General features: G+C 38.4%; 1 protein-coding gene across 1 annotated transcript; it reads right to left on the bottom strand.

Moving 5' to 3' along the window:
• Nucleotides 1-31,368: 31,368 nt before the first annotated feature.
• Nucleotides 31,369-67,168, bottom strand: RFX6 (regulatory factor X6). Its single transcript, XM_042817906.1, has 19 exons — nt 66,985-67,168; nt 66,688-66,844; nt 64,844-64,967; nt 63,219-63,280; nt 57,275-57,352; nt 53,923-53,950; nt 49,032-49,139; nt 46,384-46,461; nt 46,177-46,290; nt 44,207-44,256; nt 43,270-43,429; nt 42,358-42,502; nt 41,119-41,228; nt 39,165-39,282; nt 37,944-38,066; nt 36,304-36,513; nt 35,266-35,775; nt 34,130-34,348; nt 31,369-32,918 (listed from the first exon to the last, which is right to left on the bottom strand). Exons 1-19 carry the CDS (start codon nt 67,166-67,168, stop codon nt 32,755-32,757), a joined length of 2,742 nt encoding a protein of 913 aa, XP_042673840.1. The 3' UTR covers nt 31,369-32,754.
• Between the last annotated feature and the right edge of the window lie 4,921 nt (nt 67,169-72,089).

Genomic DNA, 72,089 nt, shown 5'->3' with positions numbered 1-72,089 from the left:
TGCATTAAATCCGGTGACGTCTGAGCTGGAGTAGTACCTATGTGAATCCACTGATGAAAGCTTTACACCTTCCACTTGATTCTTTCTCTGTTGACATATGCTTATAGTTGTGATGGTGAGAGCACCTGCATGTTGCAGTCTGTGCTTGTGTGCAGTTCTCATTTTGTTTTGGTACTAGTTAGCATTAGTAATGAGATCCTAAGGGATGACACAGCTTTGTGATGAAGGGTTACCTTCTATTTCTTAATCCCCTGTTATTCAGTGTTACATGTATTAGATGGTTTACATATTAGATGTTAATTAAAGGGGAGCAGATGGAATCTGTCAGCATCAGAAAGGCTGCATGTTTGAGTTCCGGAGCCAGCAAAAGCAATCCACTGCTTAACAGAAGGCAGCCTGTGAATAAAACTCATCTGGGATAGTGGACAATCAGAACCACAACTTCCTTGCATGAAATGTAATTAATTATGACGTAGCTAAGAGTAGCAGATTTGCTGAACTGCAGCTGCTGCATATGTCAGATATGTCATATCCTCTATGACAAAATAACTTTGATTTGGAATTTGAAAAGTGCAGCTCAAAAGCCTGGTGCTTTTCATTTTGTTTACTTATTTTTTACATTAAATAGGTAATCCAACTCCCTAAAAAACAGATTTATTTCTGTATAGAGAAAATCACCACTGTATTTTTCTTTTACTGATGTTGCCTCAAAATGTTGTATACTTTTACATGTAAGAAAATCTCCCTTTTTTCCGGAAGTTCAAAGCAAATTGAAGGGTGAGTGCTGAAGCTGCAGATGTACACACAGCTTCTTGTAAGTAGATGGTGCAATGAACAGATGAAATATCAGAACCGAGTAGAAATTATTGGTGTTGGGAGGCGAGAAGGAAACAAAAGTGGAAGCAACCATAATGGATATGTAGCAACATTATGATGCCAGTCTTGATTCCCAGCACTTTGTAGCTCTGTTTCTGTCACCATGTGTCAAGCCAGAGTTTAGCTAAAACACATTTTTACAGCAAAGCTTCCTGTCCACCAGCTTAGGACTTGATAGAGGTGAGGCAAATCTGCTGTATGAGAGAATGAAAGGAAAAAGTGGGAAAACAAGGCAGTGAAGTGGAGGATATAGCATGTACAGAGAACTTTGGTGCCTTCCAGCCTTTCACATCCTTCTGAAAAGCAGCCAACTTATAATCATGGGATGCAGCCACGGGGATGTATGAATTGCTGTGTGTCAGCAAAGGCCTGGGGAGAACAGGGTGAACTCTCCCCTTCCGTGATGCTCCAAGTATGTGACAGGGCATCACCTCTGCAATATAAAAATAGGTGGAGAAGCAACATCATGGCATGTAGCAGCTAAGGACTGACAAACATGCCCTAGTGAAAGTATTCGTGGTGTAGGATTCTGGAAAGCAGTTTTCTCAGCTAAAATGGAGAAAACTGGGCTTTTAAGGTCACACGTTATTGTTTTATTCTGCTTTGTGTTCTGGGGCCGGACAGTCCATCCCATCAGAACCAGTCACTCTGCAAACAGAATGTGTCTCCTGTTTAGACTGAACTAGCACTCAGTGTGGCATCTGATACTGTGTCAGATATGTGGGAGAAACCCAAGTTATACTATCTTACAGTCAGCTTTATTGATCAAATATGTGGCCTTACTGTTTTTTATTTTTAAGACAACTCATGATCCTTGAAATGTGCTAATTATTTTTAACTGTATTTTTGTAACTTACAGTTTCCAACTCTTGAACAGACTTTACTTTCACTAATCTTGAACTGACTTTTGTCATTTTGATTGACAAAGGATAGTTTCCATGGGTCAACTTTTTAGCCACCTTCCTTTTCTATAGCGAAAAGAAGACAGTAGAGGCTGTGTGGGGTTTTCTACTCTTTAAGCTTAGTTTACTACAGCTCAAAAAATAGTTCTGATCTGAGAATCTTCTTAAGGATTCTGAATGCAAGTTTGAACTAGTTGTTTCTGAAAATAAGTAATTCTAAAAAAAATTAAAAAAAATAAAAGTTTTCCTTGTGCTTCCTTTTTTTTCCCCCAAAATATTTTTCTTCTTCTATCTATAACACTATGTAGAATCATTCGTTCTAAGGGTAACACAAAAATCTCTCCTAAATCTCTTAATTTTTCTGTGAGCTTGTCCATTTAACAGAGATAATTTATACCACATTCTACTTGAGCTCAGTTTTGGTGCAGAAGCAAGGCATAGTGACAGACACAGTAAAACAGCTTCTAATACTGGACAGGTGAGAAACGGGAGAAGGTTACTGAGCATGGATGGGCTGACCTAGGAGAGTCTGTCCACAAACTGCGTGGCTAAGGTCACGAGTCAGAGCATCTTTCCATTGACTTCATCTCAACCGGTTTCATATTTCTCACTGAAATATGTTACCTTAATTTCTTAGCAAAAGTTTCACATTAATGTTCATTTACTGCATGGATAGATTAGAAAAGTGTGTTTTTCTGCTGAGATTAATGTATAATGACATCTATCCAAGGAATGCTTAAGTATTCACACTTCAGAGAAACTGACCTTTAAGCCACACTTAGTGAAAGTAAGCTAAAATCAGTATTGCATTCTTGTTTCCAAGGACACTTATAATCATCTTCTTAATTGTCCTTGACAATCTTATCATTAAAGATCTTGGCATTAATTAACTATATAATATCCTTTGCTTGATAAAATAAGCCTTGTTGGCACAATAGGCATTGTATTCTCTAGGCATTCTTTGCAGGGACTGTATCTATAGCAGGGGTCGTTCACGCTGTTAATGTTGCCTGGATGACACACAGATATTTGAAGCACTTAACTGTCTGAGAAGTGAGCTGAATGAAGGCAGTCGTGAAGCTGTAAAATATGTTCCAAATCAGTGTTTCTTAAGGGAGCTTTTATGCTTGGATTAGTATCAGTGTTTAATTGACAGACTCTTCACTTAGTTAATTACTTGGGCTATTGTAGCAGAAAGAGAGAAATGGACAAAAGCATTTGTGATATGAATCACTACCAATACAGAAACAAATATGTGAGTGCTATGAAGACTGACAGGAAAAATACCAAGTCCTATCTTTCTCCGCTGTAGTGTGATCTTCTTGCAGCATTTTCAAAGGAATACCTGAATTGCCACAGTAACATTGGTGGTTCAGAGGTGGCCAGGTTCGATACTTTCACATTTTTCAGATGACTATTGGGGAAAATAGCAAGTTGAAGGCTGAAAATTCGATCTGTGTGTTGTACATTAAAACAGAAATTGCATTTAATTCTGTATCTTCACAAACAAAAAACTTTGTGATGAACAAAACTTTACCAGTCTCAAATGTTAATCATCTTCGAATAATGAAAGATTTGAAAGATCTTTCTTAAAGCAAAATATGTAGCCTAACTATACCTTCCTGAACTATAACCATGCTATATCAAAGAGAGTTGTAATATATAGTTACAGTGCTTATGAAATCATCACTTCCCATTTTAAAAAATGGACAGGATGAAATTTTCAGTGCAGTCTGTAAGTGCACTGACACTGACCATTTACAGTGTGAGCATGCACAAGATCTTTCAAGTTCAAATGAGGAAATATAGCAGTCTTGTTGAGAATGCCTTGCAGAAGGTACAGTCACTGTACAGTCTCTTCTGATCTGGTCCAGGTTTACTGTCCTTGTCTTCATTGACTGCACCCAGCTACTGCATTATCAGGTCACCTCTACTGTCTCCTCTATCTGGAAGCTGGCAGGGAAGAAGAGTAAAGTGGTAAATGGATGAGGTGATGTGTCTAGCTGAACTGACACATGGGCTAGGGCAGGACACACGAACTGGGGATCAGTGACAGAAAAACTGTCCTCTTAGGGGAGAGCCAACATGTAGATTGGCCTCAGCACGTTGTGTATCCATGTGTCTGTGGTATATGCAATGTGTCTGAATGCAGAGACACCCAGTCAGAAGTTTATATAAATGTACAACTAGAAGATTTATGGTTAATTTTGAACAGAAAACAATAAAAAGATCTTTTGACTCAGTGTGCTTGTCAGGTTATATTTGCCTGTTAGCATTTTTTTACCAACAAGATCCCTTCAACACCGTTTTAGTGCGGAGTTACACTGCTAATGAAAACAGACCCTTACTGCATACCATCTCATTTGATGATCCTCATGAAAAGTTGGCATTCTTCACTAAGGAAATCAGGAGCAGTTGCTGGGCAGAGGGAGACTGAACCCCACCTACTGTTGTCAGTGGGTCTGAAGTGGATGCAGAGATCTGCACATGCACCCTGCTAATCTCTGAAGTGTTCATGCCCAGTAAAGAATCAGACCATGCTTTTTTTTTTTTTTTTTTTTTTTTTTTTTTTCCCCACACTGATTTGCTTTCTCACTCCCTGAAGAAAGAATGCAGAGATTCCTAGATTCAAAAAAATTTTTTCTTCTCTGTTCTAACTTTGCAACTTCCTTTTTCTTGTAGAGGTTTGTCTTTTGCTAATCATTTTGCCAAACAAATTTAACAAGATAGTGGAAGTATTTCAAAGAAATTTCAAAGTATTTGCAAAAATCTGGATTCTCCAGCATTCCCTTTCCGGACTCTCAGGAGACAGTTCATGTCAATTTAGAGATTTGCTTTTCTCTCTCTTTGTCATTTTTCACTAAGAATATATGTATGCTGGTATATTTGCTGGAGAAAGTCCAGAGCTGGATAGTGGGAAGACTTACATGCCAGTGAAATTCAATGGTAGGGTCAAAAAATCACTTCAAAGTTTCTATTTTGGATCTAAACAGAGGCCCTGAAGACCAGTGGTGCTTGAAGCTCAGTTTGCTATAGGTTGAAATACACCTTTAGTTTGTTCATGGGCAGGACTATATTTCACGTTTTTGGATACAACTCACAAGCTCCCATCACACTGCCAGCCAACTTAGTGAGGCCAGCTTCTTGCAGGTCACAGTCATTTCATCCACTTTTGGATGCTAATTTCCGTAGGTGTAAAGAATTATATGTACTGTATCTCAGCACTTAGGCTTTTGCTCTGACTGCTCATTTTGGAAGTCAATTTAAGTATCATAAAAACATAAACAACAGGTGGGTTTGGTGAGTGGGATAAAAAGGAAGACAGTGTACCAGAAAGTGCCCTGAAATGATTGTATGTGAGCTATAGGTATAAGCACACCTGACCGAACATCTCATCATGCATTGAGGGCATTCAAGTTGTTTGTGATATTGTAGTATACAAAGAAACTGCTGTCCTGCCTTTGCCACCTCTGTGTTCTTAGTCATATAAAATGCCAAGGGCTTAAAATGAACAAAGTTTTTTAAAATGACACACAACTGGGAAATAATGGAATTTTGAAAAAATGAGTCTGGAATAAGAATAAGCTGGTTTCTGGATCTGGTGTTCAACCACACAAGACATGATGAGGCTATCTAACTCTTGTCAATGTGTTACCCCTGTAGACACAAGCACAGGCAGAACCAAGAGATCATTTCTATCCAAAAGATTGACTTGGTAGTTAACTGCAGCTGAGTACTGACTGCTTCAGTGCTCACAGATCCAGAGGAGACCTGTACAAAAATATGGTATTGCCCTGTTCTGAGTCAAATTATCCCAGATGTTGTGCTCATTCTTACTGTTGAGTTAAATGAAATTAAGCTCTGGAAAGAAAACAACTCACGACTCTCAGAAAGGTGACAGAAAGTTAACTATGGCACACTTTGCTGCTGCTTTCACCAGATAATCTTTTCCTTTACTTAGTCCTTCTACATGCAACGCAGTATGATTTCATTCTGTCTGTATCCATTTGTTTAGTCCTTCTTTCTACATTTTGCAGAGCTTCTGCTGTTGTTTTCTCTGGCAGTTTGGTAGAGCTTGGAGTAACTGAAAAAAATGATACAAGGGAAAGTCTTGACTGGAAAAAATAAACTTTATGGAAAAGAGCATCTGTTAGTCTCTGGAAGAGTCTTCACAGTCAGACACTTCAAATGGGTTATTTCAAACAGAACCACTCACTAGTCAAGAACAATCTACAAAATGTTGGAGGGAGACTGTCAATTTTAAGAGTTTTTTTCATGTCTAGTGCTGCTAGAAGACTTCTGTCACCTGAAGCACCTAGCAGTGATATCCACTATTGTACTGTTAGCACAGGATGTCAGAATTAGTTTCCCATAAGACTCTTCAGCTGGAGTATGTGGCTTTGGCTTGCTATTTGTGATTTTTAAAGAAGTAACATTATTGTGTGTTTAATGGATTTATTACAAAAATAAAATCTACATTGCTGAATACTCTTGAATCTCTAAAATAGTACTGGAATTACCTTCTTTGTATTCTGACTTACTTAAACTTTCCTTCCCTACAACAATGATGGCATTAAATAGGATGATTTATTGTCACCACATAAACGATGCACAACATCCTTATTTCAGTTTCTGATTGAGCATACGTAGTATCTTTGAACAGTTTGAGGCAACAGTTCTTGGGGCAGTCACTAATGCAACATGAGACTTTGATAAAATAATTAACTTTAAGAATTAATTTTGAATTGAACACTGAAATGATAATTTATCATTTATGCATTCAAAGGCATAGTAGGGGCCCACAAGACAAGTATATGTTGCCTGCATATGGAGTATAGAAATACAGCTGTCATTCAGTTTACTTCTGATAGGTATTCTTTGCTAGTTGAATCGTATGGCTACCATTCTGTGTAAGAGATTACTTGATGTCCCATGCACATACCTGTTCCACAGTCAGTGTACAAGTCCAACAGCACAAATAAATGGCCAGCTATGCAAGTGCCTCAAGAGCCACAAATTGCAGGGGTCAGCATGCTGATCAAGGGAGATTTTTCAGAATCTCCAAACAGAGCCTTTATCTTCCCTTGACACTAAAAAGTATTCCTCAAGACCAGAGTCTTTGAGAAAAGGCACATCTGTCAGGTTTCATGCAATCACTTCCTCCATTATCTTTGGGATAGGCTAAACAGTTCCAGGTCAGAAGAATTTGGGATACGGTGTAACTATGTCAGTATGTGCTTGGCATGGTCTAATGAGCTCTGCTGAGAGGTAGCATCTGTTGCCTCCTTCTCAGTTTATTGCTAACAGGGATACATCTGCTGACTTATCTCTGGCTGGCTTGGTATCTTGCATGAATGACTTCTGATGTCTGATCACTTATATCTTGTAGAAATCAATATTACTTATTCTTTCCTGAAGCGTTGGATTGTCTCTCACTCTTAAAAATGAAGAAAAAAATGTAATTCAGACAATATGATTATTGGAAAAATGTTTAATTTGTTCTGATGTGCTGCAGGACATGTAAATCCCACAGTCATCAGGTAATCTTTACAATAAGGATAGAAGCACTTGGACTGCAAACACCACTGCTTCAAATGGGACAGGTATAAACTAGTAGAGACCTATATTTTGAAGGACAAGTATTTAAGAAAGACATCTATAAGTGAATGTCATCTACTCCAAGGCAAGTTGAAAGTTTGAACATTTGCCAAGGATGAGCCAAGCCAAGGGACGTGACTTGGCTCTCCCTTCCAATCCTGAAAGAGCCCAAAGGAACTCTCTGTATGCACATAGCAAAGCATACAAATTATATGATTTTTGACAATGGCCACTGGCAAGCAGTGTCAGCTCCCTGTTCTTGGCTCAGCTCTGACCTCCTTCACAGCCAGCACTTGCTGAAGGGCACGAGTATCTGGATTGCCTCAAAGCCCTTTCATGCTCACAACTGGTCTTGATTCCCCTTCAGTGCAGTCAGTGGCAGGATCATGAAAAGCCCTCATTCCTTGTCTCATGCTTTTATTTTGCCAACTGCTGGTAGCTAACCATGGAAGAAAACACCATGGCTATTTTTTTTTTCCCCACTTGTTGCTTTGGAATTGAGAGTGCATGAAGAGAAGAAAAATGAGGTGCCAGCGTTAGTCTTTTCTGAATAACTCATCACCAAGAGCACTATTAAATATTTCACACCACAAATCTCTTTGAGTCTGAGACAAGCCTAAGTCCCACGGGGCAGGAGGCATGATCTTCCTAGGATCAGTGAGCACACTCTGCTAATACGAGACCCCACTTCTGGAATCTCTAGCTTCAATAATATTTACACAAAAATAACTAAATGACACCGCTGATTTAAAACTAATGGCAGATGAATGTAATATAATTTATCTCTAAGTTATAGCTGAGTAAAGATTTACAGTGCCAAAAATGCAGAGAGATTTCCCAGATATTTACAACCAGTGAGAGTAATGCCTGTAACTCCTGATGGAGGATGCTGCTTGAATGAATTTGGTGACTTGTGTCTTGGCCCTGGCTAAGAGCTGTTTGCCTCCTGAACTCCCTGCCTCTGCGATAGGGCTAGGTGCCCTCATCTTCCTCTCCATGCTGTTTTATTATAGGGCATGCATAGTGAGCATGTCCAAGCACAAACTCTTTAGAGAAGGAGAGATAAGAGAAAATGTCCTTAAAGGCAAACTCCAAAGCTAGGAAAAGTCCTTTGTTAAGGCAAGGTGATTTGAAGTGTATTTGAAGAGAGCTTGAACTTTTCTGTCGTTTGTTTGTTTGTTTGTTTGTTTTTTAAATAGCATGTGAAATACCAGCAAATGTGTTTATAGCCTATCAGCTTCTGTAGAAATCAGGATATATTTTCACTTCCAAATCACACAGTACTTCACATTTTTTAGCTCACGTTGTTCAATAAATAGATTAAGTGAAAGATACGTGAAATAAAGCTATGCTATTTGCATCTTGGTTTAAAAGTTATGAGTACAAAGTGGGAACACTCACTGCACAAAGGTTTGAATGAAATTGGTAAGACAGTTGATTAATAGATATAATGCAAAGTAGCACTTTAAGACAGAAGTAGTAAGAAGAAATCCATGCATGACATATGCAAAGAATGCTACCAATAAAAGACAGTCTTTGAGGCTGTGAGCTACCAAGTTAACTTGGAGAGGAGGATTCATGTTCATATCTCCATACAGGATACAAGAAGCTGAGTTGTGCAGAGATGGGGCAGCTTCCAAGGGAAATTCAGCCAGTCACAGACTGGGTTCATGTTTGGAGAGGTGACTCTCCCTTTCCTGAGATTGCCAAGGAAGTACAGAGGAGGCAAAATCCCCAGCTGGAGACTGGTTTGTGCAGAAGACTCTGAGGGACTTCAGTCTGGTTCCAAGGGAAGCTGGATGAGTAGGGGCTACTCATCTGAACTGTGTGGAAAATACATTGTTCCACTTTCTCTGAGCAATGCCTCATAAATGTATGTCACTAAAAAATCCTGTTGCACAGTTGTTGTATTACCATAGTGAAATGGTTATGCAATCAAGGAGAAAACACGTTTTAAATGTTGTTTGTCGTTAAAGGTTGGGTTTAATTCAGTTAAAGTGAAAAACTACAGACTGAATCTCAACTGAAGAAATTTAGAAACTCACCATCTTTTTCAGAGGGGTTGATACGGTAAACCTTACAACAGATGCTTAGGCCTAGGTCTAAGGGTAAGTGCTGAGCCCATATGGCATTTGAAGTCATTTTTATCAGGGATTTTAATGTTGTTCCAAAGAACCGAGTACTGTTTTTACCAAAGAAGCTATTTGGGTTTGAGAATAACCTACAAGTACAAGCATTTAGAAGACATCACTGGATCATTTAATTATCTGTCCTGTTAAAGTATGATATCTTCTCCACACTCATTTACCTTCTTCACTGAACCTGATGATTGTACAGGAAGTCTAAACTCATAAAGAATGTTCCAGAGACTTTGTGATTTTTAAATTTAGAAGATCTAGCAATAAAATTGATTTAGTCATCATTGACCATGTTTGTGCTTGATCTGGAGACAGAGGGTACTACCTTAACCATTTCATTGCCAAATGCAACTCTCTAAATAAGAGTAACACATCTCACCCTGAGTGACTGTCCAGAATAGGTCAGATGAATTGCCACCCCAGAGGAAAGAATACAAGATACCTAGAGAAGCTAAATAATTAGGGCTTCTGACTTTTAAAGTTAACGATATTTTGTTAAGTCTGTGTTGGGGAACTACGGTTTGCAGTGTAGTATGCAGAAGGCCATGCACTGACAGATACAAATAAAAGAAAGTATTTTAAACGTCCCTTCATCATCACATAAGCATCAGTTGTACTGTGCTGGGACATGGGTGAAGCAATACGTGGCAATGCACTTCAAGGCTCTGTCGTGATACATTCATACAATGAAGTGAAGTTAAGATTGTTGGGCAATTTTAGTTCTTAATTGTAAAAGTGAAGTCATTGGCTTATGTTGGATTTTCCCCAGTATAAGTGAGACTTCAGAAGAACTTAAAATTATTCTTTAATGAACTCCATCTTTGCTGGTAAAAAAAATAAAACAGCCTACAATGAGCAAACTGGTGTTATTAACACGGTCAGAAAAGAATTATTTTTGCAGAATGTTCATTAAAGAATAGAAAAGATCACTTCAAAGTGACTCACTTGCAAAATACCTTTCCTCCTAGGTTTTGCATACTGGATAGTGTAGCTCAAAAAATCTCCCTCTTTTCCTGCCCTGTTTCAATTCTGTGAGGAAAGCTCTCAGTAAATCACTAGTGAAGCATGTCCCCAGATGTCCTTTTTCCTTAAGGGGTGATAATAGTCCTCTGGAAGTGTCAGCTAGCTCCAGATATTGAAACATGTTGAAGGCTGATTGTATTGATTAAGGATTACCTCATGTGATGAGGCTCTGCTCAGTAGTCCAAACATAGGATTATTTCTTTAATATTTGTTTTGAGAACTGCTTCAGTTATGACCACATGGGCTTAATCACACTGAAGGACTTTCCCCTTACAGGCTTCACTTCAGCAGCAACCACAATTACACAGCATCGAAGAGTGGCACAGAGAAACAATTGTTTAGGTATGACAGCACTTTGCTAACATTTTCTGTGAGAAAGAACAAACATAATGTGTAAGATGTGAATAAACACTTACATGCTGCCTAAATAGATAGGAGATAGGTAGAATCTTGTTCATCTGTAAATTGATGGGGATCTATTTAACAACACTAAAAAAAAAAAAGTTTTACACTGAGGTTACTACAGTGTCTTTAACTCCCCCTGCTATCTGATGGGGACTAACTTAGGGTTTATTAGTTGCTGTATGATATTAGAGTTGTAATTAGATTAATTTCAAGGTCTCTTCCAATGCAGGCCATTTTTTATTTTATGATTTCATATTCAGTTCTTAATTTTGGCTCATGCAGGGATGCAGAATCATTGCATTACTTATACTTCATTTTTAAAAAGGTGGTAAGGAAGTGAGTTTGTTTTGTGGATAAATATTTATTTCCTGCTGTCATTCCTTTCTTCATTCATTCTTTTTGGTGCAGGAGTGACACAAAGGACCAGAGAAAGAAAATATTTTAGTGTTGATTGTGTAGTAAGATAAATTTAGCTCTGCTATCAGTCAGGTTCATTGCCAAGCACGTGTTGAATTTACCTTGAAAGATAGTAAAAATAACATGTAATCTCATGGGACCTGTAGCTGTAATGTTGGAGAGCAGAACAACAGGTTACAAATATAGAAATCTGAAGTCTTTAATTCTATTCTCTCCTATGGTGTCTTTTTAAAATCTCTGCTTTCTACATGAAAGCTTCCACTGTAGTGCTTGCAGATTACATTGTTCTGTTATTTTTTTATTCTATTCAGTGTTTTCTAGGCAAAATCAAGAAGCAGAAGGAATACAGTTTGTGTGCCCATCTTTGTTTCTCCTTTTCCTATGCATCTCAAACACAACCTTTTCTGAAAATTCATGAAAATATGTCCTAATTTTCTTTTGCTGTTTATTCTTCTATTTTATCTGATACTATAAAATTTGAGGACTTCCACAGATAGAAAGAGGAAAATGTACTTTAATGGAAAGTACTTCATGCCACTGAGTTGCTGAGTGCCTCTGAAAAACAAGGAGAAGTAGAGGTGCATATACCTTGGGGATTTGATTTAGGAGATTGAAAGTGCTTGAACATTGTGATTGAATGAGGAAAAATAATTCATGGAGACCTGTAAAAGCATTATTTGGCTTTAGGTATTAGAATTTGGAATTTGGCTTTAGGTACATCTCTACTTCAGAGAAGAAAACTATTATACATTATCATGAGAAAAGAACACGAAATTTGAGTTTCACCATAAATAAGAGAGACATCATGGTATCCTTTAGGAATACATTCCTAAACTGAACTTGGCCTTGGCTCTATGCAAGCACAAAGGCCACAGGCAAAAAGAACTTAAGACTCATTCTAGACTTAGATATAGTTTTGAGCCTTATGGAACGTCCCACGGTAATAAATTTGTGCCTGAAAATATTTCTTTGCTATGATACAACTTTTGTGAGATAAAGACGTGTAAGCTACTCTATTAAGTCTTCTCCATTGCCTTTATGGTTGTTCCGTCAGAAGAAAAAAAATATCAATCTCCTTTAAATAAAGCTGATGACTGAAGCCTAATAAGACTAAAATAAAATCAGGCAAGGTCTAGCATGCTCAGAGAACAGTCATTCATCCCACTAAGTTGTACTGGCAGGTAGCAGTTAATCCTTGCAGACTGGTGAGTCTTGAAGGCAAAATGGGAATAGGAGCTTTGACCTCCCACAAGCCACTCAGTTCTACTGGGTTGGGCTGGAGGACACAAGGACAGTGAGGAATGAGGCAGTGGAGAGATGCTCTGACAGTGAGAGCCATGTGGGATGTGAGAGGAGTGTCCCTCTGCAGGGAGAGATGGAACGAGAAGGGCAGCTGAGAGGGTGGTAGGGCTCAAGTGGGGGGAGATGAAAGGAGGAGAAACTGAAAATAAGTATGCACGCCTCCGGGTCTCCAAAGGCTAAAGCTGTTAAAATTTGGAACCACACTGGCTCCAGGAAATAGCTGAAGTTCACATCCTATCCCCACAGTCTGCATTTAGCTGCACATTTACTCTTAAGTTTATTTTTAATTTTATAGCCAGTCCACATGCCACTGATTGGCCTGCACTCCTGGTCCTGCCGTATTTACTTGGTAGATTCAAATAATTTTTTTTCTTCTTTTTTTCTTTTTTTTCTTTTCTTCTTTCCCTCTCTCTCTCTCTTTTTTTTTCTTTCTTTTCTTTTTTTTCCTTTTTATAAAGCTGATGACTTTAATTCCTTTTCTCTCCATGCTACAATATAAAATTTAAAGAAAGAGCATAAATTCTACATTGCCCACCATTCCTTAACTCTCACTGGTAATTTTTTTAGGTTTCTGCAGAAACAACAACTTCAGGATTATGCAAAGAGGCAAAATAAACAAGGCTGTTAAAAAGTTAATTAAGATTATTAAATGATAATAACGTAGGAATCTGTCACATAATTAACAAGTGAAATGCTTTGAATCGAAATTGTGAAGGCATGATCCAGGGAGCTGAACTTCTCTGAAAGTCAAGTCCCAGCCCTTCCTAAAACTGGGAGTCTCAGCTGGCAAATCTGGATCTTGCTCGTAGCAGGCACCCAGCTAAGCAGGGCCAGCATCTGGTCTTTGTCACTAGTCCAGCAGAGGGAGGAGGAGGTGACAGGAGGTATCCAAGCTGTTCAACTGCAGAAGGACTAAGACCAAAGAGAAGCCCATCAGGGAATGCTCCTATAGGCTTTCCCAATCTGTTGTGGGAATACAAGAGAAAATTCATCACCTAAGAGAATATCTGTAGCAGATGGATTTTCTCCACAAACTCTAAAACAATCCGAACACCCACAGTAGCAGTAACGACAGCAGTTTTGACAATAATATTAATCTTGGCTGATGTTAGACACACAGTTCTCTCAGTGTAGAACGTTCACAGGGAGTTAGTCATGTAAATCCAAATGCAAATCCAGCCACAGCACAGAAGGGTTTACCATAGATCAGGCCGGAGCTATGGTGAACTCACAGCTAACTGAAAAGAAATGCCTTTGGATCATCTTTGACTAACTTTCGCATGCTGTTTAAAACCTTTGCACGTTTGATAGATTTTTTTTAAACTATACCTATTTTACTATACCATTTTTCTTTTGATAAGTCATATTTACATCAAGGAGAAAATTTTATGATAGCTGGATGTGGTTTCAGGAGAAATTTTTAAAGAAATGTCTTCATTGAGTTCCTTCAGGGATCCTGTGTTACGTTTGTAGGAAACTCTCACATGGTCACCTCTTTGTTAGTGCTAGGACATCTTACCAAAGCCCTGTGAACAGTGCTGTGTTTGTGTGACATTGACAGAGTTGACTTCTGCAGGATGTTTTTAAGCACCTAAATACGTGGTAGAAATCTGACATGGAGTGGGAAAAATGAAGGTTTTACTGGCACCACAACAGTGTTAAAATGGGGATTAGTATTAGCATGTGCTTTGAATTCAGAGTAATAGAAGTAAAACCAGACGCGTTTTGTTTGGCATCCATTCCATGTCCCAGTGAAACTGGCATACCACCATTTGATCAGGCACGAAGCCATCTCAACAGATGGTCCCCAGCAGCAGCAGCCAAGAGACCATGTATGAACATCAAATGCGTTTGTGAAGGGCAGGACTCCAGGCTGCGAATGTTGAAATTGTTTTCCATTCCCAGCTTCTGTGCCGATGGGGAGTGGGGCTCCACTGGCCTGGGGACAACCTAGTTGCAGATCTGACAGCTTCTCACTGGGCTCTGCCCAGCACCTGTGAGTGAGCTTTGCAATGCAGGCACTACATCTTTTTCTAGGGGAATAAAATCACTCAGGTTGTGTTGAGCCCTTTGCAGACCCTGGGTGTCTGTTTCTTCCCTTCTCTTACCCTGCTCCACACAGGAGCGTGTTTTGACACCACTCCATTCACAATGCCTCTGTGTGAGGAGAGAAGACTCCTGAGCCCACCTGGCTCTGCCCACTGATACTGGCATGGTGTGGAGAAACCCCCATAAGCCTAAGGAGCAATCCCCAGATGGTACACATGCAGGAGTTACTGTCTGTCTTCTCTGCATGGTTGTAGACATGATGGAAAGGATTTTTGCCACTTCGTCACTTGCTACAAGTTCTTCTGCTTCACCTTTTTGAAGTACAAAAATACTTCGGATTTCTTTTGGAGGCCTCATGGCTGAGAATCAGCCTCTCTTTGCTCATGTTAATGGCTTATTTGCCATCCATTGTGCATTGTGGCCTTGTCCACCAAGAAGGGTGCTTTCTAGAGTTTAACAAGCCAGACACATAACCTTCACAAGCATGCGAATATAGATGTATGTACTCCAAATGACTTCTCTCATTACTGAAGTGCAGCCACCCTGCCATGAATTGTGGCAGTTTTTCAACAATGTGCAGCTGCATTGCAAAACTGTGCAGGATAGGAAGTGAAGGATACCTCATTTCAAGGAAACCCAGGAGGAATCCGAGGTAGGCTAAACAGAATTAATCCCATGTGAATTTATCTCCTGACCAGGTTAAATAGTTGGCAAGTGAAAAGGAAACAAGAACATATTTCATTAATACCCAGGCTTTAATTTGCTTGTATTTGAACCCCTTTGTGTGCACGAACCTTGGAAATAGCTTGTGATTCAACATCAAATGCTTTCGTGCAATTGTCCTGCCAAGTGAAACTTGTTTGAGCTTCACTGATGTTCCAATACCAACAACTGATACAATCTGGCTAAACCCTAAATTTCCATTTGTTACACTCTTTGAATATTTCCGATTCTAAACAAAGTGTCAAAATTGAGATGGATCTATGGATAGTTTGGAGATCAAAATGAAGGGTTATATGGTCTGATTTGTATATTCATTGTATATCAAGAGCCTGGCCAGGGTGCCAGACTTCACGCCAAACTAACTCCAAGCAGCTTTTCAATTAGCATCTCCCCTCATTAAGCTCTCAGGTGCACCAAGTCTAGAAAACACTGGCAGGGTCAACATGCCAGTGCTTCCAGCAAAGCGTTTCAACACCACCTCATGAATTGCAAGGGTTTTTCCTGACAACACCTGTGGGGCTGTGGGAATTCCTCAGTCCATATGGACAGAGCCTGGAGTCTGAGGCAAAATACATGGCTTGGAAATGATACCTCTGCCTGCAGCTCCACTCTAAAATCTCACCCAAGAATAAGTGAGAAGCATCTTGTCTGTAGCAGCTGTAGGTTAGATTAGACTCATCTGACTTAGCAACAGGCATGCTATGGGTATGTGATATTTGTATAAGTTCAGTATCTATTTATCTTCTTTTGAAATTAAAACAGTGAAGATTATGGCAATGCTACATCAGTTCTCTATGCACACAGCAGCAGGTTCTTGACATGCTGAGCTCTGCTTAACACACTGTCATATTTTTGAGCACCTTTTTCACTTGCTGAAAACAAATACTGAGAAGCATGGAAGAAAAATTTCACAGATTTGTCTTTCTGTTATGGAGTTTTATGGCTCTGTCGGTGCATGCTGCCATGTAAACTAGGAGCAGCAACGAGCTCTCAATCTGCCTTCTCTCAGTGGATTACTTTGTTGTTGTTGTTATTGTTGGAAGCTGCAGTGTTGTAGGGAAATATGTGCTGCCAGCACAGTCCTTGAAGACTCGTGTGATGCCCAGGAACAATTTCATCTTTTGATCTTTAATGGGATTCTTTACAATTCAGCTCAAAAACAGACACGTGCACTCTTTTGCCTTTTAAATTCCTCCAATGGGCGCACTTTTCCTCCGCAAGCGTTCTGGGCTTGCTCTCAGGGAGCGGGTGCGCGGAGGTTCCCCAGCTCTCCAGGGCTGTGCTGCCACCTCCCGATGGAAGCCGGCGCGTCGCGGCTGAGCCCTGAGCGAGACGGAGGCGTTCTTCCCCAGCAAAGCCAATGAGTGGCCTCTGACCTCCAGCAGTACCAGCTCTGTAAGGAACCGCTGCCCTCTTCTCCCACTTGTTCTATATGCTTGGCATGAGTGTTTTGATAGAGGGACGCCGTGAACACTGCACGCTTATTTGGCTGACCCCCGGGGTTTAGCAGAGGCAGGGTTGATCCTTTCTGGGAAAACGAGGGACATTTTTGAAATTGAAACTTTCAGGAAATTCAATGTAGATTTTAGGAGTGTTTTTGAAACACCCAAACCCACCTTTTTGGATGTGTTCGCTAGTTCCGCACCTCCAACTTACAGCACCCAGCCCATCTTCCCCACTCCTCATCTCCGTACTGCCCCTCATCTCACTCTCCTCCCATTCCCTCCTTCAGCCCGCAACGGTGTTCTGCGCCCGCCAGGGGGCGCCCTAATGGCGGCCTGCGCTGCCCTCTGGTCCTCTGCTGTCAGCCCCGGCTCCCCCGGATTCTCCCTTCCTCCGATGCTGCCTCTGCTGAGCTTCCTCCTGCCTCAGGCCTGTGCTTAACACCGGGCCTTTCCCCTTCCCTTCCCTGCCCTGTCCTTAGCGGCGCGGGCAACAATCCTACGCCACAACCGACCCGTATGCCGGTTTAGCCCTTGTGCAGGGTGTTGTGAGGATAACAATGTCGGCCAAACTCACTGTCATGAGTGTGTCAGCATGATCTAAAGAAATATTACCATCTTTTTTTTTTTTTTTTTAATATATATATATTATTTTTTGATTGTTTTGCAGGAAAACATTTGATTTCCTCTCTCCCAGTAGATGTATTTTACTGTAAAATCTGAGGAATATGTTTGCTAGCTTGAAAAGAACAAACAAAAAAACGTTGTCTGCTCTGCTTTTATAACAATGACTATCTCCCTTGCAAAAACATGGTGGCTCTCTTGTATCCCAAACCAAAGTGATATTTATAATTTTGCCTCTACCCCACTGCTCTTATTTATTCAGGTTTATTTACTTCAATAAGCGAGCCATTATTGGAAAATCCTTCGGCAATAAGGCATGAATTTGCTCTTAGGTTCTTTCTAACACAGTAGTAAAGACTTAATGGCAGCATACCACCTCTCTTGCAGTAGGTTTTTAGTCACTAAAGTAATGGCAAGTGGAATAAGAGACAGGTGGTGGTATCTATAAACTCTGCTAATGGCCCCATCAACATATGTTTAATGTATTCTAAACTATACTTCACATCCTACTGTTGCTAGTATGTTTCCTCTGGCACCTCTTCTCAACAAAGAAATTTGGAGAGGAAAGGAAACATTAATAAACCCAAAGTGTTTAATTTAAAAGCAGATATAAAGTTTAATACTGTTCGTAAGAAGGCTTTTTTTAACAGGAGGTCGGCTTATTATAGACCTCAATAATTTTGTTGCTAGCATTAGTGAAAGGCTTTGAAAAAGCAAAGGCTTTTTAGATACAGATATGGCCTTTCTGCTGCATTGGTCCTTTGATTACGTCATGCAACAGTATTACTTTCTAATGGATTACAAAAGTCACGTAATCCTGGGCAAATGTTTGTTGGAAGAAAAGTAGGATCAGGCCTAGAACAGCATGTTTTCCACCACTTAGCTTTCTAAAATAAAATATCTTCCTCTATCTAAAATGTATGTTGTGCTCTTATGTAAAAGAGTGTGCCCGGCTTTATTCAGATGCCCTGCCTTTCTGAACACCCTGAAGAAGCCCATACTGCCATTTCATTGCCAAACTTTCAGGCCATAGTCTTGGGAAGGGCATTCCTCTTCCATGTGCCAGCATCACAGAGCCACCATCCCAGTCTGCATTACTAAGTACTTTGGGAACAGAGATAGCAGCGGTGGCTGCACCAATAGCACTTGTGTGATTGATGTGTATTCAAAGCCTTGACAATGAATTTGGAGTGAGATCAGCTGTTTTCAGAGTGCAGAGCTCCCATGAAGAACTAATACCACAGAAGTAGTTTAATGTGTAAGTGTGTGAAGACAACATTCCCATGATTAGGACAAAATTGTATCTGGTCTAGCTAATAAAATCCTAGTATAAATCAAGATGTAGCATGTCAGACAAAGGCAAAGTTTGAAAGCACAGTTTGTAGCTGGACTACAGAAGTTCTACTGTATATACTACATGTGAAATGACCACTGCCTGGTAGTCTGACTTACTGGCACAATCATCAGAAATACTTGCTTCCAAAGAGCTGGTTCTTGAATAACATTAGACCTGCTATGTTAGCATACTTATCCTGGTGATGTGCTTATTGAGTAATGATAATGGCCAGAATTTCCAGCCTTACTTCATTATTCGTAGAATTCTTCTATTTAGCAATATCTACACTGAGCTAAATCACTGAACTCAATGTATTTTGTCATACCATGCTCAGGATACAACACCCATTCCAAATAGTGGGCACTGAATGTGATACTGGGACTAAAAAAAAACAGTCAGAATCAGCTGTAAAGTGTCAGTTTTGGGGAGATGGGGATGAAGAGTGTGCAGTGCCAACCCAGCTAGAATTTATGTATATGATCTATGTAACACATCTTGATAGTAACTGGCTCTTCATAAAAGGCAGCCTTCATTTTTTGTTCCTGTTAGAGTTCAGACAGAAATGGAGCTTTCCCTTAATAGCTTCTTCCTTGAAGTATGTGCCCAGGCAAAGGTAGGCCCAGCATCACATTCCTCTCTTGATCATGAAGAGTTCTGATTCCAGTACTGTGCTCTAAAGGTTTAGGCCATGGTTATTCTTTGTTAGACCAGTTATTAGAGAGTGATTTGCTTGAATAGAGAAGTAGTTCAGGAGCAGAAATGACAACCATATCCTGCACGCACTGTGAGAAGAGACTAAGATCTAGCACAAACCTGTGGGTTCTGCCTTGGGCTTAGAGTTTTAAAAATGCTGTGACTGTGCCTCATTACTTTGAATTGATACCCTAGTTACTAAATACATGCTTTGGGTAAAAAAGTGATGTAATTCAACGAGTACAGAATATATGACTAGAAATTCAGAAGGCCTCTACAATATGTGCTGAAGGGCTATTTGTTATTAGATACAGTAACAAAACCATTCATATAGAAATAGCAGTTCAAATTACTTTCTGTTGTCCATGCTATGCCAGAGTTACGACATGATTTTTAACTATTTTTTTTTCTGCTATTACAGAGAATCTGTTCGCTTCTAATCAAATTAAACACCTACGCTGCACATTGTCTTAATTGAAGGTCAATGCTGCTACAACATGTATGTAAAGTTAATTTAATAAAATTGAGTCTGGAATATGTAACAATTTGCAGGACCAGGGCTTAGGAATGTTTCCTCTTTCCTCTTAATGATTAAAGAGGATTTTTTGTTTAAATTCACAAAGGTATTTCCTGCACCACATTTTAGCTAGTGCAGCTCTCTGACCCTTAATAATAACCTGAAGAAAAAGATCATCTACTAGAAAGTCTTATTTAACTTAGCAAGTATGATTTCAGACATTCAAGGACTCTCTTCATCTCCCAAAGTCTGTAAAAAAATGAAAAAGCTGTAACACAACTGTGAGAACTCCTGAGAGTTGCAGTGTGACTGTCAAAGCCCATTTTCTCTTTTACATTAGGTTCTGATTTTGGTTTGATGTCAATGAGAAGAGGTCTTGAAGATGATCTCACAGTTATTCATTTTTGCTTTTATTTTATGAGCCCATATGTCTTGTCGTCAGCACATTAGACTCTGCTTTATCAATCTAGGGTGGTAACACTGCAGCGTCTCACAGTGCTTTGTACATATCTTGAGTGGTGATTATCCTATGATGAGTCATGATGGAAGCAGATGGGATAAGATTTTAGCTTGTTGCTAATAAAGCAGAGTCAGGTTTCCTCTGTTCTCCCAGCTCTGTGTTTGAGATAACCTTTATAAGGGACACAAGCCAACAGAGGGAGGGTTTGTAACTATTAAAGAATATACAGAAGATCTACACACACAGTAGAGATCAAGTCTCTCAGCTGCGAAAGTACAGATCAGTGAAACATTCCTAGCATTTGTTGTATAGGGTTCCTGCCTTCCCTCTCTGTGAAAAGTCAAATTTGTGATGTTTGTGACATTGTTTCCAATTGGGAACGATGGACAAATTTGTGCCATCATTCCTCATCTTTCCTTCTCATATTCCTTCCCATACTCTTAATTTTTTTACAGTCTGAAGTAAAATACTACTTATTTCACCTAATTATCTTTTCATTTTATGTACAAATAACTTTATCTACTTGCTCATCTTTTTTCATTTTTAATTTATTTCTTACGTCTCTATTAATTAATTCCTAGTCCGGTGCTAATATTTGTCTCTGCTGTGTGATTGCAATATTGGACTTTACACACACTCTCACTGAGCCTCAGCTTGCAGTATAGTATTGCAGTTTGTTTCCTCAGGTTTGTTTGTGGCTCTTGCAGCCGCCCATTGATACTAAAGCAGAGATGGTTAACAAATACAAGCTGGGAAAATCAGTTGATCTTCCGTTTACTGAAGACCTGATGGAGAGCTGTACTGCAGTAGCTAATGCAAAGTTCTGGTTAAATATTGTCCCACCGTTTGCACTATGCCGTCTGTTGTTTTTACACTAAAGGCTTAGCAGAGGTTGGAGGCACTATTGACTTTGTAATTAAACTATTTTAACTTCAGGATTTTGTAATCACTGTACTTAAACCATCTGTTGTGGTGTATGGGTGATTTCCCCACCCCCACCCCTACTCTCCAAGCATGAAACACCATCATGTTTTTAATTGCAAAGCGGCAGACTTCACAGTCTCTCTTATTATGGGGATAGCAGAGAAAATGAGGGTAATTTCCTTTTTCTAAGACAACATGCAAAAACTCACAGGACCTCCAGTTGTGTCGAGGGGATGTGCACATAGGTCTTCCACTGCTGGCTTCTCTTATCCCTGCTCTGGGAGCAGAGGAGAGATCACACCTCAGCAGGGCACATCCTGTCCTGGCTGAGCCCCACCTGCATCTCACAGAATCAGAATCGCAGAATCACAAATGGCCCGGGTTGGAAGGGTCTTCAAGGATCATAAAGCTCCAAACCCTCCCCCCCACCACCACAGGTAGGGCCACCAACCTTCCTATTTAGTACTAGATCAGGTTGCCCAGGGCCCCATCCAACCTGGCCTTGAACGCCACCAGGGGCGGGGCATCCACAGCCTCTCTGGGCAGCCTGTTCCAGCACCTCACCACTCTCTCTGTAAAGAATTTCCCCCTGACATCCACCTTAAATCTTCCCTCCCTAAGCTTAAAAGTATTTCCCCTTGTCTTGCTGCAATTTACCTTTCCAAAGAGTTGACTTCCCTCCTGTCTGTAGGATCCCTTTAGTTATTGAAAAGCTCAATGAGGTCACCCTGCAGCCTTCTTTTCTCCAGGCTGAACAAGCCCAGCTCCCTCAGCCTATCTTTGTAGGGGAGGTGCTCCAGCCCCCTGATCATCTTCATGGCTCTCCTCTGAACCCTCTCCAACAGCTCTCTGTCTTTCTTGTGCTGGGGGCTCCAGACCTGGAAGCAGTACTCCACATAGGGCCTCACAAGAGCAGAGTAGAAGAGGACAGTCACCTCCCTGCCCTGCTGGCCACTCCTCTTCTGATGGAGCCGATTGCTTTCCAAGCTGCAAAAGCACACTGCTGGCTCATGTTAAATTTTTCATCCATTGGGACCCCCAAGTCCTTCTCTGCAGGACTACTCTCAAGGATGGCTCCTTCCAGTCTGTATAAATGCCTGGGATTCCTCTGGCCCAAGTGCAAAACTCTGCACTTTGCCGTGTTGAACCTCATTAGGTTCACCTGGGCCCACCTTTCAAGCCTGTTGAGGATTTCCTTCCACCGTGTCAACCGCACCACTCAGCTTGGTGTCATCAGCAAACTTGCAGAGGTTGCACTCCATTCTGTCATCGATGTCACTGATAAAGATGTTAAAGAGCACCGGTTCCAAGACAGACCCCTGGGGGACGCTGCTTGTTACTGACATCCACCTGTACATAGAGCCATTGATGACCACCCTCTGTCTGCAGCCTTTCAACCAATTTCTTATCCATTGAATAGTTCACCCATGAAATCCACATGTCTCCAGTTTGGAGATAAGGATGTGCTGGGGGACCATGTTGAAGGACTTGCTCAAGTCCACGTAAATGACATCAGTCACCTTTCCTTTGTCCACCAATGCTGTCACTCCATCATAGAAGGCCACCAGATTGATTAGGCATGACCTGGTGAAGCTGGCTGTCTCGGATCACATGCTCATTCCTCATGTGATCAAGCATGTCATCCAGGAGGATCTGCTCCGTGATCTTCCCAGGCACAAAGGTGAGACTCACTGGCCTCTGGTTCCCCTGGTCCTCCTTGCACCCTTTCTTATAAATGGGAGTGACGTGACCCTCCAGTCATCCAGGACCTCCCCTGACAGCCATGACTTTTCAAATATGATGGAGAGCGGCTCAGCAACCACCTCAGCCAGCTCCTTCAGAACCTCTTGCTCAGACAGAGCATGTAAAGAGCCCTTCAGCTCCTTGTGCTGAGGGATTTTGGTGGATTTACAAGAAGACACAGCAGTAGCAAGCTTTGTGGCATTGCCTGTGGCTGTTGGGTATCTCCCCCACTGACCAGGACATCCAGTATCTTATTTCTGAAGTTGGTGTTACCCAAACAGTGGTATCACTGCCTGTATTAACTTGGGTGGATCACTAAGGGTTTGCCTTATCTGCAGATTGCACTGTATCAGTGTGGAGAAGGTATAGCAAACCTGTTGCAACAATTTGGCATTACCAAAGAAACTGTACTGATACTAGCACCTGGCAGCATGAGTATAACATAGTGCAGAAAAGATGTTCTTAGTTAAAACAGTTGGCACAGGCTGCCCAGAGAAGTGGGTGAGGACTTCATGATCTTAGTGATCTTTTCCAACCTTAATGATTCTATGATTGTATGAGTTCTGATAGGAATACCGAGAGGCATTAAAATATGGGATGTCTTTCTCTCTATATATAAAATGAATTAACAGTATCACTTCCTTTCTCCCACTTATATGAGTTGGGGTTTTTGTTTGTTTGTTTGTTTCACCATGTTTGTTTCCTCTGCAGTTTCAACAGAACGAAATGCTTGTAAAATATGTACAGATACAAAACAAGGGGTTTGCAATTTTACAAATACAAAGATAGACATGTATCTGGATTCTTGATTCCTGGTTTACTCCTCTGAATTTAAATTACTATATCAGAGACCTTTTTGCATGCATTAAGAAAAATGCCTTTTAATTTTGCTTCATCTTGCATTTACCTATTGGCATTTTTTTTTGTAGACCTCCTTTGACCTGTGAATGAGAAAAATGTACTCTCACTTTTTGTCAAATTAGCCTAAAACATTTTGAGAAAGCAAGAGAGAGAGATACAAGTGGTTGTGGATCTTCCCAGCTGTACCAGATATAATTGACATATTTTTCCTCTTCTAGTTTGCCAAAGTAATTTCTGCTAAAACAGATAAAAGTACTAAAATCAGACAAAAAATGCCCTAAAAATCTGAATATATGGCTCCAATTGTTCTCCCATGTCTCATGCCAGACACAAACGTCTTGTAGATCTTGGGCTTTTATCTCATCCAAGCTTGTTTGGCTTCTGAAGATTCTGAAGACAACAGATAAAACAGTCCTCAAGAGAGACTGTTTTTTGCTATTAAGCACTGAAGAAACACTAGGGAATTATTTGCATGTCCAGAAAGAGGGCTGGCTACCCTTTGGTGTGTCTTGCGTGGCCAGCCCCACCAATCTGCTTTGTAAAACTTCCTCCTAAAATTCCTGCAGCTAGATGAAATTGATTGATGCAATATGATTGTAGCTATGTGAGATTCTGTCTGGTTTAATCCTGCGGGACATCAGTAATCACTGTGAGTTCTCCACAAGCTACTTTTCCTTACTAGCCAGATGAATGCTCTTTATGTTTGCTCTAATGAGATTGGAACTGACGATACCAAGTATCACCAATTTCTTTTCCCTTTGGAAAGAAACAACGTGTTTTTAGTTATTTTGTTTTCAAAGCAAGGTCCCTTGTACTGTGCTGCAATCGTTTCTCAAAAAGCACAGTTTTTGTACCAATGGTACTTTAGGCCAGTTATGTGAAGCAAAAACTGCCCAACCCAGCCACCCCCATTCTGTGAATTTTGTTTGTGTCTCTGTGGCTCTTCAACATGTCCTTTTCTGGTAAAGTCATTTCATTAATGCCAGTAAGCAGGAACTGCTGAGTGTGCAACACTTTAGAAAAACTGTTTGCTTAATTGAGAAACTAAATGCAGATATAGAAACCTTAAGTCACCATTCTAATTGTCAATAAGGTGAAAGAACCACAGCTAGCATTTTTAGGCTTTGGACCTTCAGCAGTGTGGGTTTTATTTACATGTTTTAACTTGCTGCTATGCTCAGCACTGCAAGGGTGAAGATCTGCTTCTTTAAAGATGGTTGGGTATTACTGTAGAAATAAATTTTCTATAAATTAACTCAACATTTTTAAGGTGTGCCTTCTATTACTTACAGGATTAAAGATAAGGTCCTTATATGTATTGAAAGTTGGACTCCAAAGTCTATTTTAAAAATTCTTTAGTTCTTTTTGGTGGTTGGTCTTGTCCCCTTCCAGGCTAGGCTCCAGGACCTGTGACGTAGCTAGATGTTGATAAAGCATACTTTCTCCATTACACACTGCCTGGATGTGATTCATTTCAGCCTAGGAGCTGTGTGATGCCCTGTTCAACCTGTTCTGTTAAATGGCTGTGTATTTCTTAAAGGTTGTTGTTATGCTTGTTGATTTGTGCAGGGCTCCAGCCAGCCTGAGGTTTGCAGCATAGAATCATAGAATATCTCGAGTTAGAAGGGCTCATGAGGATCACTGAATCCAACTCCTGCATGGCCCAAGCAGATGGCCATACGTCTCACCCTGACCTCTCCAGCTGCACTGATACTTCCCAGGGCTGCAGCCACTAAGGGAAGAATGACTGTCAAGTACCCTACTGCATAACTACCACATATTCTGTTTCCAACCAGAATACTCAGTCTAGACAGAGGGGAGTAGGATCCCTACATGATGCATGGACAAGCTTGTGTTTCACTGGTAGGAAATCCTACCAGTCACAACTAAGAATCTGTGTGAGAAATAAATGCTAAGCAAAAGGATTTACTGAGCAAAAGAGTTATTCAGAAATTGCTATCTGCCAAAACCAGAGAGGTAGAAGAGAGAGAGCCACAGTCCCAGAACTAACAAGCCTTGCTTCTGTCCAAGTTGTCCAGTGCTCAGAGGCAAGCACTTATTGATGATAAGTCATACCCTGGCTGCTAGAAGAAGTAGTTTGCACCTCATTCCTAAATACTCGAATAGAGCAGTAGACCTGTGGGGACACCCTTGGAAAACTATAGGGCTGGGAAGTAACTTCTTGGTCATATCAGCAATTCAGAGTAGATGTGAACTTGCAGAGGATGAATACTTGATTTATAGCTTTCCTGCGGAGGGAAATGTGTGGTTCCAAGGTGAAGCCAAGATGTCATACTGAACAAACTGCTTGATGGAGAGATAAAGGCCATTCTGCAAAGCAGAGATAAACCAACCTGACAATACTGATATCTTTATTTTCTTCTGCTGGTACTCTTCCACTTCATGTAAACTTTAACTTGAACAAAACAAGACCAGAGAACTGAGTTCCTTCCAAGTGAGCAAACATCATGACCAGTTGTAATAGCTCAATATTGAACTTAATCTGTATCTCAGTTGATATTTAGTTATTTCATCAGAAGTGTTGTATCTCCAGTACAATTTACTGGTTCCATTTCAGACTCATCCTTAATATTTTGCTTGTTTTAAAATTAGTTTTCCACTAATCCATTTTTTAGAATAAAGTTCACATTTCTAATTCAGAAGAAAGTTATTAATATTGGCAACTTTCTATACTCTAAGTTTATTTTAAAATCATTTTTATACAATAATGAGTATTACAGTAAAAATTTATGGTAAAAAATATTTCCAAAATGGAATTGAAATTAAACTGCCACACTTGTGGCACATCAGCTTTGTTTCAAGAGCCAGAAGCTGGATAAGTGCTATCATAAGTATGTATGGAGATGGGCTATGTAATCTCTGAAATTACTCTAGTTACAAAGAGCTGAAGGCTGGGGGCTGTTAGGAACCCATTAGGCATAGAGGATCAATTCAGTTTATTAAGCAGTTGATGGCACAACTACTTGTCAAAAAGTGTGTAGGATCAAAGGAAGGATGCTATTGAAGGATGCTGTGCATTGTGTCTAGACTTTGGAGGTTGATCATGCTGAATATGAAGCTTGGCAAAGACCCTATTAGAGACAAAGGAAGGGCTGTTTATCTTCTTAATCCTAGTATTATATAGACTTGATATTTTTACTGTAGTGCAGCTATTTTAAAATATGTAAATTAAATTTTGAGTGCTTTCCATGTATCTTGATTACTAAGTTATAAAGTCATCTTCTGAACAGAATGATACAAGAATATGACAAGAATAAAAAACTGCATAATATCAAAATCTCAATGTAGAATTTCACTGTATGTCTCTTTCTACTGTAGCAACCAGGGCACAAGGGCAGTATGAACATGTGGCCCTTTGTTTGATCAAGGATAATAATCAACTAAGCCAAAAGGAAGGGAAGTAGATTTTCCTATTTCAATCGCTAATATAATCTACATGTTTCCAATTGTGCAACCATTGCTACATGCAGCATTGTTAAATGGGAAGAAAACTGTGCAAATAATAAAGAACCCAGAATATGGAGAAAGAGCTAGTGTCACTAATCTAGTGTCACTAATTATGAAATGAGTATGAAGTCCTGCGTTCCTCCATTTCAGATCCCAGCCTTGCTTTTTTCGTGCTTTCCCTGTTCATGTCTCTGTTGGCAGGCTCAGGTCCTAGTGAGAATTGATTTTGCTGAGCCTTGAAATTTCTACAAATGTCTGGTGACCATGGAAGCAGCATAGTCTTGTCAAGATCTGCTTTCATCATCCCAGTAATGTTGACTATCTGAATTTTTATCATTAGCAATGCTGCAGCATCTCCCTAGAGGCTATAGATACCTATAGTCATTTTAGTTCAAGAATGTTTGAATGGAGAGTGCTCTGAGCAACACAGATTAACAACCTAACCTTTCTCTTTTTAATAAAATACTGTAGGGCCTTATGATGAAAGAAAAGGCAATATTTTTGTTGGAATTATTCTGCCTATGCCCAAATTTGAGGGTTTTTTGTTGTTTTTTTTTTTTTTAATTAAGAAAACTGTGGAAAAAGCCAACCTCTAGCATCCATCACCACATGTTAATGTATGTGTATAAATGTATAATTAAAATGTATAATTTAAACAAGTCTGGCACTTCCTTTGATCATGTATTTCCTCATGGCTATGCTAATCTTCTGGAAAAACATCTAAATTATCTTCTTGTTCTCTGTACTTCTGCTTTAACTCACCAGGAATATTGCTTATCACACTTTCCATTATTACCTTCTCCTCTTCTTATTCTGACATTTTTTTCTCTCCATCCATTGTCTCTTCCTGATAATATACTTAGACATTTAGACATTTTTCTGTTTGTGACATGAACCTACTAATACTTTTGTCACAACCTAAATTTGGTGGCTGTCCTTATAATTAAATTTCCAATTTCTCCCCAGCACAGATCTTGCCTTCATATTTGAATGAGATAATCAGGTGAGCCCTGAATCTGGCGTCAGATGCAATCCTTAATGCCAAACTGGAATCCTGTATCTAGTGCCAGCGTTATCCCCTAAAATACTTAGGTGATTCCTATGAGCAATATTTCGTTAAAATGGACTTGAAACTAATTTAAAATCTTCTTCTAGCCCCAGGAATAAACTAAGTTTTTCAATCAATGTTGCCTGTCCCATCTGTCCAAAATCTAGTAAGACTAGATACTAAAACAGAGCCTCACATAACCCAGTCAATTATGTGCAGCTAATGGGCCATGTCCACAATGGTCCTTATCCTGCCCTGATGACTTCTTTCATTCTTGCAAGTAACTTGGGTTAACGAGGCTAAAGCAAAGTAAAACACAACCCTAAATGTAAGCCTGTCTAAGCATAAGACGTGCCCAGTAGTAACATTAGTAACGACTTTGAGACTCTCATTGTAGGAGCTGCCCTCTTTTTTCCATACTGTCTCCAAGACTTAACATTGATCCTGGTTCACACCACTACTGATCTAGTCCTAGCCTTTTATTTGGATTCTTACCTGAAGCGAATGATTGTGTAGTGATTTTTACTAATTTTAGGAATGAGTATAGATCCTTAAATGTCTTATATCCATAATTAGTTCAGATTTATCAGTTTATGTTGGCCTAGCTATAACTTTAAATTCCCCAGTGCCAGCCTCAGGCATCTAATTGACGGTAGGGTCTAGAACTTCAAATTATTCTCACTCTGAAAGTTCCTTCTAAGTGTGACTCCAGTCTTGTCTTCTTCTATCTCTAAATGAAAACTCCAGATCAATTTTTTATCTTCTCCTAAGACTACACCTTGAGGGAATCATAACTAGATCAGATAGTCTGGTAATAAGTTTCACAAAAGCTCAACAGTCCCCACTAAATGCAGAAGCAACCCACTTTCACCAGTTGTGGAAGTCACAAGACTTTTTTTCTTGCTCCCTGGCGGATCAGAGTAAGAACATCGGTTTTCAAAAACTCTCTCATTTATTTGATTTACTAGCTCTGATCCCAATTGATTTGTATTTCTGCTATTATAAATAGTAAATTAATTTTCCTCCTTAGGTCATTGCCACTGCTTTTTTTTCTCTTTCTTTCCCTCTTTGTTCCCTTTAGCCTCTCCTCTCCCTTCCCCTTTTTGGGAAACGCAGATCTAGAGATAACCACAACACAGTGTGATGCACAAGTCCATTGTGGAGCATAAATTACGAACCAGTTATGCCAAGCCAGTGGCTCAGTGCAAGTTCTTTCCAGTTTAGTCCTCTGAAAGTATAAATAATTTCACTGTGCATTCTCTACGTATTTGGAAGTAAATGCAACATTTGAGTCTAGAGCAAAATTTCCATGGTCCTGTCTTCTGTGAACAAGAATTGCACTTCTCTTCCAGCACAAAACATGTAAATTTCCCCACTGCACTGCTAGGCACAGAGTCATGTCACACAAGTCAATATGTTCTTCTCTAATATTGCTTCTTCTCGCTGGATCAAATTTGTATTAGAAACAGTTTTACATCAGAAGTGACAACAGATTTGACTTGTTCATACCATCTGTTTCACCTCTGTTAGCACCAGTTCAAATTCACTGATACTGATAAATAGACCAGAAAGATTTCATTTTTCCCTTCTCACAGAAAAACAAAACAAATACACACACACACAAAATCTACTTTTGAGTCATACACATTTGATGTGGATTGTACTTGATATCTACTATTTTCTGTCTCAGATTTTCTGACACATATATATTATAAACAACATATTGATGCATATATAAAATTGTAACTACATACCAAGAACACCAAGTTGCCACTCACAGAATCATAGAATATTCTTAGATGCAAGGGACCCATAAGGATTATTGAGTCCAACTCCTGGCTCACTCCTTTCTCAACATTATTTACCATGATGCTGCTGAACAACCAAAAGTAAGGATCTTCCCATGAGTTAGCCCCAAAAACTGAGTGATTTAGTTTCCCACGGATAAAACTTCTTGAATTCATCAAACTACGTATTTGACAGGTCATAAAGTCATAACATGACAATTTCTCATTTGATCTTGCTAGATACAACTGTCACTTTTTTTTTTCTTTGTTATGCAATACTTTGAGAGATTTCTCTTTGAATATTGGGGTGGCTTGATTTTTTTTACTGCTCTTTTCTTCTTCCTGCTGTTGATAATGAACTGTGATTTACAATAGAGAGATACTTCATGCTACTCTGAGTTTTGCAGTCATCATGATAATCTGCACATTTAATGGTAGACTATTCTTTCTTATCTCAGATGGAGTACAGATAAATTAGTTTATGTCCCCCAAGACAAAAAAAAATAAAAAAAAATAAAAAGAACATGAAATGGTAGACATAAAAAAAATGACTGGAAATGATGCATATAAATTATGTACGAGTCACTATGTACCATCAATTGTGCTTTTTATGTAGGACTCGATGGACTAAGACTGTTGGCTAGTGGCTGTCTACTTCCTCTTAATTATACATATTTACTCATATAAATTCAATCATCTAGAAGTTTCCAGTTTAAAGTATAAGCTGTGCCATTTGTCTGTGAAGGGAGCCAAGCATTTCAGGAAAGTGGCATCTCTCTTCCCTTTCTACTACCCTTCCCCATCAAGGATTACTTTACACTGACTACAGATGGAATTTGTGTTGACCAGATGAGAATTCTGACTTTTAGAACATTAATATTAGGAGAAAATATATCAAGTTCTAAATAATTATGAAGAAATAAGAATTTTTTTTCAGTAGTTCTTTCACTTGCTGTAAAGCCTTGCCGAACAACATATCATTGGGAATTTTTGTTGAAATTAAAACATTCCCATATCAGTACAGTATTTCAGTTTCAACATAAGACCTCACTGTGAATAAGGAAGAAATTGAGTGGGAATTTTCATCTTAATTACTGAACTATGATACCTCAAATCTGCATAAAATACTTCGTACCAGGAATTATTCATGACTTATTCCTGTCAACGCTTCTTTTTTATTTCTGGTTGTTTTTTTCTGTTTGTTTTTGTTTTGTTTTGTTTTTCCTGTGGTCAGCATTTAATTACAAAAAACACTAAAGGAAAATAGACATGAAATAGCCTCAAACAATTAGAAAGTCTGGACTTAAATTCAAATCTGAATCTGATGTTGAGTCCACATGATTATAAAATTTTACCTGCTATTTCATGAACACATACTAAGAAGCTTGTTTTATAAGTGTATTCTTTTCTTTATCCTCTTTAATAACATTAATATTCTTCACCTAACTTCCTCAGAAAAATATGTAAATGCATGTTTGTGTACAGAATATCATGGCACTTGTAAAATAGTTTTTTATTAAAACAGCTGATCTGTAGAGTTGCAACATATTTGATCGTCTTTACTACCCCTGAGCTGAACATACACAGCTTTCCTGAACTCATGAAATATGATGGACACCTTTTTGTGAATTTCCACCAGTAGAAATCTGGGGCTCAAACTACAAGCAATATTGAGAAATCTCATGACATTTTGTGCCGTAGTTTCACTTGTTTCAGTTATCCACTTACAGTAACGGGCTACTGACATTGGCAAGCTAATGATATTTGCATGTTTTGTTTGTTTTAAGCAGTTTACTTTAAAGGAAAAAAATCCCACAAGATGTTTTATTTATTTCCTGAGAACTTCCGCTTACACAGGTAGACACTAGACACTTGAAATTAATTTTCCAGAGCACAACAGTAAAAAAGTAAGAATTTGACTTAGTTTCATTTAAAACAGTAAAAACTGACCTTGTAAACATTTCCATAGGAGGTAGGATACAATTTGACAACTGTCAAATAAGAGAAAGTAAACAGTTACTCTGTTGTCCTAATAAATAGTGAGCAACACAGGCATTAAATAAACATTTTAATATAAAAGATATGTGAAAGACTAAAATATCGTTCTTAATAAATTAGGAAGAGATTCAATCATTTATTTACAAGTTAGTCTTGCTGTCAAGGATCACTAGCTCTTTATGTTCATCCTGAACTTCTGACTGAAAAGCTGTAATGAGAACAATCCTGAGTGATTCACAAGTAGGAAAAAAATGGTGAATACATCTGCTTTGCTGCATGGAGGAGTGCTAAAATCTAAAATGGTTCATTTTTTATCTATATGTAATACTTCCGTAATCCACCAACTACAAGAATTGTCATCATAGCCTTAACGTCTGAAATGGAAAAGCAAGCTTAAGACAGTGAAACGTCTCTCCCACTTCAGGTTCCTCCGGCAGCTGTCCCCATGAAGACTGTGTTAATTGGTGGTAAAGATGATACCATGTCTCTATTTGGTGGTTGATGGGACTCCAGATTTTCTTGAGGAGTGAAGTGACCAGATGTTCCATACATACACTGCGAAGATGTGGTTTGCATGTTTGAAGCTGTGGAAAAAAAAAACAGTTAACATAGTTGCAAGTTTTCTATCTACTGCATTTAACAAAAACAAACAAACAAACAAGCAAGAAACCCAACAACAACCAACATCAAAAACACAATATAATTTCATCTGATGGAAATCCTGGTCTACCAGGTGCACCATGTGAAGAACTGAAATTTCAACAGTTCTATTCTTCACTGAATTTACTTCTACAACTTTTCTTTAGTGGCTCTTCACAGTTTCTGAGAATAGCATGAGGGAACAAGCCAAAACTAATGCATCAGTGAACTCTGCTAAAAATGCATCTATGGGCCTGTGTATGAGCCATCTTTCATGAAAACTGCAAAGCTGTTTGCATTTGCTGTAATCATCTTTTCATACCTTGCACCATTCATGTCCACAGTCATTGATGGGACCAGTACCATCACCTAGCACACAACACAGCATACAAAAGAAAGTTGGTGGACACAATCCCCCTCTGGTGATTCTGGAATCCTCTCCCTGCTCTTTAGCATCCTTAAAGAAAACTGACTATTAAATCCTTGCAAAGCCTTAAAGAGGCAAGTAATGACTGGCCTTCTGCGCATGCTTAACAAGTAGTAGGAAGAGGTAACCTTGTGGACAAATGAACAGACTGTGCCTTAATTTACCTCTTCTGTGTTATACTTCAGAGTCTTTCAGGAATGCAAAGCCAAACTCAGATATCTTTTGTTTAATGTATGTATCAAAAATTGGAGATTAGGTAATTTCACCTGTAACTCACTGTCAGTAGGAAATCTGTCTAATTCACAGAGTTATTGGAGAACAGGGAGGGAAGAGACTATAATACAGGAAGTGTACATTTAGACATTACTGAGCCAGGATTCATTTGATCTGCTTGACAGTGAGGATCCTGAAGAGCCCTTAGAGGAGCCCAGTTCATTATTAGGTCACTTAATAGTTAAAAAGTGTTTCCTAACATGTAATTTTCTGCAATTCAGGCCATCCATTCCAATCTTGTGGACAATGAATCACAGTTCTCTTAAAAGGAACAAAGAGTTATTCAACTCACTGTCCTGAAAATTTAAGGAAACGTCACAGGATACATCCCATGCACTTAGCTGTTTCATTTGATACTGCATCTTAGATGCTATATATATATGAGTTACAATTTAACTCTCAGTTCTTGTTAAGGTGCTAAAAAGTTCATTGCTCCTGAGTCTTGGATATACTTACGCATAGCAGTTCGACAGACAATTGAAGGTGAGGACTCTGTGTAGTATGAGCCTGTTTGCTTTCTTCCGCTATCATCCAAGATGTTCAGTGGATCATGTGTATCATTGTATGATGGCAATGGTCGAATGCTACTTACACTGCTGATTACAGAAACATGTTGATCCACCATTGATCCAAGTCTGTGAGATTCTGGATAATTGATATTGTTTCCATAATATCCTATTGACAGGAGATTGGAAAAAAGAAAGTAGAGTGAAATTATTATTGAAGAGAAACAGTAGTGTAGGAGCCTGTGGTGAGTTGGAGCACAAGGTAATCGTTATTGGCTGAGTTTTTTGAGAATAAGGTTATTTAGTACATACATGGCCTAGTCACCTTAATATTGCATGCAGTGATGGACCCAAAAGGGGGACGGATAACTGCAGAGCAAAATAAATCCTAGTTCAGTCATGCTTTCATTACAGAATTGCATCTCTATTGTATCACATTCTAAGTTCAGAATTAAACAGCGCCCTGCAACCAGTGGTCAGAACAGATGCCATGTGGACTCATATCAGTCACGTGGACTTGTGGAAGGGAGTTAAGTCTCCCTTCTGAAACTGACAAACAAGAAAAATACACACAGAAAAAAATATTTCATGGTAATACATACTTGTCATATACAAACTCAGATACAAGCAATATTTCCATTGTGTTTTTTCCTCCAGAAGAGAGTGGTGTTTTTTTCTGACTACATCTTTGAAGCAGACTGTAGCAAAAACTTTACTCTTGAATTCTGGGGAACAGTTTCATAGTAAATGTTTTGAGAGATTTTCAAGAGATTGACACATGGCAAAGTCATCCTAGTTTCTCTTGTTTTGTGCAAGACATGGCAATGGTGATAGAGGAAGACTGGCAGAGGTGTAGCAGAGGCATTTGAGGTCAACTGAGGATTCCCCACAGGGAAATAAATCCTGAAGTAGCTTGTTAAGCTGCTTTACTACCTATGCATGTCATCAGAGAAGTAAAAAACATGAAGATATAATTAAGAGCTGAAATATCTTCCATAGAAAAAAAAGGCAGATAGAAAGCATTTTGCTCCAGCAAGGAAAGAGAAACAAAAGGAAAAAATAAAATATTCTTAGTATGTTTTATACCGTTGGAAGCATTAGGGGGATATGTTGCTCCTGGACAAGTAGGTGCTGAGTTGCTCAAGAAATTGAAGCTTCCTGTATTCAGAAACTGCATATTGTGCGCATCCTGAGTCATGGATGAGGGACAATAGCTGGAAGGTGATCTGGCACTGTATGGAGTTACAGCACAACTGTTGTTGAAGTAGTCCCTGGAGAACTGCTGTTCACTCAAAGCATTGAATCGGCTGTGCTCCGCTCTGTGGTGGTAAACTCCTGAAGTGGAATGGGCCTGAGTTCTGAACATAGCCTGGTAACCGGAATTGTTTCCATAGTAGTTCTGATTGGTTTGTGACAAAGTCTGATAAAGGGGTTCTGAGTAGGAAGAGCACTGTGAATGTGTGGATAAGACAGGGCCTACACTCGGAGGTCTCACAGCCATTGGCCCCTGGTTGATCACACTTCCTCGGCTGACCAGGGCTGGTGAAATGGGTGGAGTCATCAGGTTACCAGTGCTTTGAGGCAGCTCCATCTGACCTGCAATAAATAAGCATTAGCCGTCACTAGTGTTCATACCGCAGTTCTTATGAATGCAGTGGATTTGTTAAGACACTAACCCTCTGGTGAAGTGCATGTTACCATCTGAAACTTTTACAAAGTGTATGGTTTGGCTCCTGCCTACGCAATGTAGGTTCTTTAATCCACGGCTTTGAGTTAGAAAGCTTCTGAATTCCATTTTCCAGATTGGAGACTGGCACATTCAGTGTGAAATCCCAGCATTTAAAAGTCTTTTATGCTCAGGATGTTTGTTCATGCCTCACAAGAATCTCATCAAGCCACGACGTGTGATATTTTTATCATTGTATCACGAGGATGTATTACTGGCAGGTCTCTAAAATTGCCCCCTTCCATGAATCGGCACAGATGGTGAGCTTGCGGGATGTTACTACTAGAGGTTCCCATAAATACATATGGTCATTTTTCCTTTTACAGTAATGTGCTATTGTGAACTGAAAGACTAACATGCAAACAAGGGAAGGAAGGACTAAGAGAACTGCTACATACCTGTCAGCTGCATATTCTCACCATCTCCTGTGGCAAAGAGATTTAGACCTGAAGGCATACTGCTAGGCTGACTAGCTGACAAGGACACGTAGGTTTGCTCTGCTAGACACTCATTTTTGACTGAAGAGTCACTGGGCAGAGAAGCAGTTTTGTTACGATTTGCTAAGAAGCAAGAGCTTGGTGATGCAGTAAAGGTGGCTTTGCTTGCATCTGAAATAATAAGTGGAAAACTCTTGGTGGCTGTTATGTGTGATCATTGCACATAAATTCAACACTAATATTGCAAATGAGATGTCTGATTTGTTCATAAACTCGTTTGCTTATTTTAAAACACAGTGAAGCCTCCATTTCTTGTATGCAGATGAAAATAAATATTACTCCAGCCTTAATCTTCCCAGATCAGAATGCATATTGTCTAAATCACATCCCCTCACTACAGATCTATGTAATACATGTCAATTGTATTAACAGCTCCTGACTGAAATCATCATAGTGTGAATATAAATCAGATTTATTCTCTTGAAGTAAATGTCAGCAATGCAGTCAAGTAAATTGCACTGAAGCTCATGATACTACATCTTAAAGATTTAACAATGAGAGTTTTAGAATGCTTGAAGTGTATCTATTTTCATACGACATCTAGAACAAAAGCATTTTTTATCATCAGTAGTTTTCAGTTTTTTGCATGCTATTGATAAATTCAGTGGAAATTTTGTTATTTTTCTGGAAATCATGGCTTTATGCTACAGTTTAAAGGACTTCACCAAAATGTCTCAGGAAAAGGCAACTGCTACACAGGGCAAGGCTTTTCCTGAAGGATGAAGAGAAAAGGCGCAGCCATCTGCTCTGACACAAATTCTATATAAGCTTGTTGCAGCACAGTGCAGATTAAACAGAGTAACAATAACCAAAGACTTCAGTACTGATCACAGATGCTAATGTTAATCAACATAAATTCAGCAGAATCCAATGGAATTTCACTACATTTTGGGGGAGTAACTTGGACCACAATTTAATCCATGTCTTAGGGATCAAATGCCATTTCTTAATATTCTTTCATTTCATACCAAAAGACCTTGAGGATGTGTCCTCCAACTGCCTAACTCTGAATCTCAGTAGCTACAAAATATTAAGGATATTATTTTAAGCTCTTCTGTTTCTCTTCCACAGCAGTATTTCGGTCAGTTGCTAAATATGCCTCCAACCTTGTGTTCCAAACTTCAAGGGACATTCATAATTTGTTAACATTGAATACATTCCTAGTTTAATGTGTAATTATGTATTTCAGATTTGGCTGAAAAATTGGGTTGGGAATTTCTGCTCTTTGCTAGACGTACTTCTTTTCACACCAGTTTGTGTCCCTTCAGCTGCAACTGCAGGTGTGTTAGTTGCACCCATGACAATTTCCATGATCCTGTGTAGCAATATTTCCCCCCCCAAATTTATTCAACAATATCAACTGTGGTTGATGGTGGAAATGAAATGGTGAATTAATGGTCACAACCATTTCAGGTGGTTTTAACAACGTGACCTAAAACTACAAATTCATAAAGAAAGAGCATAAGTCTACTTCTGTTTAAACAAATATGCAATTTTCTAAAAATGCAGGAATACATTCAAAAGAGCCAAGCTCTAGATACCTAAATTCTTCATGTATTTGTCCAGTAGATTCTGGAGTTCTTGTTCTTTGTCATTGTTGAACTGCGTCTCCATGGCAAGCAGGATGTACTCATCTAGCAGCATGCGGATCAAATGAAAAGAACCTTTAAGGAGGAGAAAGAGGGAGAGTAGCCAAGTTATCTTTGTGACCATCTCTCAACACTCTACAAGAAGCTGGTGAAACAAACAAATAATTGTGGACTTTAAATGACCTGGCAAGACCAACACTGGATAGTGCCTAACTTCTAGCTCTAATCTCTCTTTGCACTGGCCCACCTAGCTCAATTGTTTACTGTCCTGTAGGCTATTTGACCACTAATTACATCAAAGAAAAATACTGATGAAAGTGAGACATGCTTTATACTTGAAGAGGGCATACAGTGGAGCTAGATAAGACTGAAGTCTGCTAGAATGCCTCTGCTCTATTTCTGTTTGCTTTGTGCTAAGTAACCAGACAATAACTGGTGAAGTCTTCAACCTTATTTCAAGGATGTATCACATTAAAAATGTGTCTGTCCTTATAGTCATTTAAAGTAGCTGCTGAATTTTAGATAATGAAGTACCTACAACTATAGAAATAGCCTGAGAAATGATACATTGTATTTAAAGTTAATTTCATTTGCTCTAGCATTTTCTATATTATAAAAGACTATTTCTGAGAGTCCTCAAAAATATAAACATTTCTAAAGACAGACAAGTGAAACTTAATTTTTAAAAACCACAAAATACTGATGAATGCACTCTCATTTCAGAACTGAAAAACAAAACTGACCTGTCAAATTCTTTTTGCTCTTACAAAAACAAACAAATAAGCAACAACAAAAAAGCATATCCGCAATAACAGCAGTCTTTTTTTGGTCCATATATAAAATAAATATTCAGAATTTTCTGTCTCCTATTGAGATATGTAGTTATGCTCCAGCGTCAGATTAAAGCAGTTTTTAGTTTGCAAATGGCAAGGCAATATCAAACAGCAGTTTTAATAAAAACTATCTTGAAAAATGAACATGAGACATAGATCACCAATAAATTATTATTATCATTTACTGTGAAATGTTAGTTTGAAAAGCACATTACAAAGTATTTGTGGCTTTGATCAAAAAATCTTTGGGCTTGGACAGGCTCCTCTGCTGAGAAAGTAGCATAAGGTAGCTAAATGTTGGCACATATGTACAAAATGTGTTTTTACAAAGTCCAGGTACCAAAACTTGAGGCGTTGTTCAGAGTGAGGTTATGCATCACTCGAGCACCAAAAAAGCTCCATTTGAGAAGAAAGTCTTGAGCTCTCTTCTTCAATGACCTCCCATTTTGCTTGCTTGTCTGAAAGACAGAAGTAGCAGAATACTGTAGTTATACTAACTTGCTTTCTACACACAGGAAAGGAGAAAGGAGAACTGAATATGCAGGCTCATGTGGCAGAGGGAACCAAGCTGCCTGATTTAAACTGCCTTCATAAAGTCTGTCCTAAAGTGACAAACAGCAGCATTCACTCTTTTCAGTGCAACCAGAGTGGAGATCTGACCACATTCAATGAAGTAAACTGCTTACTGCTTGGACTCTGCTGTAGCCTAAAGGAATATAAAAAAAACCCTCATGTTCTAATACTGAAGATGGGAAATAGTTCTGTATGTGTATAGTTGTAAAGGACAAGAAGAAAAACATATCCTCTGGTGCCATGTTATTCCATACAAAAGCTAATGGAAATTAGTCTCTTTACTTCAGTGTAATCTTTATAATACCAGCTAGACTTTCTCTTACAAAATGATATGCCTACTGTAACAGTGGGGCTTTTAATGCTGCTCACTTCATACTCTGATTTGTTCATGTGGTAAAAATATGCACTGTTGCTTTCTCAAATAGCAAGTAAAAGGGAAGTGTTGTGCGAGTTTGAGAGTAATCATACTTTAGCATTAACAGAAGGCAATAGTGGAAGGATTACATGCTCTGTAAGTGCTCAGCTCCTACTCAGTGGATTTAGAATGATATCACGACTTGCTGGTATTTCCTACTCCTAATTACAGGAGAACAATGCTAGGAAACATACCTTTTAAATTTAATAAAATAGTATTACATAGAAGACAATGAACAGGAGGGTGCTTCATTGTTTTTACCTGGCTTGTTAACTGAGAATTGTGTTTTGAAGTTGCAGAGTCAATTTTAGACTGCAATCAATCAGTTCTAAAATAAATTGTGATTGCTCAGCCTCAGTAAGAGTTTTGTGCCTATACAAGTGCTTCTGAGAGTTTGGTTAGGCTCTACTGCCCTGACTCACCCAGAGCACCTCACTGTGCTGCTCAGAGCTTATAGTAAATGTTTGTAAATTCACAGAAAATATTAATGTACCCAGTGAAATTTGGGAAAACAAGTAAAGAAAGGGAAAGTAACAAGTCAACTTCTGTGAATTGGCAGAGGCACTCTTCTGTAAGTCAAAGCTAACTGCACTCCTCCTGCACCCATTCATGTCAAGGTGGTCCCTAAAGTGGTAAATAAACTATCATAGCATTACCAGACAGGATAGGACCTGATGAAAACACAGTCTTCAGAGCTATTAGCAAGCATTATCACATGCTACATTTCTTTCTGATGGTTTACATTAATTCACAAATTGGGTTAATATATCTTCCTTGAGCTACAGCTGAAAACTCAATTACTTTGTTCTGAACTGTAGTAGAATCATAGGATTGCTCAGGTTGGAAAAAACCTTAAAGATCACGTTCAACTGCAACCTGACCATGTTATCCTAACTCTGACAACCCTCCACCAGATCATGTCCCTGAGAAAGTATGATTATTTGTAATTATACATGTATAAAATATTTGTGATTATGAAGTATCTCATAAAACTGGTTAAAAAAATCCCATTAAAAGTCTCAATTACCAAGTTAAGCACCTCGTGAAGCTATAACATGGCATCTTCAATTCTGGTCTGTAGAAAGCCTTCCACAAGTTATCTACTTCTGAATCCACCTATTGCACTTAACCTATATTACATGCAGTAACATCTCAGTAATATGAAAGAAAAATCTGCAACTCTAAAGAACAACTTTGGCTCACCTTACTTAGTTTTTCACGGATGTAAAAATATTCAACAGCATTCAACATGATTAACTAGAACTAATTAAGTAGTCTTGAGTCAGGTGGAATATCTAAAATGTACCTTGATAACCCTTTGCTCAACCACAGTATCCAGCCATTCAATAAATGATTCCACAGTGGCATTCTTCTTTAGAAGGTCCTTCAGTTCTTGGAATACAGTAATAGAGTCATCTACCATGTGAAAAAGGAGAATATATCATTCCATGTTCTTCTGAACATGAGAAAAAGCCACTCATCAGCTGTATGACAAAATTGTAGCATCAAAAGGAAAGGCAAAGAATTAGAGTGGTGAGGAAATGAACTGCTCTTCAGTGAAGTAAGCAGACACACATCTATTATGCATATGTATTTTACTTATTTTAGCACTAAATGATAACATATAGTTTTACAAGGAAATAAAAGCAAAAAAAAAAAAAAATTGGATGTTTTAAATTCATTTTAATGCTCATCCTTGAAAACCTACCTATTACTAAGTCTAGTAGAACAGCTTTATCTGTAATGTGACAGACTTCTATAATGTCTTTGGTTTCCTTTACATTTTACAAGTTAACTTCTTTATTTCCCATCCTTGAGAAAGTGCCTGAATAGGATTATGATTCATTATGTAAGAGAACAAACTTTTCTGATCAAAATAACAATACATAGAAGATAACACCTTGCTATTATTCTTTCAGTTCTCCAAACTAGTCACCATACTTCTCATGGCAAGAATTATCTTTTAAACAATATCTCAATATCAATATCTTTTTCAGAAATAAGTGTATATAAAATTAACTGCAAAAAAATTATCATCCTCTGCACTTGTACTTCATTCAATTTTTCTTTATTAAAATAGCTGTTACACTTCATAGAAAGTTACGTTTTTGTTTTTTTTTTTACAGATCAGCTGTTGGTCAAAAATAAAAACAAAAACAAAGAATGTAATCTAGCCTGAATATTCATGAAATTAAACTATAATTACATGTGATTTTGGGGACAATTTTCAAGAATCCATGCTAATACTCCCACATGATAAGATAAAACTTCAAAAGGGATTTTATTACAATTAGCAACTGACATGGAAATTATTTTTTCAACAACCATTTAAAATCATCTATCTAGGATGATTTCCCAGCGCAAGCTTATGTTTTTGTAGGACATGCTAGGGCAATAAATTGGTTTTCTTGATCTAAAGTTAATGATGAGCTAGATCAGAGAATGCAGTGTCTTTGTGTCTCTTCTCTGACAATCTCTATGTAGTATGACATGGAATGAAGAGTGAATTTATTTTAACATTACAAATATATCACCATGGACTTACACTCATTGTAGACCTCTCCATCAGGATCTGTACTCCCTGAGACTGCAAGGAGTGCCTGAGAGCCAATACTATTCAAATCAACTTTTTCAATGTCTGACACCATGGAATTCACCACATGCTGATCAAAAAGTGCTGGCCGAGCAATCTGCAAGAGAAATCAAGACAAAATTCTGAGAAGCTTCTCCTCAGAAAAGAATCAGTAGCTGCTTTTTCTTAGCTGCGTTTACTGGAGGTCAGATGAAATAATACTCTCTTTCCGTTAGACTTCTAATATTTTTATGTACCTTCCTTTCTTGATAATTTTCACATCACCCACATGCTACTTTTAAGATTTATACAACAGAAGTCTAAATCAAGAAGAATATATGGTGCATCTACAGTTATACCTGAGGGTTAGTGCCTCAAAAGATTGCTCTGTTAGCATCTAAGCTCTGAAAAAGGTACTGTATGCTTCAACAGTCTACTAAATCTTCATATGGAGGTGCCTCCTAATTGCAAATATCTGCATCCTACCAACTCAGCCTTGGAACCTTCAGCTGTCTATCACATATTCCTTGCAGTTAAAATTTAGAAGGGATAAACTCAATAAAGGACACTGTGGACAAGACAGTGAACCTTTGCAAGGCAAGAAGGTACTAAAGAAAATTCTCATATATTCCACTTTATCATATGATTGCCAAATATTCCCATGATAGTAGTTCACCATAACCATGGTCTTTTCTCTCTTTTCTACTACAAAATTTTGAAGATCTATTTATGGCCTCTTCGTTCTCATTCACCGAAAACAACAAGGCATAAGTCTTCCATGGCTGAAGCTGAACATTTAAAATACAAAAAATTAACATCTGCTAGCCAGAAAGATAAACAGAATATAATTGTCAATCTTTTATGCACAAATCTTATTCTGTTTACCTGTGCTAGGTGTAAGAACGATGTCTGTCTTTTCAGGGAGGAAACAAATCTTCGAGCAATAGGCAGTTTCTTATCCATCAGGATTTCTGGTAGATTTTCCAAAGAGGAAACAACCCACTGTTCCCAGTTTTTTGCAAAATTTCTTATATCTGCCAGTAAACTACAGTAAAAAATGTATTTTAGAGAAATACCAATAAAAGATTTATTGCATTTGTTTTAAAATAATTCACAGAATCCTGGACAGATCTGTGAATTACTCTTCAGGTATCCCTGAAAAGAAACAGGAAATGACTGATCATCAGAAGGCCAAAACTGACCATGTATTGATCTTATCCCCTCTGAGAAAAAAACGTAAGCTATCTGCCAGTTGAAAGGGATTGAAAACAATTAGCCTTAAGAATAAACCATAACAAATCGAAGAACCATTACAGGTGTCTGAAACTCAAGATCTTAGACAGACATAAAACCCCAAATATGACAGCCTCCAAGGGAAAGGAAAAGTGAGAAGATTCAGAGGTAACTTATAATAATCCTCTTCTAACTGTCTTGTTGAAAAAAAAATGCTTAGATACCATGAAGATGTGTACGATACAAACCTGAAAAGTATTCTGAAAAAAAAGAGATAACAATTATTTTTCCTCATACAACAATAGCATATTTATTTCTTTTCTGGTCTTCCAAGGCTTTAGTCTAGAAGAAATTTATTTCAAGATATTCAACAAGACAGAAAACAGAACATAAAAATACTTTCTAATATTTTAAGGCTCTTCTATAGCTGTTCCCACAGCTGATATTATTTCGCCATACTTACTTTACTTTTCTAAAAATGAGCTTACATATTGTGAGAAAAAATCTCTAGATTACAGAATTTCTGCTATTTGTTCTCCATTTTATTGGAATATGACTATCAATTAGAATGTATCATTATTATACCTACCTTTCTGGCATTTCTTGCATTGTTGCAGGGATAAGTACATCTGTAAGAACCTTCAAAAAGGTAACATAAAATGATATCAAACTTCCACTGGACACTTCATTCTACTCATTCTTGTCTACTTAGATTGTAAAATGATAAGGACAGGGAATTTATACAGAGTAAAGCCATCCAACCTACAGTCCAGATTTCTTACTGTATTCATCTTTCTCCCATCACTATTAGATAGGTGTATATGAGATGTTTATACAGTTAGATATTTCCCACTCCTAATGTATGCTTTCTTGCAGCATGTTACTGCTTACAGTAGATCTGCCTTACAGTAGAGCAGTCAGTAGAAGTGAGGTGCCTAACCATTTTGACTTTTCAGACATCACTGTTAGTCCCAATATAAAGCAGGTACTCCAGAGTCTCTCAAGTCCTCAAACACTATTAGCTGCCTGACTCTTCCTACTGTCATACTGCATGTGGCATTGAAGTTCTTCAGAGTTTGACAGATCACTTACAGCTAACTGTGGTATTATGGAACTGTTTTGGAAAAAAAAAAAAAAAAACTCTGCCAGCTGACATGTCTTCTGGAGCAGCTTACTGCAGAAGGCAAAGTTGTTAGATCACCCATATTGTCAAAATATTTTTCCATTAAAAATTCAAATGGTTTGATAACAACTCCTTGGATGTGCTAACAAGAACGTCTGAAATAACAATAAGAAAGTAATGGTGAAAAACAGAGAGAAAGGACAATGATAAATTCATGAACTTTGCATAGCTCTTCTTTATCACATTTCTAATTCAGAGCTCCTCTAGTATTTAAGTGTCCATTAGATTAAATATTTATTATCAACAAAGTTAGTATAGGATCTACTGGGCCATAAGATTTAAAGCAGAAAAAGCCTTACAAACACAGTGTACAATATATCCTCTACAAACAAATTAGGCATAATGACTCATTTCTGGGGTAGTAATTACCATCTTCACTGTTAATTACTTTATCACTTTATAGCTTAATATGTTTCTAAGAAATACATATTTTCTTCCCTTGGAAATTTCCCCTCATTGTGCATTAAAGAATGACAGATACATAATAATAAGGCACTCAGTGCTGAACAGCCTCAAGTTTCTTCCTTTGACTGCTTAGTGTTCACTGTTACGCCATTAATTATTACCTCCACACAGTTGCAAAAATGTGTTAAAGAGAGGATGAAAATTATTTCCTAATTAAACAATATACTATTTAATAGGAACTTAAGATACTTCACACTTATTAGTTAATTATTTAATTGTACAAACTAAAAACACAAGAGCTTTGTTAATTTATTTTTACTACGGTCTAGTCTTACTTAATTGTGCCCTTGCAATTCTCCTTAGTTCCACTAGCACAACTATATGTGGGATCATGCTAGGAAAAAGATCTAAGAGCTCATATTGCACAAAAATTCTACAAAAGAATGTTTCTTACTATTTTTTAAAATCCTGAACCAGCTCAGAATGCAGCCAATTAAACAGTTTTGCTGATACATCTAACAGTATGGGAACAGAAAGGAGTGCTAAAAGGCAAGAAAAGTGGGCACATCTTAATTCAGTATTATTCCTGCTCTGTACCATGAAACGTAGCCTCTGAGTAGTGGATCCACAAGTGGAATCACCTTGTTGATAGGTTGAAGGCCGTCCTTGCTGGTAGAAACTGCAATAGTATTTTATGTAAAAACATGACTTCAGCTTTCATTCAGGTTTAACTTATTCAGCCTTGTCAGTGAAGCGCACAAGCCTTCTTTTAGCTGAATTCAAAAAGCGGGTAAGGATTTCACAATTAGAGAGCTGCTTGTAGTCATGGCGTTCTTCTCCTTGCTGATTCACATAAACAGATGCAGAAAGCAGGCAATGACATCCTGCTGTTGTAACACTCACACTGTTTTTACACAGTTAGAAGCTATAACGTGGCTGAGATTATCCATGCAACTAAAAGCCTAGCCTACCTTATACAGAATCGAGTCACAAACGCAGAAGATGTCAACAATGATGGGATTCTCAAGCAGGGGAAGAAGATGGTCAGGCATTCCTTGCCAAAAATGTAATAAGAAATGCTGAATCTAAAGGAGTAAGAACCAGAATTATGGACTTACATAATGTTTTCTTAGCTCCCTATGTATATATACCAAGAATGCGAGTTCAAACAATCTTACCTCTTCAAAGTTCCCATTAATTGCATTGTCAAGGACACACTGACAGTGTGTTTTGTACATCATTATAAGAGTATCTACCTATTTTGGAAGAAAGAATAATTAAACAGAGTTTCTTAGCTCTCTCCTGTATTGCAATTGATATCTAGGTTTCTGCTTTCTGTAGCCAGAATTCAAACATGAAATATAAAGTGTATTACAATGCATATTCACAAGTAGGTTCTTCAGAAGCAATGACATCACAAATCTTTATTTTTTAGCAACACCTTTAAGTTTCAACGTTGCTGCTAGAAGTGTAGTATTTGAATCCTTACGCAATGCGAAAATGTGAATATCAAAGTAAGGCAATAGCTAGATTAGTCAGTCAGATGGTAAATTCACCTTTCTGAAAGCTAAGATTAATCCTAAAGAGTAGTGCAAGTTAATCATTAGGCTGCTATAGGCGTCTATGAGTGTTCTGAAACATCATCTAGTTGGACAAATGAGAAAATAGCTGCCAGTCATTTGGTCAAAGTTTAATCACTGCCTTACAGGAACTGAACTTTAAAAAGCAAAACTCCCTTTCATCTCATCACATTAATTTATCAAAGTGGAGCGTTCCCTTATTTTAAGAACTCCACAAAGTTAATACAAGAGTTTGTAAAAAATTACAGTAAATTTAAAAACTTGTAATAAATTATAAAACAAGAATCTTGTAAAGTATTTTCAGGAAAGAAATATGGACATTAGCAAAACCAATCTTACTGCACAGAAGTATGGAAAGTTTTACTACAGCTTTTGAAGATCTCCAGCAAACCAAAGTCGGGTTTTGAATGAACTTCGAACAGCTTTTATTCCAATAGGTTGAGAACACAGATTTCTTTGGAAATTGACCTTGCTGACTTTCAGAGCTGCTTCTGTAACTACATATATTTTAAAAAGTGGAGATTCAAGGACAGTATGATAATTTATTGAAGGTTTTGGTGGAAATGTGAAGTTTAGATAATATTTCTTCAGAAACACATAATGAAAAAAATTATCAATCTATTTTAATACTGACTGCTACAGTTGTCCAGCAATTTCCATTGCATACAGTCTCTTAAAAGTTTAATGAAGGAGTCAAACTTCACATATGTACTCTCTTCAACAGAGAATCTAAGGATCATTTAGACCTTTTCTCTGCTTCAAAGCTTGGGAAAGTCACTTCTCTTTTGTCCTCTGTTAGAGATGTAAAAATCGTTGTATCAATTCTGGATGCATCTTACTTTAGGAGACTGAGTGATGGGATAGTAAGTGGAGGGATAACAGTGTGGACTGCTAGAGAGAGCTCAATAATCCTTGGTCAGATAAGCTAAAAGAGGGGAAAAAAACAGGGAGGGAAGAAAATAGAAAATTAAAAGCAATGAACAAACAAAACAAAAAAAGCGAAAACAAAACAAAACAAAACAAAAAACCTACAACCAAGAACAAGGAATAAAAAAGAGTAACAGGGAAAGAGAGGGCGACACATAAATACATCTCTGTTCCCACAGCCTCTTCATAACTCCAAGAGGCTGTTTGCAGAAGGGATTCCCCCCTAAAGCCTTCTTGGACTCTCCTGTCATCTGGTCCCAATACCAGAGCAGCTACAATGGTGCCAATCCAAGAATGAAGAGAAAACGATTTTCATCTTATAGTTCATTGCTGGAGTGGTAAAATCCAGTTTTGTTTGTGCTGCTGTACTTGGGCCGCAAGGAATCTCAAATGTTCCCCAGATGTAAATGTTACAAGAATGCTGTTTGAGTGATTTCAATTCATGAATGGAGTTTATAGCAGTGGATGAGGTACACTGCTGAGTACCCCAGTTTGTTGACTTTCTTTAAAATCTGTAAGCTTTCCAGCTAACACGTACTACAGATGACTCTTTCTGTTTAGCTCTTCAAAACAGGAACCCTGGTTTTCACTGCCTACATGGAGCAAATTTAAGAGGAAGGGCTCATTGAACAAAAAGTATTAAAGCAACATATCTCAAGAAAACCACCATTATGACCTATTCTGGAGCTTAAAATTCAAGTTCACAATTTGCACCAAAAAGGTATCTATCTCACTTCAGGGACATAGCAGTCTGTAATGTGAACAGAAATACAATACAGACATCACAGAAGAAAGCAGCCAAAGATCTAAAGCATACTATAGCAATACTTCGAACTGACCCTTTGATTAAGCAAGACTGTATACTTACTTCTGGAATACAATTTTACTAACTTCTAAAAAAACCTGTGTACTCTGATTTTCACAGTCTCCTTTCAAATAATTAATGAATGATCGTAAAGTTCATCTAATTATTTGCTGTGAATTATTTGTTCTGATCTAATCAGAACAAAATTTACCTTAAATCCAAAGGCATTTGGAATGAATACAACTCTGTTTGTTTGTTTTGCTCTCCCCGTCTTACATACCATCAGTTTGTAAAATACTAGGTCAGTTAATAGGTAAATAATTCAACCATCTTTCCAGAGGAGAGCCAGTTAATCGGTGTTAGTAAAGGTTTGCCCCCTCTATAAATCAGTCACCTCTGTTTGATTATGGACATTTCTGGCTCTTTCATGTCAATACCTCAAAGGCTAAGATATCAAGAAACATTGTGGCAATTTTTGATCTGTAAATTAGAAGAGAAGTAGCTCATATTTTACCTTGTCTTTGGAAATGCATCCTTGAAGTAAAAGATGTTGGGCACTTGGAAACTCTGGGAGGAGAGTTCCAGTTTTGGAACTCAGAGAATATTTCCGAGTAAAACCACCCTGAAATGTGAGGGAAACACAGTAACATTGAAATATCTAATTCAACTTCAAAGAAACCAACAATTCATGCTAAACATGTATATTATCTGAAGAGTCTCTCAGCATTCTAGAATTTCTACATTTAGATTAGTCTTCAAAATAATGATGCTTATCCAGACCTGTATTTCAGATCAGAAAGGTAATGAAAGATATGCCTAAATCTAAACTATACCAATTGCAGTTATCAGAACAATGCAACCTTTGGACCACATTATTTCATGGAATTCTGTAAGATTTGAATTTAGTCTATGTTTAAAAACTCTGTAGAATATCATCACTTACTCTCTTCTACAGGATGGATTGTGATATACTCAGAGTAACACTAAGTTTTATTTAAGATGCATCTTTCCTGTGCAAGGAGCTTGGGTACTGGTGGTGCTATGGCTCTCTCCGGTTCTCTTGCTGCTCTGATAGCACCACAAGAGTGGATTCTGCTGCTTTAAATGCAATACCTGACATTTTATGTTATCATAACTTTTGATAATATTTAATAGCATTATGGGTATGATGGTATGTAGGGACACTTCTGAACTATATATTTATTACATAGCTCCAAGTAATTATGACAGAATTGACATGAAACCCCAGAAAACATCTTCCAGTCCTGTTTCCTGCTGCACTGAAACATGTGCACACATAAACTCATGTAGGAAAAAAAAAAAAAAGACAGATTGAGATGTGTATCCTTCTGCATCATGGCACTGATTTTATCTGGCTTCCTCCTAATCTGTTGAAGTGACTGAGAGTTTGGCTGCTCACTTCAGAGAGTCTACATCTGGTTCAGTAAACATTTTTAGAGCATTTTGCTTCTGTCTATAAGAACAAAACAAAATTATGCTGGGAAGCACAAGCATAGATTTACACAGTAGAAAAAAATCCTGTAAAGCAGTTCAGTCCTGAAACTCAAACTCAGGAGTCAAAGAATAAGGCTGGAAAGAGGAAATGCAGTTTCAAAGGAACTTATAGAGGAAATGAATATATGATTTTTCTAGGGCTACCTCTTTAACAACAAGGGTGTTCATTAGCATTATGATCTCAGTTTTGTGTCTTAGTAAGGATGATTTCCTTACTGTGGTTTTGTGTTCTCCTGTTTCTTTGTTGATGCACTGTCAGCACTGACCTAGAGTCAAGATAAATTTGTCTTGAATTACACTAAATTCTACTGATTTGAGAGTTCCTTGCAGTTCTTAGAATTCTCCAAGTCTCTTCAGCTTTTGAATTCTGAAATATTACAGACACATCTCATAATGGTTGCTGACTGAGAAAAGATCTGGAATGATTATTAGATGTGAGCCTTTGGAGAGATGGGATTTGGATGGACAACAGCCGCCTTGTCTGCGTCAGTTCTGAAACTGACCATGAAGCAATATAAAGTAAATCTATCCTCAATTAAATTCCTGACCTTGTACGCTCACAGTCTGGTTTAGTCTGTTTCTCCTCAGAGTGAAACAGTCACATCTTGCAGTGATATAATGTTACTATGCCTATATTTATAACATGAACCACAACATGCTTATTAAGCTCTAAAATGATATAAGATGAAACCCTCATCCACAAGAGAAGCAATAGAATCTGTGTTATAGAGCTGTCCTTACTGAATCATGCTTATCCTCAGAGGACTTCACTCACATCTAGGAAAGATTATTTGGCTGAAACTCACTGTTACGTTTTAGTCTATCCAGTCCTTACGTTAAAGTCTGGCAAAGGCTTTGAGCAGACTTTCTGCATACTCTTGTGGTAAATCCATTACTTCCGAGCAGATTCTTTTTGTACTGATGAACAGAATTTTTGGCCATGCCCTAGGTGTTTGAATAGCACTTTAAGCGGCCTTTTCCTACCCCTTTGCATACAGTCAAATTTCACTACAGAGTGAAGGAGAGCAAAAAAATATTCCCTAAAAATGTTGACTCACAACTGGAGGTCAGATTCAAGTGGAATTATCAGAAACACTGACAAAAATATAGCTGTAGCTGATTTATTCACCATGTATATTACCCCCATTTCTATAGGGTGATATCTCTACCAAAACAGCCAGGAAGTAGAAGTTACATAATGAAAATAAACTTTGCTTATGCTACCTACTACCCAACTACATACAAGCTCTAAATCAAAGAAGTTATAGAAATTTTGAAGCATTAATATTTCTGCATGTCAGTACTTTGCCTGTAAGTATCAGGAACTGCTTGTGTTTTTTTGTCTGTTTGTTTAGCTGTTGTGTTCTTTTTTAATAACAGGAGCAATCTTGATTACTTTAAGATACAGTTACTCAGGAAATATACTAAAAATTCTGATTAGAAGGGATTAGTTCATGTAAAAGAAGGCAGTGGTGTTGGTGGGTGACTTAAATAATTTGCAATGTTCTGTACCTTGCTAATGGGCTTATATGACTGTGTCTCAGTTCTAGGATTTATATTTTAACCCACTGCCACTTGCCCTTTCAATTTAATGCCATCTGTTTCTAATGGCCATTTAACATTAAGATAATGACAGTAATATTATCTGCTTAATTAACCATACAGACTCTAATGGTGCACTAACTGGTTTAGATAAAAGAATTTGCTGATATCTCCCCCTGCAGAGAGAATACTAGAAAATGTGATAAAACATGCCAGAAGTAAACAGTGTCTCTGGCACTAAGTAAGTGTTCATTCAAATGCCATTTACTCAGCATATTTAGACAATCAGAGCTTTAACATCTTTTCAATGTCTTTATGTTCCTACGGAGACATCTTATGCAACAATTGTAACTGTTTCTGGAATACCTAATTGCATGTACTTTAAAGCTTATGAATAAGGACACATCACTATTCACTTTAATAGAAAGTATGTTGCCAACTTTTCAATAACCTGAGATTATTAAAATTCAATTTTGTCTACAAAACTATGTTTTTCTCTTACAAGCCATCTCAGTAATTTCAGGCAACAGAGCTACAAAATAGAGATCTCATGGTCTTTCCTCACTGATTTCCACTGACGTATTTGTAATTACTTTTCTGAGAGGACCAAGGTACTGAAGACTGGGACAGAAAGAGCAGAAACGGGATAGGTTGATGGAAACATGAGTTCCACATCTGAGATGGAACTAAAGCATGTATTCATTTATTCCAAGGGAATCAGAAATTTTTAATTCACAAACTCTGAAAAAATGAATGCTATAGTACTGCTGATGAATCCTTGAATATGTTGATATCCCATGGCATAGCACTATCTTCTTTTGATAAGATAGCTGATTATCTGAACAGGGAAAAATGCTGCAAATCTATAGGAAACTTACTAAAATAATTGATATGGTGTTACCATGGGAAATGATCAGATATGCTGGTGAGAGAAGGGATTGGATGAAGAATGTAAAATGTTTAAGAAAGTGGCTCCAGCTAAACAAGTGTTTACAGTGAAACTTCTGAGCAGAAAAGGAAATGAAGTGAAAATTCTCAAAGATCAGATTCGGGACTGATGTCACAGGGTATTTCACAGATTAAACTGTCTGACATGAGCTAATGAAATCATCAGTAAAGAGGAAGACCAAGAGGTCACGTAGAAATATCTGGATGGCTTTCAGATAAGGGCAATAAAGGGGCTGAAAATCAATAGAGTAAAGCTACACTCTCAGGGACCAATAAGAATTTCTGCTATCAGCAAGGAATTGCTTATCTGAAAATGAAAAAAGGAGAAAGACCAGTTTTCTATCAGTTCATCACAGAAACTATATTTAGTCTGGTAAATTAAATGGCATCAAGAAATGACCCCAGACAATATTGAAACTACATCATTCAGAATGGTTCCTGGCATTTTTTTCAGTTCATGCCAGATACAACTCTTCTAAACAATTCCCAGCCATGCTTCAACTGTTACTTCATGCTAAAGGCAATGAGAAATGACTGTGCTGTTTTTAGAATTAGGAGTTCAGTAGTATGGATGCAGGCTGTGCCATGACAGTTGAACTCAGCATCAAAGAACAATCCTGAGAGTATTCCTTAACCATTAAGATAGTAGTGCAATGTTCTTTAATCTTCTAGAACAAATATGGCCAGAATGACAACGACTGTATCAGATGGCACAGTAGTAAAGCTGTAGGTGATTTGTGAAACTGACACATCCCAAACATACATGGTTCTAGGATTCATCAGAAGAAATATTTCCAACAGAAATTGGAGACATGACTTTTGCAAGACTTTGTTTAAAAAAAAAAAAAAAAAAAAAATTCTATAGAGATAATAACATTGGAAGAAGTACAGCAAAAGGCTGTGATGTTGACCATAAGTGATTAAAGACTGTTTCTTTGTTACATCTAGTGAGAAAAAGTAGCAAAAAGATGTATTGTAATAAAATGTCATAAAGAGTCAAAAAGAGAAAAAGACTATGCTGGTGAAGAGGTATAAAATTCCATTTATCAAAACCCGTAATTTCCAATCAGATCAATGAGATTCTGAGAAAGCCTTCCAACAAAAGTAATGGACACAACAATCTTAGAAGCTAGACCTTGAGCCTCTGTTTAGGAAAGTCTGTTACAAACCTCTGCAGCTGCATTAGGTTGGAACACGAATTTGAAATTTCACTTCCAGTCTTACTTTCCAGTATGTATTTAGAGGAGCAAATACTCAGTGACATGAAAAAGGGTTCTGCAGTCTAACCTTTAATTCAAAATACTGCTGAAATTTTGAAAGAAGTGAATAAAGAAAACCACAGGTCACAAATACTATTTTGATTATGATAGGAGTGAAAGGAAACCAACTAAAGCACTTACCTCATTCTTCAACTTGCTTCCAGAGAACCTTTGAAAATAAATGTATTTTATTATTTTTTCATAAGTAAAACATTTTTTAATATACATACAGGTATATTCTATCATTCTGTCATATACACATACTTACATACCTGTATCTACATGTAAAATAGGTCGACTAGAAAAATGACTTATGTTTCTCCAAATATAATACTAAAACCCATGCTTTTTTCTAAACTTGTTCCATTGGCTTGCAAGTGTTTTACGATATCAAGGAAACTTACTGAAAGTAGCTTTTAAACACGAAGATTCAGACCACAGACCAAAAAGTGATGTATAAAACTCAATTTCAGTTTATTTCTTTGGATCTCTGCAACTTTACAAATATCGGAAGAGCAACGTAATGCAAGTCCATGAGGTTGAGGAAACTCAAATTTTTTTATGCAGCTGAGTAAATTCAGAATAGAAACAAAATGTATCTAGAATTTACACTTTCTAGGAAAACTAAGAAAACGTATGATCTCTCACTCTCTTTTACCACAGTACTATTCTGATACAAGCAAAATGCATTTCTGAGATGAAGTATTTTGTAACTATCAAAAATACTTTGCAGTAGGGTGACTGTGCTTTTAATAGTCCATTCCAGAGATTCCTGATGAATTCAATGGACTAAGAGGCTGACATTAGAAGACACACCTTTTAAATTATAGCTACTTCACTAAAGAATGTGTAAGGATAGAGACTCTAAAGGATCAGTATAATGATAAATGTGCAAGATAGCACTGCTTGTTTGATCATTGTTACTTCCTCTTCTGCCAGCTGATAAGATACTGTGGGCAACAAAGTCTTATAATTATTAGCAGCAATGCAGTCATTCCATGTTGTTGAGATGCTATGCTGGCAGGACTCAAAACCAGAGACTGAAAGATTATGAATTCCACCTGCTCAGGCAAGGCACAGTTCCCATCACGTGATGATTCATTACGTTACCCACAGAATTCCCTGGTTTGCTAATAGAAGAGCATGAATGAAGGCATAACTCACAGCTGACTACAATGAGTTGCTGATTAGCTTCATAGCTAAATGTTTTTGCTATGGACTGCAGATTTCTACAAAGGTAGTATAATGTACACAGAATGTACAGCAAAAACACTAAGCAGCATCTGCTAAAATTGTTCCTCCAGAACCTTAATCACAACCTAAAGCTATGCTTCTTAAAATGCTATGTATATCAACAACTTTAGCATCAGTTACTCTCCTTTTGTGGTACAAAGTGTGATATTTAAATGAACTAGGAGGTCAAATTTACTGTGGAATTAAAGGATTTAAGCATCAACAATCCTACATTTAAAGACCACAGTAGTCAGCTCAGTTACAAAGATATTAACATTCAAATGTCAATTAAATCTGAAATGGAATTGCAGGCCTATATTTAGGCAACTAAACCAAGGCCCCTTCTAATCATTTCACAAGCTGCCATTTACTTAGCATGTGTTGTGGTAAAGACCTACACGTACTTTTACTTGTGCTGGCTTAGTGTGAACTGATACCATCATCAAATCATATATTTCCAGTGCCTATTTCTGCTCTGAGATTGATCCAGGAAAAATTTTTTATTGCTCACTTCTAGAACAGTGATTGGGCAAAGGGCAGAGGTTAAAGATGGATCATTATATTTAGCAAGCAGTAACTGGGATATTTACACACTATTCTGAATCCCCACGTTGCCTGAGTTTTCTTCCCTGTAAGTCTGCTATTAACACCAGACTACTGCGTCACTGCCCTCACACAGCCATATCCAAACACAGTGATAGCCCTGACTATGCAAAGTCAGCATTCAAGCTTCTGTTCTAAATCAGCTAGTGACTGCTGAATCCTGAAAATTCAATGATTCCAACATGAGAGCACAAGTCCAGACACAAATAAAAAGTTCCTAGCTAGTGAATGCTAAGCAGCCGATAAGCTGAGAGTCCAGTCCCTCTTCTTGTATTTCTTATTCAAGACAGGGATATCTAGAGTTACCTTTGGAAACAAACCACCTTAATTTTAGGAATTTCAAGACATGATTCTTTTGGAGTATTTGGCATAATTCTGATATGTGGAGCACAGGATTTTCAAAAATGCACAGCTATCTCACTCATATGAAAAAATGGTCTTCAGAAGTGCTAAGTACTTGCAAAAATCTACACACATGATTATGTGAGCAAAGATAGTTGAAAATCCAGCCCTGAGGAATTTTGCAGAATCTCCAATTTGTTTGCATTTATGATTATTAGATTGTGTGAGGATAGAGTTTTCAGTGAAGAGGGCATTGGCTGACACTGAGTTGAGGTTTAAGAATAACGATATTCCTTTACATGAAAAGAACTGATTTTTGTCAATTCAACGAACAATTTGTCCAAGATAATGCTAAATTGTGAAAAAAATAATCTAGCTGTGCACCAGCAGCACCTCCATAGCTTTGGACAAACAATGGGTAAGGAAATAGCATATTCCATTCTATTATACCTTGAGGCCTTCAGTAGAGAGAATCCTCCTTTTCAGCATTACTGGTGACATTACCCCCAATTTTTACACTTGTTATGTTGTTTGGAAAAGGCTCTTTGGGTATAACCTGAATCTGATAGCAGCTGAATTTTCTGTGTGTGATTGCAAGCTCATTTACTCTTTTCCTTTCTCCTAGTTCCCACTTACATGGGCGTACTGCTATAGACAATGAAAGCCGTCATTCAAGCCATATGTGAACACAGACATTTGTTTTACGAACTATTAATCTTTGGCAAACCAACAGGCAGCTATCGTAACGTATTGATCCTGCTAGCTGTCCCTTAAATAAATATAATTAGAGCTTCCTGGGTTAGGTTTAAACTGATATTAGCCAGTTAAAGGACCTGTAAATATTAATCTACACTAACCCCTCCTCCCTCCTACCCACAGGTGCCAGCTTCACACCGTTCTCCAGACGTTTCATAATGGGAAGCTGTCCTGGGGAAAGAAATCACAGGATGATGCACAAGCAAACAAAATGAGACAAGTATTCCGGAAAATGTGTTTTGCTGTCTTACAGTAAAAAATCCTCTTATGGTATACGTTAATGCAGCTCTGTGCTTACTATGATGAGGCCATACTGGTAGATACGAGTGAAAGATCCAGATCAAGTCGTTAAAACAAAAATCAATGTATCTAAGGAGCAAATTGCTACCTAAATCTTTGAATGCCAGATATTGACAGTTGCAGCAATATTAGTTCTGGTATCAACAGCAATTAGTGTCCTATAAATACCTTCCTTAGGGAAGTTTTAAATAGCACCTCCACTGACCATCTTTCTAAAGCAGGTGCAGAGGCTTTACATCTCAGATATATGCTACTGTACCTGGTTAAGCCTTTGCCAGAGTACACAGAGTGGTAGTATGCACTGCTTTCTTTAATGCCAATTCCATAATAGTGATACCTGTGGGGGTGGGGAAAAAAAAGAGAGAGTATTTTTATTTCTGTATGACATGTCAAATAAAACAAACTGTCAAATTGATCTTCAATGCTATATGAAAACTTTCCTTAACAGTTTCTACTAATTTCTTTCACTGCCATAGAAAAAAAAAATCTGGTCTCATAGAAAATAGAATTGTCACTGTCCAAAATTCAAGGCTAACATCTTCTCTAAATTTAAAACATTTTCTCTTTTACAATCATGTTACTTGGAAGAATATATCTACCAGAAACCTGTTATATCTCTTTCTCTTAATATGCATTGTTTTTCATTTTAATTCCAGGTTGTTGCAAAGGTGCTGGCTTGATCCATCAGGTGTAATAATCTATCAGGTATACTACTGTTTTACCTAGAGGATTTCTCCAGTAAAAGTAACTCCCTACTGCTTTTTCCCCCCATAAATTGGTGTTCATCCTTCTGCGATGAGCAATGCTAATACATTATTCATTCATTCATCTCATGGGTTGTAGGCTGACTGACTCTGCTTTAGCTGTTTAAGCAGTTATCATCTCCATTCATCTCCCTCATTGCTCTCCTGGAAATTATTGCCCTCAAAGCAGAACTGGAAGAAGGAAACATTTATTGTATATCCCCTGCTGCTCTGAGCACAACACCTTAACATTAAGAGCTGGTGCTAAGAAATCTGATTATGCATAAGATACTGCTTTCCACTGATTTTGCTGCGGAAGAAGTGACCTTCCTGAGCAGAGTGGGAGAGCAAGATTTGGTCACGGAAAAATTCCATCGGGGTGATAGGCAACACATTGCACTGATTTCACTAAAACACCTCAAAAACTTCTCAAAAACTTCATTCTTAAGATACAAACATAGAATGGCTTAAGTTGGAAGGGACCTTACAGATCACCTAGTTACAAGCCCGTGCCAATGGGCAGTACTGCCACTCACCAGATCAGGCTGCCCAGGGCTCCATCCAACCCAGCCTAGAACACCTCCAGGGACAGGGCACTCACAGCTTCTCAGGGCAGCCTGCGCCAGTGCCTCACCACCTTTTGAGTAAAGACTTTCTTCCTAACATCTAACTTAAATCTCCCCTCTTTTAGCTTAAAGCCATTTCCCTTTGCCCTATCACTATCATACTGTGTAAAAATTCTGTCTCCCTCCTGCCTGTAAGCTCCCTTTAAATACTAGAAGGCTGTGATGAGGTCTCCCTGATGCCTTCGCTTTTCCAAGCTAAACAAGCCCAGTTCCTTCAACCTATTTTCATAGGAGAGGTGCTCCAAACACCTGATCATCTTTGTGGCCCTCCTCTGGATCCACTCCAGCAGCTTCTCATTCTTCCTCTACTGGGGCCCCTGGCTTGGACACAGTACCAGCAAGTAGTTCATAGAACATATGAAGGTTTTCAGCTCACTTCTGCTATTCCTGATGATGCTCATTTAAAAAAAAAAAATTACAATTCTACAGTTTGTTTTTACATTGGGTAGCTGTAGATAAGAACAAAAAACTATATATGAAAAAGACATTAGATACAAAATATACTAAGAAAATATTTGTTGGTGATAAGTTTGCTCAGCCTAGGTGGCTCTGAAAGTCTTGGCTGACATAGTCATTTTTGTTTCCATTGGGTGCATCCAGGATTTCATAGCCAGAAAACTAGCAAAAAGTGGCTGCTGTTAAATATCATGGCTTATATTGTTTGTCTGAAATTGATGAATCTATGTAATACTGGTAGATCACAGTGGCGAGACCCTTAGAAGGCCAAATGTCTCTCATGTCTCTCATCTATTAATTTTAGTTTCTGATTTTTTTTTCCTGAAAAAATATTTCTCTTGGGATAGTGATGTGATGAACACAGCATTATAAAATATCTGTTAATTCTCAGAAGATCAGACACAGGTACATCTGCTTATTACAATCCCCTTTTTACTGAATAAAATCAAAGCTGAATGACCAAATCAGAGCAACGTCTCAAGGTGGTTTAGGATGTCTTACACTAAATGTGACCTTTCATTAAATGTCAAAATGCTGTACAGTTGTCCTCTATTTCAGATACATTCATGCGTCATCTGTTTTGTGAAAATTAAAGTCCTGAAGCTTTTCAGTCATTATTTTTGGTCAAGGGGTATTAAACAGATGGATTTGGGCCAAACGCCTATATCAGAAAATTCCTAATATTTGAAAGGGTTCTGACAAAAATGCTAAAGGCATGGACTTTTTTTTCTCTTTCATAAAAATGAAGTTATTTTCGATGAGACTTAGGAAGTTTTGAAAACGTATATGTATGGATCCTGTGAAAGAAAGAACACTGTTTACTTAATCTTGACATCACAAAGTCTGTGCATTGCACAGGATGAAAAACTAAACAGAGCTCTGATTACTTCTTTAGAAATGTTACAGGCACAGTAATATACTTGGCATTGACCGTATGAGCAAGCATTTATCTGCATTCTGACATCCCAAACCTCTCAGTTTCAATTACACACCAGTTGGAACTCCCTATTGGTATACCAGAAGCCAAGGAAAACCAAAAATTTTTCACACATTAGGAATTAAGGTCTATATTATTCAATATCTAATTTAGTAATAACAGATTTTTGGGCTAGAAACAGCCACTGTTGCGTGATTGGCATTCTCAGATTTGTAATGGCTGGATAAATATTTGTTCCTGTTCTGGAATGCCCCAAGATACCAGAATTTACATTTGTGACATCTTATTACATGAAGAATAGAAGCTTTCAGCACCTATTCAGCATGTCCTTAGAGCAGAGCAACTATCCTTCTAATTTCCTTTAATGTTTACTAATGAAATAATGCAGCTTTCTAATCATGGCACAGAAGCTATATTAAAAAAAAAAATTATCTGTGCTTTTCAAGTTGTGCCTGCCATGCTTCATAGAATAAGAAGATATAAAGATTTTTATTCTCTTACATCCCAAAGTGATTTGTTGAGTATCTTTTTTTTTCGCTCTTTTTTACTTTTTACTTTTTTACAACTATTACTGTTGATAGTAATATACTTACTTCAGACATGCTGATAACATCCTTACCCTACAACTTCAAGTGCCCTCTTTCTGTCTCCTTATACGTGTTCTACTCTTCTATTTCTATCATATAATTCATAAAATGAAATCAGCTGGCATAAGAAACTTACTCTTGATTTTTGTAACAGATCTATTGAAAAACAAACTGAACTGCTTTTCTCTTAATTTCAGTGGCTTATTGTAGCATATGTTCCTATGCAACTAGTAGCCCTGATTTTAGCATACACTGACACAAATGATAGCTGATAAGGAAATGATAGGCTTAAGCTGTTCAGGGACTTGCAATTACTTGTTATCATGGGGCCAGCTGCCATATCAGTTTTATTAACCCACTAAATCACTCCTAATAAATAAGATAATAGTTTTCAGACATGATGGATAAAAGCTAAGATTCAACATTGGTCAAAGTCTACATAGAAATTAAATTGTAACTTGAGCTCAGCAGCCTCCCGTGTGCATTTTCCTGAATAGCTGCTCCACATAACTCATGTACAGTGAAGATCACAACTAAATTCTACCAATGGCCATGGTATATTCAATACTGCCTGTGCAAAAAGGAGGCTTCGGAACCTGGTCTACAGACAACCATTGCTTAAGAAATGGTAATCTCAGAGAAGAGTTTGCAACATTTGTTTATTTATGGTGCTGTGCCCTCCTTCAGTCAGCTGGGATATAGAAATTTCCCCTGCTATTCAGCAACCTGGAGTGATCAGCATGGGCATCAGAGATAAAGTGAACACTGCTGACAAAACTATGTCCAATACGCTGTACTTTTTTGGTCAAATGTTTAAAAGAGTATTTTAGTATTTACATTTGTACATACAGTACAAATATACCATTAGAGTGAGGCACACCCTGACTGAGGACCCAAGTTATTGAATTTATTAGAACCACTTCTAAGGCCCCTCCTGGAACATCAGACAAAAAAAATGTATTTTCTTTGCTTTCTTCTGGTCACGGACAGGCTCTATCAATGTGTTGCTGGGTGTACATGCAGTATGTGCAGGGCTCTTTATTCTTAGGGAGTTTGCTTTGCTTTGTAAAATAGCTAGTGCCATTACTGCTTCTCTAATATTATATCTAAATAATAACAGCAGCAACAAAATTTAAAAAAAAAAAGAAGCCACAACAAAAAACAAGTCACTTCCACATCATGCTTAAAATGTAGAATTTAATTGCTGAAGAGGAAAACTCCTGTGGGGGGGGGAAAAAAAAAAAAAAAAAAAAAAAGGAGAAAAATATGCCAGATGTTCAAACAAAACCTGCTGATGCCTCATCCTCCTTTGAGGAAATTGCCCAAGAACAGTTAATCCATATGAAAATATAGCACCATAATACCATAGGGCTATTAGATCTGCTGAAGATATGTTATGTATGAAGCATATCTGTACTAGCACAGTTAAATATCTCAGAGTAAAGAGAATTATAGTGATGCAATTAAGTCTATGGTTAGATTCCCATGTCAAAAACAACATTTGAAACATATCTCTTTACTTAGTGGATGCTTATATACTATGCTTTAATGACACAGATATATTACATGTTTTAGAAGTTTGGATCCTGTTTATGAATTAATTAGATATATCAGATCAAAAACATAATGAGCATCTTTGCAGTATTTTGCCCTTGTATTCTCTCATTCGTTAAAACTTGAAAGTATATCTTTAAATATGCTGGCTTGTGAACATGATTAAGACTTAACAGAAGCATTCATGAAACAGAAGGTTACCAAATGTTTCTGCACAGACTATGAATGCCATATCCCTTAAAAATTTAAACACAACAGCAAATGTCCATTTGAAAAACTGACCAAATCTGCAGCAGCTTGTGCCTGTAACCATAGCTCAACTTCAGCACAGCAGAAAATGCATGAAATCCCTCTTATTCCCTATACATGGCTTTTCTAGAAGTGTAACTCCCTAAAAACTCTCTATATAGCATCTATAGATTATTGCTTCTCTACATTCCTTACACCAGTACATTTTCACTTCCTTAAAAGGGAGCATTTGCTACTAAAAGTTAAAAAATCAGCCAGGGAGAAATTCTTCAGTATGTCCTCAGCAGTCTTGGCATGAGAACATAGGTGAGAGAGTGGAGACAAGGGATGTTGTTACCACTGTTCACCACTGCTTTAGACTCATTTTACCACAACTAGAAACACAGTGCCAAAACCAGAACAAACAAAACATTTCACCAAAGGTAATAATAATATGTAACTGCCTGCAATTTGTTTGCAATTGCAGAATGTTTTACATTCTAACATTCTGCAGCTGAAATGCACAAATCAAATGGATACACCATATATGAAATAACCATGCAACAGGCTGTATACTAATCAGAGCTTTTAAAAATTATCCAGATACATACTTTCTTCTAAATTTAGGACAATGCTTTTTCCTACAGCCTTTAAACTGGGCAGTACTGCTATGGACTGAACAGTTTGAAAGTTGTCAGGTTTACAAAAGGCAGATGAAATCACAATTAAATTGCACATTATTTATAGAAAGATGAACAGCTGTAATGATATGTTATAAAATGTTTTATACATACACATACAAGATTTTGACGTATGTTCTCAACAAGCAAATGGCTCTAAAAAAATAACTGTGCTTTAGAAGGTTTATCAGTTTGCTTTTAGAACTTATGCCTGCCGTAATGTTTTCACTCAAATGCTACTTCAGTTTCATCATGTACATTACAAGTTATCTCTTAGAGCTTTCCATCTGAATAACCCCTCCTACCGATTAGTACTCATTATGAAGGCATGGAAATACATTTGATTCGCAGAACTTATCTGGTAAGCAGATACACAGATTAGAGCTCCTTACTTGGAATGGCCCCTTGTTCCAAGCCGCCTGGTGGTAAGGAGAGGGAATTTCTGGCGAATGGTCTAAAGAGAGAATAACTGTATTAATTTCTAACAGTGGCGTACTTTCTCAGGCATTTTTTTCATGGAAGAAACTGGAGGATAAGTACGGATCAATACACAGCCTAATGTAGTCTGTAAATAAGTGTTTGTGGCAAACACGACACAACATAAGCAATTAAGCTTATTATAATTATAATAATTATTATATAATAATTATAATTATTATAAGCTTAAGCTGTGTTGTACACAGAGGTCCTTCCAACCTCATCCATCTCATTGTGTACCTCCAGTCTTCTCGAGTTCTTTGTCTGCTCTTCCTTTCCATTTTCACTTCTACAATGCAAAATCTTCTCCCATGATCCTGCCCCATTCAGATCCCTAAGGTACAACTGTATCTTTAGCTTCAGAGATCTAAACAGAACCAAGGGAAAGATTTGGCTGCCAGCCGTTCCATTTTCGAAGTCAAACAGCTAGAAATAAGCCAATTTTTTAATTTAAAAAAAAAATAATAAATCAAACTTTGATTTAAAACTGATCTCAAGGCTAAGGAAAAAATATTTCCTATTTCTATGCCCTCTACTATCAAAAGGCTGCACAGTCTTAAATGCATTTATGCTCACTGAAACAGTGTGGAAGTTTCTGTTAGGCACATAACGTGTTTCAAATAAAATCAAGAAAAACATTCTGTCACTGGACTCCTGAGATTGAGATTACTGCCCTAAAAACATCCTACTCTTCTCATAAAGAATAATGCTTAAGGGAAAAGACTTACTGAGAATAAAACTCAATAATAGAAGTAGAACTAGTAGGCATAGCTAATAGATCCCTGTCAAAACAAAGTTTAAATGGAAAGCTGATGTCTTCCTCATTTATGTTGGAACTGTGTAATGAAAATTAGATATACACTGAGAAAGTGTATCTTATTCAGGATGAAAAAATTAGTAAGCGAACGTTTTATGAACTGGATTTAAAATCCATTATTATTATTTAATTAAATTAATGCATTTTGCTATCTACAAACAATGAAAAGATCAGCATTTTTGGTTTCCCCTTTCACTAACTACTCAGAGTTTAATTAGGAAAGTTCACATCTCCCCTTCATTAAAATGATTTCAGGATTAATTGTAAGGAAAGGCAGAAAAGGGGATAAATCAACTTTTTTTCCCCCATTCAGGAGCTCTTTTCATTATTAACTTTTATTCCCCTTCTTGTATTCTTGTATCGCTTGTTGTGTCACTTCTCAGTTTACACTTTAGTATAATTAAAAGCATCTTCTATGTCTTTTTTTTTTTTTTAATGGAAAGAACCACATTAATGTCACCATCAAAAAACAAACAAACAAACAAACAAAAAAAAAACACTTGGAGAGAAAATAAAACAAAGAAGAAGAAGCTGAAGTTCTTTTTGATTTTCCTAAAGTGGTTGTCATAAAATCCTCTCATATGTAATCACATAATTAGTTTCATTATGTATATTAATAGCAAAAAAAAACATGAATTTATTAAACATTTTAACACAGGTGCACCAAACTCAAAGTCTGTCAAAGAACTGGCCTAACGAATGATGAAGACATTTGTTCTTTACCTTCCCAAAAGTTGCAGCACAGGCTGGTTCTAGCTTCTCTTTTCTGCAGAAGTCTAAATAATGCGCATAAAGGATGCATCTTGGTAAGCAAACTCCCTCACAGACAATGTAGTTTTCTTCCAGCCTGTACAGAAAATGCAAGAAGAAACTCTTCTTACTGAAGAGTAATAGGCAACACGGCATGTTTCCCCATTTTATTCCCCTTTCCTTTTTCTGACACTGCCCTCTTTTTAATTTTTTTTTTTTTTTCATTTCACTAAGATTTCTATGATGGCACATATATGAGTTTCTACTGAAAATGACACACACCAGAAATTGACCACACTTGATGCTTAAGGTAGCAGCACAATACAGAACACCTGGAGGCAGGTCCCTTTTCCTAATGAGTCTTCTTCAATGCAATTTGATTTAAACGATTTTTGTTTAAATGACTACCACGTAAGAACCAACCTTGCTCTGAGGAGATGAGCACCAATTACGCAGTGAAAGACCTGGGTTTAAGCCTGACCTTTGAACAGAGCAGGGACTTCATCTTGCATTTTCTGTCCCAATACACGTTTAACACCAAATGTTGTCTCTCTTTTTTTTTTTTCCTACTTTAGATTTTTATTTTCCACATGGGACCTGAAGGTGTTTCTTGTCCAAACCATAGCAAAAATCAAAGATCTGACATTTTCTGAAGAGTATACATTTTTGTGCATCTGTTTGTAAAATACAAGTGCCCGACAATGGTTGACAAAGTCAAATTTAAAAACAAGTAAAAGCCAGTTGTCTCCTTTTTAGCTGAACTATTGGTAACAACAAGGTGGCCAACTCCTGATTGTTTCTTTTCTTTGTCATCATCAATCATTTGCTACTCCTGGAATTATATGCAATAAATTTGTTTTCTAAACTACACCAGTGTATAAGAAAATACCACACAGTAAATACTGCACATGGAATAATTTTGCACATCCTCCCCAGACTCAAATCCTTACAGTTCTCTGTGCTCTAAGTCAGATGTAAACTAAAGTAAGAAACTGGGATATCCACATTATTCTTGTTTTTCAGTCATAAAGAAAGCTCTAGATTTACAGCCTGCATTTGGTGTCTAAGCTCCCATTTAATTCAACAGTACTGCTCACTAACTTCCAGAATACTTTAGGAAAGACCTAAAGCCTTAGCTTTTAAAGGTTTAATTCTGTAGGTTAAAGCCTACAGAATTTGAACTCTTCTTTGGTTCATTTTTACTAAACTGAAACAGAGTTAGGGCATCTGTGGGTGGTAGAATGTAATGCAAAAAGTACAGTGAGAGACAGCGAACATGTAACTGTCGTTGCTGTACAGAACAATAACAGTAAGTATAATTCTTAGGTAATTTGTCATTCCTACATTTTTTAAAGACATTCAGGTTTAGTGCTTCTGAAAAGAAGACAGAATGTTATTTTCCTGAAACAAAATAACAGAACTGACTATATGCATATTAGTGGTGTATCCCTACTCAGTCAGGACGACCAGCTAAATAAGCGCAATTTCATTCCGTATTAGAAGCCTAGATCACACATCCAGATACAATAAGCTGATCCACAGTGCTTTCTGCCCCGAATAAATCTGATCTTCCATCACCTCTCACAGCCATATGCCGGGGGAACCCGACAGAGGTTTCTGCTAACAGAAAAACCTCCGCTAATTCAAAACATCGGGAATTTGGGGGAGACGAGGGTTATAAGAAGTTGAAATAAGCCCAAGGAACCCAATGAACGCGGCCAGGGCCAACGAGCGGCGCGGTGCCTCTCCCGTTGCCGGCACAGCCCCTAGGTGGAGGAGCGGCCCTTTGGGAGCCCCCCCCGTCCAGCCGGCCCTACCACTGCAGGGTGAGCTGCGTCTGCTTCTTCTTGTCCTTCATCATCTGCGTGATGCTCTTCTTCGGGGACGGGCTCTTGTCCGCGGCTCTCAGTTTGCCGTCGTGAGTATCCGCATCCTCTTCTTCCGAGGAGAAAGTCTCACCGTTAAAAGGCACTTCTGCGCGAGAGGGAGCGGAGAGAGAAGCAGCCCGGGGATGGCGTTAGGTCGGCAGCACACCGTTCCCCCGAGCCTCCCGTTAAACTGGCGCTGCCCAACGGGCCGGGCCAGCCCCCCGCGGCTCTCCCCGCGGTCCTCACCCGACTTGATGGCAACGGGCAACTCCGGCAGCCCCCTCCCGGTTCCCAGCCCCTCCTCGGCGTAGGGCAGCAGGCCGCCTGCCAGCAGCTCCGCATAACACTCCTCCGGCGCGGCGGCGGCAGACATCGCCTGCGTGGCCGGGAGGTGCAGGAAGGCGTCCTCTTGCTCGGGCCCCTTGGCCATGCTGCTCAGCGGCACCTGCCTCGCTTCGCCGCCGCTCCCATGGACGGCCGGACGGGACGGACGCGGGGCGGTGCGGGCCGCTTGTGCGGGGCTGCGGTGGCGAGGACGGCCGAGAGAGAGGAGAGGCGAAGCCGGAGACAGGTGTGCACCGGGAGGCGGCGGGCCCGGTGCGCCCCTCCCTCCTGACGGCAGCTCCCGGGGAGGGTCGGGGCTGGAGGCACGGGGGAGCCGGTCTGCAGGGGCTTAATGATTAACTGCCGGCTGCGTGCGGGAGGAGAGCCTCGGCGTTCTCCTCTCCTTACTTCAGACGTGATGCTACACACAGCTTTGTTCGTATCACCGTGCCCGTATATGAGTTCTGTTCTCAGCATAACTCACAGAGACAGCTCAGCTTCTGTTCTGAGGCTACAGTAAAATCTCATCCTGTTCTCTGATGTCACTGAACTAAGAACTTCAGAGCCTGACCCATGAAGATCTGTATTTCTACAATATGATAAAACCTCCCAGCTACCAAATTACAATGAACCTCACATAAGCAAAATCCTAGATGCCACTGTCTTCCTGGTAACATGGAAACATGCCCCTGTACTTGGCATTGGCGAGGCCTCACCTCAAGTACTGCGTTCAGTTTTGGGCACTTCAGTACAGAAAAGGCATTGAGGTGCTGGAGCAGGTCCAAGGAAGGGCGAGAGGCTTGTGAAGGGCTTGGAGAATATGTCCTATGAGGAGAGACTGAAGGAACTAGGGGTGTTCAGTCTGGGGAAAAGGAGGCTGAGGGAAGACCTTATTGCTCTCTTCCAATATCTGAAAGGCGCTTACAGCCAGAGCTGAGTTGGTCTCTTCTCACTTGTGACAGGTGACAGATGAGGGGAAATGACCTCAAGTTGTGCCTGGGTAAGTTCAGGTTGGATATTAGGATACACTTCCTTACAGAAAGAGTTGTTAAGCACTGGAATAGGATCTCCAGAGAGGTGGTTGAGTCACCATCCCTGGATGTGTTTAAAAATCCTTTTGGTTGTGGTGCTCAGGGACACGAGTTAGCAGGGGTTTGTTAGGGTAGTATGGTTAGGTCGTGGTTGGACTCGATGATCTTTAAGGTCTTTTATAACTTGAGTGATTCTATGATTCTATGGAGCTAAATGTGGTATCCATTGTGTAAGAGCAGGATTCTCCTTCACTATTACTTCAGAATATCTTCCATGACACAAATTCTAGCCATCATTAAGACGTGGATTGCTAGTTTCCACCCCAGGGCAACATACATTTGTAGTCCCCTCCTGTTGCATCTGAGGGTCAAGAGCTGCTTTATCATAGAATCACAGAACAACTTGGGTTGGAAGGGACTTTAGAGCCCACACAGTTCCAATCCCCTGTCATGAGCAGGGCTCCCACCCGCTAGATCAGGCTGCCCAGAACCCCATCCAACCTGGCCTTGAACACCTCCAGGGATGAGGCACCCATAGCTTCTCCCTTTGCACTGCCTGTGGACTGTCCTAACCCTGGGACAACTTAGGGTGGCATCCCTGCATCTCTCATTCAGACATCCTTTCAATTACTGAAAGGCTGTGATGAGATCTCCCTGGAGACTTCTATTCTCCATGTTGAGCAAGCCCAGCTTCCTCAAGCTATTTTCACAGGAGAGGTGCTCCAGCCCTCTGATCTTCTTCATGGCTCTCTTCTAGACCCATCCCAACAGCTCTGTATCTTTCCTGCACTGGGTGCCCCACACCTGTACATCCTACTCCGGATACACCCTCACGGAAGCAGAGTAGAGAGGGACAATCAACTCCCTCACCCTACAGGCCACCCATTTACCTGAAACTGATAGTGATTTAAGAACTATTTTGGTACATGTAATTTCTCCTTGGACTTAATAACTTTCTCTGGCTCATACAAACACTCCTCTCTCTACTTGCTCCTCCAAAGCCAGTGAATGACTACTGTACAGCATCACCAGCTTTGTATGAAACTGAGCATATGTTTGCAGCAGTAAAGAAAGAAAAATGGATTGTCCAGTGCTCCTAAGCAAACACATGTTTAAAGATTGATGAGAAAGATGCATCATCCACTGCCAATATGTGAACAAACATATCTATTTTATAGTAAACAGAAAAGAGGAAGTTTTTTTGTAAGTAACGATAAATTACATGTAAATTATTCTTATCTGACAAGGAATATATAGTGTTCCTTAATAAAATTGAATTGTTTTTAAAATATTCTATATGAAAACATTGATAATGAAAATAACTTATAGGAGAGGAAGATTTGTCCAAGCAGGGACAGGTAAGTTCTAATGTTCAAGCTGTTTGCTCTTGCAGCCATAAAACAACCAAATCCCTCTGCTTTGTGGAAAAGATTTTACTCCATGTTGCCTACTGTATGAGACGTTGACAGTTGGTGCTGTGTCTGTTTGCAAAGTCACAAGGGTTGCACGGATCAGCAGTAATGGAAGATTTCTTATCACCATGGAAGATTTATTTCCCTTAAAGGTTACCTTCTCAGCAGACATCATGTTGTGATTTGTAGTCAGGGAGTTCTCAGAGCAGTTTTAAATTTGGTGTCTCTGATGCCTGTGTGGTACATTCTTGGTATTTTAGTGACACCATGGAACTCCTGACATGGCTTGACCAGTCAAAAAGCCCAGGGAGTTGTCACCTTTTATTTTATTTTATTTTATTTTATTTATTTCAGCTCTCTGCTTTCTTTCAGATCATTCCTGCTTCCATTCAATTCCTATCACTCTCTTTGCTCCTTCAATTTTCAGTTCCAACAGTGTGTTAAGCTGGAGGCCCCTTGCTTGAAATCTGCCTTCAGTGGCTATTTTGCTATCAGTTATGTTTATTTGCCTAACTGCCCCAGAGTCTTTGCCTCACTAAATCATTCTGAAGCACTTATTGCACCATAAGCAAAATATTGGAAGTCCATCTTCTATTTCATGGATCTCAAATGTGTGAAGATGTCACACCTGCTTATTGAAGGCATTAATTTAAGGGAACTGAAAAGGTCTCTGGCAATGTAACTAGCACAGTGTATACGTACTACTGTTCTTTCTTGAACGAGTTAATTCCTAGTTTTCTGCTGTTTGATGTAATCTCAGAAACATTCATCCTGATGGAAAGGTCATATTACATATAAACAAAACATACTGCTTTCATTATCACTAGCATTCTTATCCTGGTGCTCTATGCCAAGGTTGGAAATGTGCTCTAAGGCCTTTTAGCAAACATCTCTCAGCTGCAAAACCAACATATTCACAATGGTTTGCATGGTAGAAACAAACTGTCAGAAAGTAGCTCCTGCTTTAAACTGTTGTCTGTCCATAGTGTCAATGTGGGTTAAAGAACAGACTAACCTGGACTAACCCTCCTGATGCAGGAACTACATTTTTGTGGGTTTTTTTTTTGTTTTTTTTTTGTTTTTTTTTCAGAGCAATGTGCACAAGTCTGAGCACAGCCACATCTAACAAATAATGCAGCAGATAGGGATAATATTCCCATATCTCTGTTGACTACAAGTAGATCACAGAATCGTAGAATCATAGAATGGCCTGGGTTGAAAAGGACCACAAGGATCATCTAGTTTCAGCCTCCTGCTATGTTCTATTAATGTCTCAGAAAACAAAGAAGCAGTAATTTTAGAGCATGATATTTCACATTTTGCCTAAAAAATTATAGATATGTAAGCTAGTAATACCATAAGAAAGAAAACCCTTTCCCAAAGGCTGTCAGATATTTGTGTGTTTTAAAACTCCTTTGCTGCCCCAGCTTCAAAGGGGTGGGTATAAAGTTTGCAGGAAAATGGGAGCACAGCTCTCATCTCATAACAGTCAGGAGGTTGGTTTATGCTGTAGAGGTAAGGATGGAGAGCACTGCTTCAGCATTTCCTGACTGTAGAATCAAAAAGCACTGTGCACTGCTACGCTGGAGATGAGCCCAGGGAGGCTCCAGGTGGTTTGTGTTGGGCTGCAAGATAGTTTTCTTTTTGTCATGATTAGCTCCATATCTGAGCTCTTGATGACTTTATTCTTTGCTTGATGGACAGTAACACCTATTTCTTTCCAGGAATGCTTACAGCACAGTTAAAGAACAGTACAGTGCCTACTAGCATTGACCAGTATTCTACAAGGAAATAAAGTAATTTCTCATTGAAATCAATCTTTATTCTCCTTGCTTTCCCATAGTATGAATCTAATTCTTTCCTGAACTCCATTTCTGATTTCCTGTTATTCATTACATGTAACAGTTTTAATGTCACACATACAAACAAGACCTATTCCCCCTCTTTTATTATTTATTTTTTGTCCTTGACACAGTTTGGTGTTTACTACTTTTGAGAGTGTTTTGTTTTTGACAAAAACTATCTGCACAAACCTAAAAGCCCCTCTAATATTCAGTCCTGTCACTACCAATGCCTTCTGATGAAATGAATCCAGGAGGAAGTCCATTAATCACACCAGTTATTTAGAGAAGCATCTATGTATTAAAAGGCTAAAGCATTGAAGCATCTTCCATAATCTTAATTTCACTGTTTTCAATAATGATCCAAACACTCCCTCTGATAAAAATAGTGATGGGTTTACATTGTCACTCATGCAAATTTCTTTGCCCTTGCACAATTATTACTGCTTTTTTTTCCCCAAGCACTTTCCCAAGGGAAGAAGAACGTATGAATATTCTGATGGTCTGCCTGACTGGTTGTATAAATGCAACAAAATATAACCTTAGAATCACAGAATCATAGAATCATTAAGGTTGGAAAAATCTGCTTAAGACCATTTAGTCCACCCATCATCCCATCCCCACCACACCCACTAAACACTTCCCTCAATGTCATCTACATGTTTCTTGAACACCTTCAGGGTCAGTGACACTATCACCTCCCTGGGCAACCTGTTCCAGTGCATCATCATTCTTTCTGAGAA

The sequence above is a fragment of the Centrocercus urophasianus genome, unplaced genomic scaffold (assembly GCF_019232065.1).
Source record: "Centrocercus urophasianus isolate 14NV4802_14NV808 unplaced genomic scaffold, USGS_Curo_1.0 seq_10, whole genome shotgun sequence".
NCBI classification, from domain to species: Eukaryota; Metazoa; Chordata; class Aves; order Galliformes; family Phasianidae; genus Centrocercus; species Centrocercus urophasianus.
Note: the sequence above shows the minus strand (reverse complement) of the source record. Positions and strands in the feature narration are given on the sequence as shown.

Bases quoted from the DNA above. Each gene is read 5' to 3' on its own strand.
- RFX6 (XM_042817906.1), bottom strand. From the start codon at position 67,168: ATGGCCAAGGGGCCCGAGCAAGAGGACGCCTTCCTGCACCTCCCGGCC. The intron at 57,353-63,218 runs GTAAGGAGCTCT...CCACCCCCACAG, and splicing joins GGAACAAGGGGCCATTCCAA to GTATCACTATTATGGAATTG. The intron at 35,776-36,303 runs GTATGTAGCAGT...TATTTATTGCAG, and splicing joins TGAGAATATGCAGCTGACAG to GTCAGATGGAGCTGCCTCAA.